The sequence below is a fragment of the Trichechus manatus genome, unplaced genomic scaffold (genome assembly GCF_000243295.1).
Source record: "Trichechus manatus latirostris isolate Lorelei unplaced genomic scaffold, TriManLat1.0 scaffold00028, whole genome shotgun sequence".
Taxonomy (NCBI): domain Eukaryota; kingdom Metazoa; phylum Chordata; class Mammalia; order Sirenia; family Trichechidae; genus Trichechus; species Trichechus manatus.
The window spans coordinates 17,750,197-17,820,720 of NW_004443964.1; the positions used below are offsets into that span (position 1 = coordinate 17,750,197).

Below are 70,524 nucleotides of genomic sequence, written 5' to 3' on the forward strand. Positions count from 1 at the left end.
CACCACCCAATAACTAGGAGGAAGTCCTCTGCTCCGCCCCTGCCCCTCGGGGCTCCCTCCCAACACCCTCACTCTCAACCGCCAGCTAATCATCAGCACCACACAATGAACCGGTCCCGCCTACTCTCGCAGGATGCCAATGGGCGAAGCTAAGGCCGTTTTCTAGGGCCATCTCCCTCCGTCAATCATCAAGACAGCGCCCGACTCATTCCACTGTTAACCAATCACATAGAGGGCTCGGAGCACCCGCCTCTGCGCATCCCTCTCCCAGTCTCCGTGAGGTGTCAGTTGCTCCAATCACTGCTCGGGCGCGAGGCTCCGCCCACATTCCCACATCCCGTCAGTCACCGACGGCTCGGCGGTCGCGCGGGCTGGCGCGGTTCCCCACCGGCTACTTTGGGGCTGGAACTGGGGCTTGACGAAGGCGGCTGGAGGGGCCCTCGGGCCTTCCGCCTTCCAGGTCCTCGGCGGCCCCCACTTTCACGACGCTTCCTGAGGCCGCGCCCCGCCCCTCCCTGTGCCCAGCACCGGGCGCGTAATAAGTGCGGAGGGTTCCGGCTCTGAGCGCTTCCCGGCATGTGGCTACCGTTGCCGCCCGATCCCCTGGTTTGTCCTCCGATCCGGACATAACGCTTGCCTAGAGGCAGGGACGGCCTCGCCACTGTCCCCCTTCTTTTCCTGGATCTCATACCAGGACCACACCCTCCAGTCTTTCAGGCCCGAGAGACTGGGATAGCGCTGGAATGTGGGTCCTTGGAAATCTGTGAGTCTGCTGCTGGCCAGGGCGCAACCAGTAAGTGGCAACGCCAGAGGGTCTTAAGGAAAATAACTATTTTTTCCTGGTTACAGAAGCAACACAAGCTCTTTATAAAAATTTTTTTAAAGTATTAAAGAATTTTTAAAATCGATTTCTACCTAGATATGTAGCATTCGACAAAAATGGTTTCATGTGGTTTTATAGTCTGCTTACGTTTTATTATGTGTTTTTCCATGTCACTAAATATTGTCCCAAAACAACTGTACTGGCTGCATGATATTCAAAAGAGAGTGACCATAATTAATTTCCCCAATCCTTCATTCAACGTTTTATATACCCGGATCTTCAGCTTCCAAGTCCATCACAATCAGTATGGTTCCCTTCTTTTGGTCCCTGTTCCAGTGTAATCTGAGTCAGATGCCAGAATAATCACCCTCAGGTGCCATTTTCAACTGTCAGCTAAGAACCTTTAGTGGTGGCTTTGAGTGTCAAATCCCTTAGAATTATCTAGGTCCCCTCTCTTCACACACACACCCATAATAAATCAGTCAACTTGTCTTGTAAGTTTTTTCCCCCCCAACAAGATTTTATATCTGTCATCTTCCCACTTGATTAGATCCCTACCCTAGTTTATTGTAATTCCTTAACTATAATAATCTCTCTTTTCTGGGAAGGGGAGGTAGAGTAAAAGGGAAAAAAAATAAGTATGTGTCAGTCATTTACTATACGCCAGGCATTTCATCTCATTTAATCCTTCTAACAATTCTAAGGTAAGTAATACTATTGGCATTTACATGATGAAAGTGACACTCAGAGATTAAGTAACATGTCTAAGGTCACAGTGAGCCATGAAGCCAGGATTCACACCGGGTCTGACTCCCAAAGACCATGTTCTTGCATTAGGCCAATGTTTCTCAACCTTTTTTTCATTATTGCCTCCCCCCGAAAGAAAAAAAAAAGTTACTTAATTAAATTTAAATTCTTTTTAACAAGATAAATACTAAGGAATAAGATTTTATCAGGTAGGGTTGACCTTTAGAGAGCTACACACTATTGAAATATCTAAGATTTTTTCATCCCTTAAAATCAATCTTCGCCCTGTTGGGGGGAGACATTGTCCCCACTGAGAATGTGTGCATTAGGCCAATGCTGGAGATCACAATCTGTGAGCCCAGGCCCAGATCTGACCCTTAATTTTACTGACCTGCAAGATAAATATAAAAAATGATGACACATTAATGCCAGTGGAAATCTAGTACCCACTCCAAGACTTATTCACTTATTTGGCAGCTTCTCTTGGAATGTATTATACACATCTCCAATTTAACATGTTCAACACAGAAGCCTTGACTCTGCCCCCCGCGCCACACACACACACACACACACACACACACACACACAAACAACCGTAAAAAAACCTGCTCCTCTGTTTTCCCAATTGTTAAAGTACAAGCCTAGAAGGAGTCTTCCTTGATTCTTCTTTTTCCCTGTTGTGGTAGTGGTAGAGTGGTGTTGATTCCAACTCATAGTGATCCTATATGACAAGCAGAACTGCCCATGGAGTAAGCTGTAATGTTTACAGGAGCAGATCACTGGGCTTTTTCTCCCATGGAGTGGCTGGTGGGTTTGAACCACTAACCTTTCTGTGAGCAGTCAAGTGCTTAACCATTGTGCCACCAGGGCTCCTTTCTCTTTCCCTAACACCACATATATCCAATCATTTCAACAGAACTTTTCAGCTCTAGTTTCTAAATGTATCCCAAATCCAACCACTTCTCACTCCACTACCAGCACTATAGCCCAAGCCATCATCCTCTCTCTACTGGATGACTGCTGTAGCCTCTTAACTGGTCTTCCTGTTCCTCTTTGGCCACTCAACAAATGATTCTCACACAGCAGCCCAAGTGATCCTTGTAAAATGTAATTCAGATCCTGTTACTTCCCTGCTGTCAGCCCTCCAGTGGCTTCCCATCACACTTAGACTAAAACCCAAACCCTCTGTCATTGCCCACAAGGCCCAATAGGAGCTGGCCCTAGCCATCCTCTCTGACCTCGTTCCTACCACTCTCTCTATCATTGTCCTCCAGCCACAGTGACTTCATTGTTCTTTGAACCTACCAGGCTCTTTTTCGCCTCAAGGCCTTTGCATTTGCTGTTTCCTCTGCCTAGAATGCTTTTCCCCAAGGTGTTCCCTTGACTCATTCTTGTACTTCATTCAGGTCTCTGCTCACACGTCAACTCCTAAGAGAAGTCTTTCCTAACTACCCCATCAAAAATAGCCTCTCTCCCCTCCATCATTCTGTATCCCCATATTCTGCCTTATTTTCCTTGACAGGATCAGTCCCTGGAGAAGGACATCATGCTTGGTAAAGTAGAGGGTCAGTGAAGAAGAGGAAGACCCTCAACGAGATAGACTGACACAGTGGCTGCAACAATGGGCTTAAGCATAACAGGGATTGTGAGGATGGCACAGGACTGGGCAGTGTTTCGTTCTGTCGTACATAGAGTTGGTATGAGTCGGAACTGACTTGACGGCGCTAACAACAACCTGAAATTACGTATTTGGTTAATTGTTTGTCTTTACTGTAATTAGAATGAACATAAACTGCATAGGATCAGCAATGTCCTACTCATTGCTGTATCATCAGTACTTAGAATAGTGCCTTGCACAGAGTAGATGCTCAATAGATACATTCTGAATAAATAATCACTCCAGAACTGCATTACAACTACATAAGTCTGTAGCTGAAGGGTCTTCGGATTTTCCTTCTACCTTTCCAGCCACTGCCTTCTTTGTGGGCCTCATTTCCATTGTCTGTCCTTTAACCAGCCATGTTTCAGTTATCCTACGTGCTGAGGACTCTAGAATCTGAATTATATGTCCAATTTGAGTCTTTTATTCTGAGCTCCCACAGGCATCTCAAATTCTACTTGTCTGTGGTGCGATGGATTGCTTTTGTGTGGCCCTTCTCTACATGGTCTTGTAAATCCCACCCAAGTGATTGGGTGGGACTGTGCAAATAAAGTAACTGTGGCCCACCAAAGGGACTGGTTTCAGTTTTGCCATCCCGCTAGCTTAAAACTGAGCCATCCCAGAGGCAAGGAGAGGATCTCACCACCACCAAGGAAGAAGGGCCAAGAGCAGAGCACGTCCTTTGGACCTGGGATCCCCACACTGAGAAGCTCCTAGAACCAGGAGACTGAGAGAGAGAGAGCTGTAACATTGAAGACTGCGAAAAGTGGTGGCAGAGAAACTGTGGCAGGAGACCAGCAGGAGACGGTGTGGTGGGCGTCCCAGCTCATGGAGACAGAAACCTGAGTGCCTTTGGGCAGGTGGCTTGCTGGCAGAGTAGTGTGTCTCCAGGCACTTGGTGGAGCTAGAGCTGAGTGCCTTTGGGCCGAGGCTTACTGGCGGAGCGGGAGGCCTCTGGGCACTTATCGGCAGAGCTAAAAGAGCTTTGCAATGCCTGTTCGAGCAGGGCAGAGGCTGAGGGGCCAGGAAGAGGTGTGCCTGTGGGCACGGCTGAAAAGAGGCTGTCCTGATGGAAGAACTGTATCCTGAGCATTTCTGAACCTAAACAGTAACCTGTTACTTCCTTAAAAACCCCATAATCGTAAGTATTGTTTGTGAGTTCTGTGTGGCCATTGTAATGAATTATTGAACCCAACACAGAAGTAGACAGTGCCATGGGAGGGATGGTTGGTGTCAGAATTGATAAAGATGGTGGAGAGAGGAGGCATGTCTGAACTCTACCTCATAGGAATCAGCCTTGGGCCATTGATCTTGATTCTCCTTCCCCCTTGTGAAGTTATAGGAGGAGATTAGAAGCTTCTACCACACCATTTTTACAACGTCCAAAACCAAATTCATCATTCTTCTATATTTTCCTCTATAGGTCTAGATTTCCTCTGTCCATCCACAGTTCCCTAAGTCGGATACCTCTGAGTTATCAGAGAATACTCTCTCTATTGATCTTCCTCCACAGCCAATCTTGACATTGTCTCCAGTCTGTCCACTCTTCCCTGTCCCTAGCTCCACCATCCTAGTTCAAACCACCAAAACCTCTTACTTGGAATCTGACATCTGATCCTGTCATACCTTGCTTAAAAACTGTAGTTTCCCATTGCCCTAAGGATAAAGGCAAATATATGAATGTGGCTAAGAAGGCCCTTCAGGACCCAGTCCATTCTTTCTTCTCCAGCCAGAAGTCTTTCCATTTCCCACGTCCACCAACCCCATCATTCAAATTTTATGCTCCATTCATTCTGAACCACAGGCACTTCCTCAAATATGACTCTCTCTTGCCTCTACACCTCTGCATGTGCTATTTCCTATTTGGAACTCTCTTCTCTTCCACTCCTGCCCCCCAGCCCATTCTGTCAGGGAAGGGCTAAGTTTAAACATCATTCCCTCTAGAAAGCCTTCCCAGACAGACAACTCAAATCTGGGTTAATGTCCTCTGATGTGCTCCCAAGCATCTAGTACTTTCCTCATTAAAGCACTTGTCCTGCTCTATTGTAACTGCCTTTAAGAAAGTGAGCTTAAAGGCAGAAGCTGTGTCTTACTCCGATTAGTGTGCCTAGCATCTTGCATGTTGTTGTGTGCCATCGAGTCCATTCAGGATCATAGCGACCCTTACAGAGAGTAGAACTGCCCTATAGGGTTTCCTAGGTTGAAATCTTCAAGGGAACTGATCAGTAGGTCTTTTCTCCCATGGAGCTCCTCTTGAGTTCAAACCACCAACCTTTTGGTTAGCAGCTGAGCACTTAACCATTGTGCCACCAGAGCTCCCTGCACAGCACATTCAAAAAAATGTATAAAGGCAGTGAGGGTCAGAAGCCGGTTGAATGGACACGGGAAATCCTGGGTGGAAAGGAAGAGTGTGCTGTCACAGTATAGGAAGAACAACTAGGGTCACATAACAATGTATGTATAAATTTTTGTATGAGAGACTAACTTGAATTGTAAACTTTCACTTAAAGCACAACAATAAAAAAAAAAGAAAAATATATAAATATTTGTTGAATAAGTGAACCTCAAATGGAGATGTAGGCAATTGAATGTTAATTTCCATGAGTGCACCCTTCTAGCTATCTATTTTATCTTCTCTTTCTATGTCGCTTTCTTGCCACTCTTCATTTTCCTGTGTGAAGCCTCCCAGCTGAGCCATGCCCTCTCAAGGCTGTCCCCCTGGTTTGTACTGAGTGGATGCCCTGGTTAAGCACCTGAGCCCACCTGACCCCAAGAATCATGACCTGCCCCAGGAGTCAGGGCCTCAGAGAGTGCTGGTCCCATCAGGTGGCCCAAACACACAGCAGACTGCACACTTGGCAGCTTTTTTTCCCTCAACAACATGGGGACACGTGGACACCATAGGGAGCAATAGATATAAATAAATAAATTCTCTTAGGGATAGCTCAATGGATTTGGTGTAAAAAAGAAAACAAACCTACCACCTGATTTGATAAAAATTCTTTTAATTTAGAGGTAAAGGTGGACTATATTCACATTATTGGTTTAGCCAGTTAGCTTATCTGAGTTGTCAAGGAATAATATACACATCATTGAAGAATTCTGCAACTATATAATGTCTCACAAATTGTCAACGTTTACTTCTAAACAAACAAAACAAACAAAAAACTGCCTTTTCATTTTGAAATTCCACTTCTATAAATTTATCTTAAAGAACACTTTGCAAGTGAGCAAAGGTAAAGAACGTTAACTGCAGCATCTTTTGTAAGACAGACAATCCAAACCAATCCAAGTGTCCATTGGCAAGGAGACTAATTAAATAAATTATGGCACATTGATATAATAAAATACCATGTAGCCGCTGAAAAGAATGAAGTAGACTTCTCTGTTCTGGTACCAAAAAGTGTCTAGGATATACTGCGAAGTAAAAACAAAACAATACCACTAAAAAAAACAAAAAACTGGATTATAAAGCAGAAATATATAGAGTGATCACATTTAAGTTTAAGAAAAAAATGTTCATTCATACTTAATGGGGGAAAAGGCCAACATTTATAGAACACTTACTGTTGCTAGGCACTGTTTTAAGTGTTTAACACATATTAACTTAGTTAATTCTCAAAACAACCCTATGAAATAGGTAGGATTCATACCCCCATTTTACAGATGAGGAAACAGGTACAGAGAGGTTAAATTCTTGTCCAAGGTTGCTAGTAATTGGCAGAGCCAGAATTTGTTCCTTAGCAGACTGGTTCCAGAGAACAGAATGAGAGAAATACAGAGTAGGTTGTTAATGATGATTATCTCTTACAAGATACGATTAGATGGGACTTTAATTTGTTATATATCTCTGTAAGGTTTGACGTCTTTAAAAACTATCAATAAATGTTACCTTTGTAGGTATAGACAAAAAAAGATAAAAAGAATTAAAAATATAAACTGCTATCCTGTTCACCGGCTGGGCATGAAATAAAGTGATTTCAGTCAAGACTAGCGTGGGATCTATCACAGTACTTTCTTTTGCCAGACCTACTGGCTCTTTTATTTTCTCTTTACAGAATGGCTCTGGAAGAGTTCCTAGGGATTTAAACAAAAGTCTGGGCATTGGGGGCTCTTAGAGTTTGAAGCTTTACTGACTGCTTTAAGTTTTAGGGGAAAAAAAAGTAACAATTTCCACAGTTGGATGGAGGCAGAGCCTTCACTGTTCCTGTTCCATTCAGCCAGGGCTATGGCCGAGGAGTGGTGGCTACACACCACACAAGTGCTTCTAGTAAGTCAAGGCTGTGGGCAGAGCCTGTCACAGATACCGCCATCCCACCAGAAGGATGCCTGAAAGTGAGTACAAGCCTGGCTTCCAGACCTCAAGATGTGTGTTGCTAAGGCAATGACCAAAGACAAGGCAAAGGCAAGCCCATACCGACCCCATTCTTCTGACTTTCACATAAGCCTGACTGCCAAGCGCTCAGCTGCTGTCTCTCTAGTTGGACGATAATGTGACTATTAAAAAACAAATTTTGCCCCTGATAAAAATTAATACATGATTATAGAAAATAAAACTCAGTTATAACATTACCATCCCCAGATAGTCAGTGTTGATATTTTGCTATAAATCCTTGAAATCTTTTTAAAAAATTCATATATACAATATTTTATATAAAATATATATATATATATATCGGAGCCCTGGTGGCACAGCGGTTAAGAACTTGGCTGCTAACCAAAAGGCTGGCAGTTCGAATCCACCAGCTGTTCCTTGGAAACCCTATGGGGCAGTTCTCTGTCCTATAGGATTGCTAGGAGTCAACATCGACTCAACGGCAATGAGTTTGTTTGGTCTGGATACATATAGTTTTGCACCTTTTTTCCACTTAACATTATATTGTAAACATTTTCTCTGGACTGAAACATTCTTTGAAAAATAATTTTTAGTGGCCGTGTAATACCCCATCATATGAACGTAACCATTCTTTTAAACCTAGGTAGCTAAGATTCTCCTTACCAGATCTAGAGGCAGCAGAACAGGCTCATGGAAGGTTTTATTTCCACCTTTCCCATAGTAATTGTAAGAAAGACTGCAGGCCACCACCAGGGGTCAGTGCAGAGCCATCTTCACAAGAGCCCCACTATGCAGTACTGCAAGCATGCCTTGATGTAAGAAAATTGGTTACATGAGGATGCACATTAACAAATCTTATCAGACTAAACCAGCTGCCCTCGAGTTGATTCTGACTCATGGTGACCCCATGTGTGTCAGAGCAGAACTGTGCTCCATAGGTTTTTCAAGGCTGTGACCTTTCGAAAGCAGATCAACAGGCCTTTCTTCCAAGGCACCTCTGGGTGGACTTAAACCTCCAAACCTCCAACCTTTCAGTTAGCGGCCGAGCTTGTTAACTACACCACAGAGAAGGACGACTCACACAAGCAACCAAGTTCCCTTCCAGAGCAAGCTCCCTTAGTACAGGTTAAATTATCTGATTTCGTCAAATTAATTTACATTCAACACTTTCAGAACAGCCATTTTATAAACCGAAGTTTATCAATATAAGATGCAGTATTAGACCAGTTCTCACCTGCTTGGTATGAGATCATTTGTGCAAAAAATACTTGGTCTGCCTATTTTATTGGCTTGTTGTGAAAATTACATAAAATAAAATATAAAAGTATCTTATAAATTATGAGGCAGCATAAATTGCTGCTTTAAGCAACTTTAAGTCAGCCTATGTTAATGATACGCTATTGCTGAAGACTATAGGTAATTTTTAATTCAGATACTTGGATGAGTCATTACCTACAAAAAACAAGAAATCTCAGGTAGTATTATGATCATGAATTATTTCACTGGTTTTACCCTAGTCCTCGATCCCCAGCTGTAGAAGTCCCTGTGGAATTAGTAATCTGTTTTTCCTGGAGCTAAAGTTATTATTTGCAACCAATTTCATTTTAGTTCTTTTCTATCCTCACTTACCTGAGACTCCTTCAGGAAGATTACCCTGAGCTCAGAAATGGCTCCAACAACTTATAAGTAGGTGAATAACAGGGATCAAAAAGCCACTGAGGCCTCCAGCCTGACGTGCCAGATGGGCTCCGGCAAAGCTGTTTAGCGTTTCTGGCCTCTCTTAATCCAGAAGTGGCTACTGGGAACAAAAGGCAACAAGGGCCCTATTTCCCTCCTGGCCAGGCTTCTGACTCAGCCTTTTGCCCTTCCCTTTGCTCTCATTTCCTCTCTAGTTCTCAGTGCCCATCATGTGGCATCAGGGATGAAAAGGAGCTAGGGTTAGGCATTATGGGGGCCAAGGATCATTCAAACCCAGCTTGGTGTAGTCCTCCCTGAGAACTGTCCAATCTGCTGACAGGCCCACGCTGGCCAATCTCAGAACACACAGGGGGCCCGGCAAATCAGGCCTGGCACTTGATTTCCTACTAGGTTGGAGCATAAAGCTCTCTGGTGAAGAAGGGCACAGTGGCCACACAAAGAAAACAGGGATGCTCACACTGCCCTGTGACAGCCTCAGCCAAGAGCAGTCCTGGGTCTTTCTTTCCTCTGAGGTCCTATGTCTTGGGGCAGGATCTAAGAATCTAAGACAAGGCACCAATTGAATAGCTTGTGCTCTACATAACTACAGTTCCTGGTATGTGTACACAGTAGATGTTTAAAAAATATTATTGCATGAATGAACGGCAGGCTGAGGCCATTACAGCAGCATCAAACCACAGAGTGCCTGAAGAGAGCTACATTTCTATGCCCAATCAAAAAAAAATAAACAACAGTCCCAGGACTGAAATAGCAGAATTAAGCCAATGAACTTGTAAGGAAGTCAAGAGGGTCTCAACAGCTGGACACAAACCCAGGAAAACCCAAGAGCCATACAACAGCAATGCAGCAACCAAGATCAATCACTTATCATTTAAGAAAGAGCAGTTTCTAGTACACAGGCCCTCAGGGCACCTACAATCCCATCCCCGCAAGGGTCAACCTCCTGCAATCAGAGCCTGACCAGCTGGCCCTACACGCATGAGGGCAGGGGGGCTCATCCAGAAGGGCTGAGTTACCAGCATATCTGACACTGAGGGCCCATGGAGGTGTGGAGAGTCCTTAGCCCTCAAGGCTGCAGATCCTGGCCTTATGCCTCCTAACCTCTTAGGCTCCTCTCCTGCTTCAGTCTCAGAGGATGCTGCGGAAGCCCTTGCTCCACAACGGGCTGCCGCTTGCCCAGGAAGGAGCCCGGAGCACATACAGCCAGGCTACTCAATGTTGTCGTAGACCTGGATCACGTCCTCATGGCTGCCAAGAGCCTGGATGAGATGCGCAGCCTGCTCCAGGTCGGGGTCAGCCAGCTGCACCTTGGTGTTGGCGATGAACTCTAGTGTACAGGACACAGAACACAAGCCCAGGGAGTCCAGCTTCTTCCTCACTTGATGCAGTGACGAGGCATCACAAATAAACTGGGGATAAAGGAAAATCAGGAGGTGAGGAGCCAGGAGGTAACATGACAAAGTCTGAATGGAACTACTGTAATGGATTACTGGGTTTAAGCTCTTAACTGGCAGGACATGGTTTTCAATTTTCTGAATTCTTCTCATCGTCCTCAGTAGAGTAGGCCTTACCCAATATTCGCTAAACAAACATCTGTGCAGTGTGCGAGCTCTTTGTCTCACCTGTACCCAGGGTGCAGGGAGAAAGAAACCAAGAGAAGCATACCTTCATGCGTCTAGTAAGACTCTCTTGGAGGCCCGCCCCAAACACAAAGGCTTTGTACTCACTTTAAAGATGTTCTTTTCCTCTTCGTCTTCAGTTTCCATAACATCCTCAGCTCCTGCTTCAATTGCCAGCTCTAAGGCGCGCTCTAGGTTCACAGCTTTCTTCCCTCTGTCCTCCATGCCAACCACGACCACTCCTTTTTTGTCAAAGGAGTGACGAGCTCCTTCTGCCATCATTCCTCTGATAGGAAAGGAAATGGCCTTTAGACACTCCTCCTCCACCAAGCACAGCATTCTAACCCTATCTCTGTCCCACCCAGCCTCTGGAGGATGCACAGATATGGAGCAGCTTTCTTCCTGGACGAGAAGATGAAGTTACTCCTGGGCAAGAGGCTAGTCCAAGAATATCCCCATCCTCTATTTTCTGCCCTGATTGGAGCTTAAAGGATGCAAAGACTTTGCTCGTGATTTCCTTGTGCCATTAAGACTCCAGTCCTGGTGGTATATTTTAAGAACTGGACATGATATTGCTACAGATGGGATAACGGGACAAAGATTTCCTTCTATGCCTGATGAACAAGTCTTCTGGATCCTGCCTAGCCCAGGACCCATTAAGAGAAATTAAATAATACCATTTGGATTCTGCTAAGGATTAAGTATGCTTAAAATGTAAAACACCATCAGGGAGCAACAGTACTTTCTTTGTATAGAATTGGAACGTAGAGGCTCCACTCCCCTTGCACCTCCCTTACACACACACCTACCCATTCTTGTTCAGGATACGTCTGATGTCCGAATGGCACTTGGAGCCACTGTTAGATAACACCTCAATGAGCAGAGAAGAGCCACCAGGGCCTCGACCCTCATACAGCAAATATGTGTCCTTGGTTTTCTGCAATAAACAACACAAGCACATCTTCCCATTTCCCGATTCCCTCTCACACGCCAGCCCAGAACTGAAGGTACCACAGAGTTGACTCCCTCAATAGGTTCTCTGGCTGGACTAATGCCTGCACTCTCAAGTCTTTGTTTTTGTCCCCACCCTCTGAGAGGAGGCCCTTGGGACCAACTTGAGGTCATTGCAATTACAACCCCCTACTTGGAAGTGAATCTGTTTCCCTGGTCTGAACAACCAATCAGGTTCCCAGCTTTGCTTTCTCCTCTACCCAGCCAAATCCCACATCTGGCCCCCAGTCACCCTCACCAAGACTTGCCTCCTACACCTCCTCCTGCAGGAAACCCACCTGTGAAGTCTCAGCTCTACCTCCATCTGTTCATCTATCTGCTTTGCTCCTACCCTTGGGCTGCTGAGTACTGCTGCGGGGGGAAAAAAACACACACACCTGGGTCTTATCATAAGTGCCACTAAAAATAGCATGGTCTAAAAATTCAAATTAACAATCAAAAACTCTAGTGACCAATCTCATTTGGACACTCCATGCCTTGTCCTCATCCTTTGTCCATGCATTTGGATCTTCACCACTCTCTCCAAGCACCCTGCCCTGCTGCCTTCCCAGGAACTCTCAATTGGTGATGTCTCCCTTCCTCTTTCACAAAGGAAATAAAAGGCCACCAGGCAGGGGACAGCCCTCTTTCTGTCTCCACCACCTTATCTACACATGGAGGTTAGCGCACAGGCCCTGGACTCTAGTTTCAAGTCTGTTATTTTCTGTGTGACCCGGGACAAATCACCTTACCTTTCTGTGCCTCAGTTTCCGCTTAAAATTGTTTTGCAGATTTAATACGATAACGCACGTACAATTCTCATCAAAGTGCTTGGCCCAGAGTAAGCACTCAGTAACCATTAACTGTTAAGATGATTACTTCGTCGGATTCTTCCTACTTGTCCCAGAAGAAAAGGTGTCCTTTCATCTGGGTTTGAGGATAATTCCTACACCTGGACTCTATATCCTTGTCCCTCCCACCATCACTATCATCTGCACCCGTTCCTTTACTACTAGCTTTTCTCCTTCGGGCATACACATCTAATAAAGAAAAACAAATTATTCCTCAATCCAGTACCAGAACTTTCCCCATACTGTGCCCTTTCTTCTACCCCATCTCCTCACAAATGGGCTGAGCAGTCCTAGGCTGATGGCCCTGGACACTGTCTATCCATCCTACTCCTGACTGTGCTCCTGCAAGCAATGGCCAAGGACAGAGAGCCCCCAGAGCTCTGAGTTGAGGATGTCAACCTCATTGCAACCCTTCTCTCTGATAATTTAAGGAGTGTTTGGCAGTCTTCCAGACATGGACCCTGTGGGGATTGCGATCAATAGCAAGAAAGTCAAACTAAGGACACACCTCCATTTTCAGCGCTGCTTCAATCGTGGACTTGGGCATGTGCTTGCTGCGACACACCTCTAAGACGTTGGCCAGGTTGCTGTTGAGCTCGGGGTTGGGACCTCCCTCTGAGACAGAGAGAAAAGAGTGAGTGAAAATATCTGATTACAGCTCAGAAGAAAAAAGGGGTTTCTAGTCCCTTTCTCCACCACTTATCTATCAGTTTGTCATACTGTGGTGGCTTGCGTGTTGCTGTGATGCTGGAAGCTATGCTAACAGTATTTCAAAAACCAGCAGGGTCACCCATGGTATACAGATTTCAGCGGAGCTTCCAGACTAAGACAGGCTAGGAAGAAGGACCTGGAGGTCTATTTCTAAAAAGATTGGCCAGTGAAAATCTTATGAATCGCAGCAGAACATTGACTGTTACAGTGCCAGGAGATGAGCCCCTCAGGTTGGGAGGCACTCAAATATGACTGGAGAAGAGCTGCCTCCTTAAAGTAGAGTCAACCTTAACGACGTGGATGGAGTAAAGTTTTCAGGACCTTCATTTGCGGATGTGGCATGACTTAAAATGAGAAGGAACAGCTGCAAACATCCATTAATAATTGGAACGGGAAATGTATGAAGAATGAATCTAGGAAAATTGGAAGCCGTCAAAAATGAAATGGAATGCATAAAGACTGATATCCTAGGCAATAGTGAGCTGAAATGGACTGGTATTGGCCATTTTGAATCAGACAATCATATGGTCTACTATGCCAGGAATGACAACTTGAAGAGGAATGGTGTTGCATTCATCGTCAAAAAGAACATTTCAAGAGCTGAAGTACAATGCTGTCAGTGATGGAATAATATCCATTCACCTACAAAGAAGACCAGTTAATACAACTATTATTCAAATTTACGCACCAACCACTAATGCCAAAGATGAAGAAACTGAAAATTCTTAACAGTTTCTGCAGTCTGAAATTGATCAAACATGCAATCAAGATGTATTGATAATTACTGGTAACTGGAATGCAAAAGCTGGAAACAAAGAAGAAGGATTAATAGTTGGAAAATATGGCCTTGGTGACAGAAACAACGCCAGAGATCGCATGATAGAATTTACAAGACCAACCACATATTCATTGCAAATACCTTTTTTCAACAACATAAATGGTGACTATACTGAAATGTGCAAAGACTTAAAGAGTTAGAAAACCAAAAGGAAAGAACACGCTTAGCATTTCTCAAGCTGAAAGAACTGAAGAAAAAATTCAAGGCTCAAGTTGCAATTCTGAAGGATTCTATGGGCAAAATATTGAATGACGCAGGAAGCATCAAAAGAAGATGGAAGGAATACACAGAGTCACTGTACCAAAAATAATTGGTCGATGTTCAACTATTTCAGGAGGTAGCATATGATGAAGAACCAACAGTACTGAAGGGAGAAGTCCAAGGTGCACTGAAGGCGTTGGCGAAAAACAAGGCCCCAGGAATTGATGGAGTACCAATTGAGATGTTTCAACAAACAGATGCAGCACTGGAGATGCTCACTCGTCTATGCCAAGAAATTTGGAAGACAGCTACCTGGCCAACAGACTGGAAGAGATCTGTATTTGTACCCTTTCCAAAGAAAGGTGATCCAACAGAATGTGGAAATTATCAAACAATTTCATTAATATCACACGCAAGTAAAATTTTACTGAAGATAATTCAAAAATGGTTGCAACAGTACACTGACAGGGAACTGCCAGAAAGTCAAGCCGGATGCAGAAGAGGACTTGGAACAAGGGATATCATTGTTGACGTCAGATGGATCTTGGCTGGAAGCAGAGAATACCAGAAAGATGATTACTTGTGTATTACTGACTATGCAAAGGCTTTGGACCATGTGGATCATAACAAATTATGGATGACATTGTGAAGAATGGGAATTCCAGAACACTTAATTGTGCTCATGCAGAACCTGTACACAGACCAAGAGGCAGTCGTTTGAACAGAAGAAGGGGATACTTCGTGATTTAAAATCAGGAAAGGTGTGCATCAGGGTTGTATCCTTTTACCATACTTATTCAATCTGTATGCTGAGCAAATAATCTGAGAAGCTGGACTATATGAAGAACATGGCATCAGGATTGGTGAAAGACTCATTAACAACCTACAATATGCAGATGACACAACCTTGCTTGCTGAAAGTGAAGAGGACCTGTAGCACTTACTTACAAAGATCAGACTACAGCCTTCAGTATGGATTACATCTCAACATAAAGAAAAAATCCTCACAACTGGACCAATAAGCAATATTATGATAAACAGAGAAAATATTGCCCTCAAGGAGATGGACTGACACAATGGCTCCAACAATCGGCTCAAACAGAGCAACAATTGTGAGGATGGCGCAGGACTGGGCAGTGCTTAGTTGTGTTGTGCACAGGGTTGCTGTGAGTTGGAACTGACCCAATGACACCTAACAACAGTAAGAGTCCCCTTCCCTAACCCCACCCCACCCCCAAGGAGCCCTGGTGGCACAATAGTTAATTAAGCACTTGGCTGCTAACCAAAAGGTCGGTAGTTCAAACCCACCAGCCACTCCGCAGGAGAAAGCTGTGGCAGTTTGCTCCCATAAAGATTATAGTTTAGGAAACCCTATGGGGCAGTTCTAGTCTGTCCTATAGAGTCGCTATGAGTTGGAATCGACTCGATAGCAATGGATTTGGTTTGGCTTTTTGGTTTTACCTAACCCCTCAGTCAAAAGAGTGGCAGGTCACCACACCACTTAGTGAGAAGGAGCCCTGGTGGTGCAGTGGTTAAGAGTTACGGGCTGCTAACCAAAAGGTCGGCAGTTCAAATCCACCAGCCGCTCCTTGGAAACCATATGGGGCGGTTCAACTCTGTTCTATAGGGCTGCTATGAGTCGGAATTCACTCGATGGCAGTAGGTTTGGTTTTGGTTTAACAGGGTGAGGCCTGGCCCAGCTCTGGGAGGCAAGCAAGGCCTGGGGCACGAAGCGGGTACCTGCGGCCAGTACCCACCTGAAGTGGATGACCATCAGGCTCTCACCTTTAACCGCCAGGCGGATGCTCAGCGAGAGCTTCGAGAAGATGCGACTCCTTTCGGCGTCCTTGGGACCCTTGATATGCCGGACTTTGGACCACTTGTTGTGCCCGGCGAGAACCGCCGCAGTGAGGTGCAGCGTCCTGCCCAGAGCGGGGCAGCCTCCCGGCGGCTCGGGTTGAGAGGACGGGGGAAGCCGCGGAAAAGGCGACCGGGTCCCGGGGCCTCGCGCCCGCAAGCAGCAGGCAGCAGCCCTGCCCAGGCTGGCGGCAGCCCAGACTGCCATCCGGTGCGACCCTGGGCTGCAACTTAGAAATAACAGTGGCCAAGGTCAGCCCGTCCTGTCCGCAGGCCCAGAGTCCACGGCCGCCTCGGCCGGTCACCGGAGACCCAAAGGCTCAGGTTTGTCCGGGACAGCTGGACGATTGACCCTTCGCCGTCCCGCGGCAGCCTGGGAAGGGGGCCCTGGCTGGTGAAGCACACTTCCTTTATGGGTCCGTTGCGAAAACACGTCCCCATGGCTGGCAAAATCTGTTCCGCCACCACACAGTACGCCTTCCTCCCTATCGCCTGAGCCGGGCCCAGGCGGAGAAGGGACGACGCCGTTTTCGATCCCTCCCAGTTGCCTGGGGGAGGCCCGGACGTTATTTCCCACAATGATCTAGTATGAGTTTATACTAAAACTCGTATCTGAGTTATGAAACTGATACGGCTTCCAGATTGCTTCCCAACTTTGAGCAGGTCCAGAATGATAAATGTTTTGTTGTTGCTGCAGTGGAATATGTAGTTCAATCTCCTCATTTTACAGGTAAACAAAAGAAACCACCGCCCGGAGATGTGATTTGTCCCCCATTAGCCTAATCATTTAATCTCTCTGAACTTTTTCTTCCCTATCTAGAAAGAAGGATGCTACTACTTGTTTTACCAACACAGAAAGATTGAAAATACAAAATAAGTCCTTGGCATTTTAAAATAATAAAGTCTTGTGTAAATGGCAGCATAGTGATTAAGTCCCCAAATGCAAAAGATGGCTTGGGCCAGAGTTGAGTGAGACACACCATTCAGGAGAGGGAGGAAGATCAGAAGAGCATTCTGTACCCAACTAAATTTCCCTGTGTTCTCCCCAAAGAGAAAAACAAGGTCATCAGGAGGAGAAGGTGGAGAAGAAATAAAGTGGCAGCTGCTGAAAAACTTCCCAGTGGCTCTCCATGCTGATAAGATTAAATCCAAACTACTTGGTGTGTTAGGTAGGGAAGCAGGACAGTGTGAAGCCTAAACTCATGGCCTCTGGAGTTAGACTGGGTGGGTTCAAACCCAGGTTGACCCACTTACAAGTGTAACCTCGGGCAAGTTCCTTCACTTCCCTATGGTTCAGTTTCCTTACCTGTAGAATGGCCTTGCAAGGATTAAATGGGACAATGGATGCAAAATACAAGTGCTTATATAAGCACTTCTGTAATCTCGATCTACTCCTTTTCCAGTCTCATGTCCTAACACTACACTCCATTTGGAAGGAATTACACACTATACTCTGACTACATGTTCTTTATCACCTCTTTGCCTTTGTATAAGCTGTTCTCCCTGGTGAAATCTTTATTATGCTTAAAGACCCAATTCAGCTGTCACCTCCTTGGTGAAGCATTCTGAGTCCTGTCAATGTTTGGTTGTAACTAGTAGTTAGGTCACTTTCGAATTATTTATTTTTTCCCTTCTTTTATCCAAGCTACTTAGTGATGGGTCCAGCACTCCCCTCCTGTAATTCGCAGATTAAAAACACCAGATTGCCACTAGTACTTCTCCCAATTCCTGTATTGATCTCAAACATGTATCTTTGCCAGTCTGTTTTCCACCCTATATCACCTGGCTAACTTGTTTTTCCTTCAAGATTCAGTTCAGGCATCATTTCCCATCAGAGGAAAACATCTCCCAAGTTCTCCGATTGGGCTCATATGCTCTATTCTGTGCTCACATAACCCTTCATGTATGTCTGTACCCTAGCACTTACCTTTTTATATCAAAATGTTTGTCCCTGTCATGATACTAAATTGTTGTGCTATTATGAATAATGCTATGAACATTCATGTACAAATTTTTGTATGCACATATGTTTCCATTTCTCTTGGGTATGTTCCTAAGAGTGAAATTGCTGGGTCATATGGTAACTCTGGAGTCCTGGTGGCGCAGTGGTTAAGAGGTCGGCTGCTAACCAAAAGGTTGACAGTTTGAACCCACCAGCTGTTCCTTGGAAACCCTATGGGGCAGTTCTACTCTGTCCTATAGGGTCGCTATGAGTCGGAATCGACTCGACGGCAGTGGGTTTGGGTTTTGTTTTTATGGTAACTCTATGTTTAAACTTTTGAGGAACTGATAGTTTTCCAAAGTGGCTGCATCATTTTATATTTCCACCGGCGGTGTGTGAAGAGTCCAATTTCTCCACATCCTCACCAACACTTATCTCTTTTTTATTATAGCTATCGCCACCCTAATACGTGTGAAGTGGTATCTCATTGTGGTTTTGGTTTGTATTTCCCTAATGACTAATTATCTTGAGCAACTTTTCATGTGCTTACTAGTCATCCATATATACTACTTCTTATAATTTAAAAATATAGTTTAAAATGAATGCTACTTTGAAGAGCAAAAAGCAAATTAATGGAATTTATTATCACAAATAGAAGTAGAGGCCAAGACAAGGTTTGAGACTGTCCTACCCCAATCAGCCTCAACGCAGCCGTGGCAAATCTATAGTCCAACAAAGACAGGCTTATTGACTCACTGCGACAAGGACTGTACATCAGAGGGCAGTGAGTGTCTCACCCAAAGGGACAGGTAGATACTATAGGATTTGGGAGGATGGAGGTTAGGGGAAATGTAAATGAAATAAGAGTTTTGATAGCCTCAAAGGAATACAGAGCTGTATGAAAAAGGAGTCAATATATTTGCTCTGAACTGTGAAGTGGACCTAGGGTTTGGTTCCCTGGAAACTACAAACTTAAATGTGGAATGTTGTCAGAAACCCTTTATTGGAAGCTCTTTACCTAGGTTGGAAATCAAGACTGCTTCTCTTTGTCTCTGTGACTGAGATCCTCCAAGCAAGAGTGAAATGCTTCACTTGAAAGATTAGATGGGAACCTTAGGGGGCAGTGAGTTGTTATTAACAGGGGAGGAACAACTTGGAAAAGGAGGGTGAGAATGATTGCACAACTCAAATAATGTAATTAATGTCACTGAACTGTACATGTAGAAGCTGTTGGTGTATGTTTTTGCTGTCCATAGTCTCAACAACAAAATAAATAAGAGTGTAATGCTTCCTTCTCACTGATGTAATTTCAAACAGCAAACCTTCTAAAGTCTATGAGTTTAGAGAACGAAGTTTCTTAGTGAGTGAAAAAAGGAAAAAGTCATCACTCAGAGAAGGGAGTAGTTATGACACTTTACAGCTCAGTATATGCTTGGGAGAAATAGTGGCCTATTAACTTTGCAGCTGGTTTTATCTGTGTCTGTTTATCTGTGATGAATGGCAGAGCAGCTTTTTACCTTCTCAGTCTGAGCTAGTATTTACTTTCCCCAAGATAAATTTACAGGTGCTTGAGCAATTTCTAGAGGCCTGTGTCTAGATCATCAAAATCACTTAAAAACTAACAAGGGAGCCCTGGGAGCTAAAGACTGAAGGTATCATTTTATTAGGCTTAAACATGTGTTGTCCAATACTAACTAACAGCCCTCAATGAATGAGATGACACTCATTATTCCAGATACTTTAATTTGTGGTGTGGTGAAAACATTGCTATTTTTGCATTTTATTTCCTTTTCCCGTGCACACAGGAAGGCCACGATTCTTGACCTTCCTTGCAGTTAGGTTGGAACCACGTGACTACGTTTGGCAGCTATGAGCAGAAGTAAGCCGCTTCCAGGCCTACCCTCAAAAACCTCTCTCCCTCCTCCAAAGCAACTTTGGAGGCCACGTGTTCTGGATGGCATAGCTACAAGATGGAGGAGGGCTGACCAACCTCCAAAGGGCTTTGTGTAGGCAAAAAATAAACTTTCATCATGTTGAGTCTTCTCAGATTTGGGGGCTTATTTGTTACTGCAGCATAACCTCACCTTCTGGATAAAGGTGGTCAGTACCAATCTCCCAGCTTTCCCTTTAAATACCAGAGAGCAAGAGTAATGTATTTCCCGTGGAATACAAGTTGTCAGACCATATAGCACTGTCCCAACAAAGGCATCAGGTGCTCATTTTGCCACATGAAGTTTAAACTCTCAAAAAGTACCTACTTCTCTTCACAGCCCCTCTGCCACCACCAGCTTCATGGTCCCTGACACAATGGCAGGCACTTACTAAATACTGGCTAACTGAACCAATCACAATTTGACTTCCTTCTCTTCTCTTAAAATAGCTCAACATGAGCAAAGCATAAGAACAAACATAAATGGGGGCAGTATTTCATCTAGGACCCACAGCATTTGAATAGCAACAGGGATAGGGACTCCTTCCCCCATTCTATCATTTGGGGCATAGGTTTAGGAAACTGGCTTGGACTTGGAAACTTCTAGTAAGACATCAGAGCCTGGCGTCCAAACCCAGAGATCTGGGAGTTATCATTTCTTTGTCATCCTTCACAGCCAAGAGACTACCAAATCCTGATTATTCTCTTAAATCTCTTCCATTTTGCCCTGTCTTCTCCATCCCTGTTGCTCTTGCCTTGGTTTAGGCTTTTCTCTCTCTCACCCTATCAAAATAGGGAAACTGATTCTCTGTCTTGACCCCTTTCGGAGGCGCTTTCTTCACTGCCTATCCTTCAATTCTGATCATGATTCCCCTCTATGTAAATTCTCCAGCCTCGGACCCTCCCTGATCTGGCTCCTGTTTACTTCCCTAGCCATATTTCCCACCATTCCCCCCACAAAACCCTACACCAAATTGTTGTCATTCTCGGAGCATGACCATGTTGTTCCTGCCACCATAGATAGGTCTGTACATGGATGTTCTCTCTGCCTTAAATGCCACTCCCTATTCCAGAGAACTCCTACTCAGCCTTCAAAACCCACTTGAAGCATCCTTCATCTTATGAAGCCTTCCCTGACCCTCTTGGGTGCCACCCAGGTAGAGGTGATGACCCCCGCTTCAGGTCCTCTAGCATGCCTGAACACATCCCTACTGTTGCACGCACTGCAAGCACTTGCTTACGTGGATGTCTCCTCTGCTAGACTGCAAGTAACCATGGCCCCTGGGACAGAGCAGGTGCTCTGGGTTTTGTTAACTGAATGACAAGCGAATGCTCAAACAGGAGTCAGGCTGTCAGATGTGAAGGGCAAGGGGAGCATCTAATCAACCAAGTCAGTGACAAACGAGGAGTTTTTGTCTCTGGAATGTGACCACAGTTGCAGAATGGGAAGAACTGAATTCATCACAAGCAGAAATTGAGCCAATTTATACATGTTCAAGTTTTATTACAAAGTATGATGGGCAGAAAATACGGTACTTCTTATACAGGAGGCTGAAACAGAATGAAAGGGTGACAATTAGGTTTAATGTACTTAGGAAGCAAGAAATCAAGTCACAGACCTAACAACACTCCACTTGCAGGTGTCTCTGAAGTGATCTTCAATGGAGACTCCCCATTGTGGTTTCACAGCACAGTGTTCAAATTTTATTACAAGCCCTGTCTGTGTACAATCCGTCCTGTGAAAATAATATTTAAAAAAGAAAAATGGTTACAGTACACTTCTGCAAGGGGCAGCTTCCAGTCCACCTGACCATGGGATGCCATAAAACCTACAGTAGAGCATGAAAGTTTAAATACATAACAAGAAAGTCAGTTCAGACACACTAGGCTAAAAGGGACAGAAATTGATTGGCTGGAGCTTAACATTTCGGAGAACAAGAAATGTCCATTTTCTACACAGGGGTTTATACAATCATGCTACAAATTCACACTAGGGGGGAGGGGGGTGGGAAGTCATTGACAGAGCGGGTCATAAAATACAAAGGACCCAAAGCAAATGATTTATACTTGAAAGCAATTCAGAGCTTCAGCTCAGCGAGTTTCATATCACACTGTACACCATGAGCAACCCAAGGTGAGAGCATTTCTTTTAAATAGTAGATATCACAAGTTCATATTCACCGGGTTGTTCCAAGGAGGGTGCATTTTCCAGCTGTTACACAGACTGCCAACATCTTTCTTCTTGAGTTCTTGTTTCTGGTTTGAGACACCAGTCCAAGCCTCTTTGGAAAGGCACCTGCATGTTACCATATTTTAAAAACAGCATCCAGAAAGTAGCCTGAGAGGACCTGGCCCATCCCATGTGGCCACACATTTGACTTTTACCATTAGCAGCAAAGAAAACTGTGGAAGAAGAGGGTGCAGGTGGGAGAGGTGGGCAAGGCTCCGTGACATAAGACACTCTCAGTAGCTGGCCCAGCCAGTAGAGAAGATGGCTCTTTGAGAGCCTGGCCAGGGTTCACAGTGACTTTGCTCAGCTCAGCTTTTCTCTCAGGGAAAACTCAATTTAAGTGCCAAGCATGGCCCTCCTTCCTCAACCTGGAGTGCAGAGACAGAGGGAAGAGTCTGCTTCAAGACCTCTACTTCAGTGGCCTCCCTACCCCAAGTTTCCATATTCTCAGGCAGAGGAAGGTGGAGGGGTGGCACTGGGCTGGCTCTCCCATGTCTGGTGAACCCTGCAGCTCCTACATGTCTTTACAACCTAGGGATTCAAGGCCCAGGTTACAGTGGGGAGAAAGTTCTACATTAGAAAGGGAGTGGAAAGCTAAGCAGAAAAGAAGAGAAGAGAAAAAAGAGGAGAAAAGCTAGCATGGCCATATACAACCTCTGCTTCTTCTGCTCAGTATAAACCTACAACCAAGAAGACCCACCGTCTGGGACGGTCACAGGACTCCAAGAGCCTGCAGATTTTTTTTTTAAACCAAACATCACCTACAGCTACAATGCTGCAGGGAGGGGATCCCTCTGCCCCCAGCTGTTGTCCTGTCCCTACAGTTACCCAGCATCATGGATGCCCAGTTAATGGCCCAGGAAGGCTGGTCCAGGCTGAAGGCAGTCTCACTCCACAGCCTGGCAATGGAGAGTCTGAATGCTTCCACGCCTCATACCTTTACTGCCCTCTAACAGTCCTTCTTTGCGCTAAAGAAACACCATTGATTTTCTCCCACATCTTAAACTCTCCTCCTAAAAATTAAGCCATAACTACCACCAAAATCTTGTAGGATTCTCATTTTTTTCTGGTTCTTCCCAAATCTTAGCCAGCTTTCCAAAAGCCAACCCTGGTTCTGATGAGAAATTCTCACCTAGGTATCACACATCTTCCCTCTTCAAGTCCTAACTTGAGGGCAATTCCTCCCTGGAAGGAGAGGGTTTAAACTCTCCCAAGTGTAGGGACTCGAGCCCTTGAATGACTCGTTCCCATTCACCAGCTCTCTGATGGTGGAGACCCAAGGCCTAATTTACTTAGTACCTCCACTTCTCCTCAGAGCAGACCAAGAAAAGAGAAAGGTAGTTCTGGACCAAGAGCAAGTCAAAGGGCCACCACTAGCTGAGCCAGAGCCCAGAGGTGCCACCACAGGCCTTCCTCATAAAGTTCTAACAGCTGCTCTCCTCCCACTAGAGGATCCAGAGCTTCTCACTCACTCTCTGGCTGTCGATTTAACAAATAAAAGACCTGCTTTGAAAACTGCAATAGATCTGTGCTTCCTGGAGCACAGCTGACTAAGAGGCTTCCTAAATCCTGAAAACGCAGAAATCCAATCCTCATCCGTGAGCCACCTGGCCTGTGTAGTACAGGGAGGGTAAGAGGGAGGGACTTCCAAATACCAGCAAATGGGACTATCTGTGGGTGTCTAGGGAGTCTCACCTGGGCCCCAGGTGGGATGGCAAAAGGAGGAGCATAGCTGCAAGGATGATAGCGCTGGGAGGCCACAGGGCAAGGAAAAAAAAAACAACCATCAAAACTTGTTGGTTTCCAGAGTAAATAGCTACCTTATCCAAATACATTCTAGTTACTATTATTGACTACGTCTTTCCCCACAGGCTGTTTTGCATTCCAGTTGACAAACCTTCTCACCATTCAGACCAGATTTAAGTGCAGATCAGGAAAGGAACCTTAACTAAGAATTCGGCAGAGTCAAGCATTGCCCTGGCAGGACCAGACCCTTCTACCACTCCGCCCACCATGTGAGACTTTTTTCCACAGGAAGGAACTGATAGCCTCCTAGAGCAAGCAACCAATCAAATGAGACTTGCTACCCTTTAGAATGGACCCTGTAACCACGATCAAAAACAACTAAAAGCAGAGGGGGGTGTTGACAAAGAACTGCTCACTTTACATCTCCAAATGACCCCTCGTAAATCCAGCGGAAAATGTGGGAGAGACGACCCTGAGCAGGACGGTCACCGGAAGAGTCCCAACATCAGAAGAAGAAAGTGAGAAGGCAGGAGAAACACCCTGACTGAGAAAAAAGAACCTATTTCTTTGGAACAAGCTCCTGTGTAGTAAAGCAAAGAGCTATGACTTTTGGGACACAAATACATCTGCTTCTGAAAAGGAAGAGCCAACCAAGGGTTTAAGGGCCCAGAAGAATGAAGTTAACTGTTTTGTTTCCCGAGAGCTGCTGTGAGCCTAAGTGGGCAAAACCACTGGCCTTAGCGCCTGCTACTCTCATCTCGGATAGGCAAATGAGAGGGTCTAAGACACCTCCGAGTATTCGGAAGAGCCAAGAAAACTCCTAGCCTCTCCCCGCACCCCAGTGTGCTTCCCAGACTGCCCCAAGGACAGACCTAACAGGAGAATCACACACAAGCATCCTCCAAGCAACTCATTCGCATAACGGAAACAGACACCTGCAGCCTAGAAGGCCAATACTGCTCAGAACCCAAATGATGGGGGGAAGGAATGCTGACAGTGTGGGTAGAGCTCTTACCTGGCTGACCCTGGGGTCCAAGACTTTTCTAACCATCTATTTACTTGGCGGTCTCGGATCATCACAGTTGATGAGTCCATTCCTTACAAGAGCTGAATCTCCCACACTCTAATGGGAACCTTGTTCAAAGTACAGACAGTATACCTCTCAAGCAGGACTCTCACCTCAGAGCACTCCGTTCAAACAGTGGCCAATATTCCATAAGTCAAGTCACAGGAAACAAAACAAAGAGAAATACCTAACTTCAGCTTACAGATCATTCTTGCCAATCATTCAAGACAGAAAGTGGAATGGCCTGGGTTTTATAGTTTGAGGGAAAAACAGACTCTGAAACTATGTACTGAAAATATGCTCCAAGCTCAGCTTTCCTGAAGCTGTTCCCCTCTAAAGATGCACTCTAAGTAGCCAGTCTACCTCAGCTCTACCACGTTCCCAAGGGGTTGGACAGAGGTACTTCAAAAGAAAGTGTCCTGCATTTGTTTGGGAGCCCAGAATGCCCTTGAGAAGAGCCAGGATGAGAAAAAGGTGTGATGAGTTGGCCGACTTCAGAGCACCAAGGCAGTTTGGGACTCCTGGTCAGGTACAAACCACTGAAGCAGTGATTTAAGAAGGCAAACTGCTCATGAGGTCAGGGCCCAGTGCCAGCTCCAGGCACTGAGGAAAGAGAGGAGGGTGCCACCAGGGAGAAATATGAAACAAAGGAAGAAACCAGGGAGAGTAAAATTCTTTTCATAAAAAAATTAGCCTGGTAGATAAAAAATATACAAAGTTGAAATTTGTTAAAGACACTGATAGACAGAGGAAAGACAACTTCGTAACTGGTATTTGTTCCCACTTTAAGTGCTGACATGGACATGGACGAGGACAAGGACAGGCCATGGATTGTTGCCTCGGGCAGCAGACAGACAGACATCTAGGGCAGATAAAGACAAACGTGGCCAGTGCCTGTGATGCTCGTGAATACAACAGCTGACAAACATACAGAGATTTTTAACTGAGTGACCAAAGGAGAAGAGGAAAGGAGAGAAATCTTAAAACTCAGCCCTGGGGCTGAGGAGGCGCCACAGAGCGCTGAGTCCAGCCCAGAGAGCAATGGGGTGACTGGCCAAGAACTCCTAGAGCAGCTTCTGGTAACAGTGGGTGCAAAGCAACGAAAGACATACTGGCCACTGGAAACATGTTTCTTCTTACTTTGGGGGTGGAGCAGAGGCGGGAAACACACGAGGCCCTGCCTCGTGGGCCTGGCAGCACCAGCACTACACTCTGAGAATCTCCAGGCAGTTGTTGTAGCAGATGGCAATCCAGTCGGGCTGCGTCGATGCCCACTGCACGTTGTTGATCTCTCCTTCAGCTGTGTAGGCCAAGATAGGGTCCTCGATGGCCCGAGGCATTTGCTGGATGTCCCAGATGAGAGCCTGATGGTCATCCGCTAGGGACAAAGAAGACCAGCAAGCAAGGTCACAACTCAGGCAATGAAGATAATGATCTCTGTATTTGGGGACTGAGTCAGTTCACAAAGCATTTGCTCACCAAAACCCCTATGAGGGAGGTTTTTTTTAAAAGTCCCTGTTTATAGATGAGGAAACTGAGGTTCACAAATTCTAAGGCACTTGTCCAAAACCACACAGCCATGCAGCTAGTGAAGGACAAAGCCAGGACTCGTGTTCCAGGGCCCCATTCACTGCACAAGGACTATGACGTTGCAATGGAATGTAGGTGGGCAACTCGCCTCTGGGTCAGGCATCAGCAAAGGCCAATGGGATAAAAACAATCCTCAAAAAGATGTCATTGCAGCCACTTAAGATCGAGTAGTTAAAGATCTCTCTCTCTGATGAGTCAATTTAATGTGTGGTTTGTTTTCTTTTTCCTGTTTTACAGACATTTATCCTTCAATGCAGTGTTATACAGATAACTGAGATAAATGAAGCGCTGTGTGGAAATGTGCTATTAAAAAAGAAATTTTTTTTTTCCCCAAGAAAAGGGCTATGGAAAACACCACAAGGAAGCTAATCATCTTAAAAATGTATATAAGCAAAAACATAAATAAAAAAAAAATATGCACATATATATATATGCCCACTGCTGCTGAGTCGATTCTGACTCATAGCAACCCTATAGGACAGAGCAGAACTGCCCCATAGGGTTTCTAAGGAGCAGCTGGTGGATTTGAATTGCTGACATTTTGTTTAGCAGCTGAGCTCTTAACCACTGTACCACCAGGGTATATATACACACACATACACACACCAAAATGAGAACTATGGTAGTATTAGGAGGGCAAGGCTACGGTTTATTGTTTCTTTCCCTCTAGTTACTAAATTATCTGTAACGTAGCCATGTTATATTTATAATCAAACAAATAAATCTTAATTTAAAAGAAAAAAATAAAAAAAGCAATGGACCTCAGAGCCACAGTGTCCCCCAATACATCAGCCCATCCTGCTGTGAAAGCCCGACTCTGATAACACTAGATCCTAAAAGGTCAGGCTAATTGTGGGCAACACTGGCCTCCTGCCAAGGCCGCACCACCTGGGCAAGGTGTGATACCCTCCTTCTGGGACAATCTGTGTCAAAAAAGATCCAAGGAAATGTTTTAAACACTCAGCACCTGGAATGCACTAAGTTCCTTTTCCTCAACACTCAACCAAGTACAAGCCTCGCAACACCTCCTTCAATGGAAGTGATTCAACACAGGTGCAGCACACACACCAGCAGTGAGCCAGGCAGAGAGAGCTGGCCAGAAGCAGGAGACAGGGCTTCCCCAGGGCCTAGGGCTGCTCTCCACGAACAATGCTGATGCCTTTCTTTTTTCCCTCTCACCCCTCACTATCCATACCCCTAGAAAACAGGGGCCAGTAACAAAGAAGTCAGACCACAGCCTGAGGTACATAAGGTGGCAGTGGGTCCCCAACTGCTCCTCCATGAAACATTCAGGCATGAGCAGAGGGACCAAATCACGAAAGCTTCATGCCTTTCAAATTAACCCTCAAATGGAGAAAACTGCCAAACTCCATTGCTTCTTTGGCTCCATAATGAACAAGGAGATGAGGATGCTCCCGATTCACGTGGAGAGGGGAAAGTGTGTTGGAGGGAAATCTGATGCACTGAAAAAGGAGAACACCACAGCGACACAGTAGAAGCCCATCTGTGCATGAGAGGGAGATATATTTACTTCCGGGTGTATGTGCGGACACATGTATACACAAGAAAAGGGACTGGAAGGAGACACATCTGTTGTTAGAGACAGGAGTGAGGTGGAAGTGGGACAGGAAGGACAAAGGACAACTTTCACCTTCCTATTTTATATACCTTTGTATTATTTTAATTTTTAATAAGACATTATTTCTGGAATAAAAACACAGTGATGACTGGGGTATTTTTAAGGGGCACTCTCTTTGGTTTGGCAAATGTTGAAATGGGAACTACAGGTCACACGCTACTGGCTAGACAGGGCTATGCAGGACTCTTCAAGACAACCAGCACCCAATGCAGGTTTGCTACAGTGAAGCCTGAAAGGGCCCAGGAAGCTGTCAACCCCAGCAGTCCCAAAGACCCCTTTACATCCAAGAGGAGGCCCTGCACCTAGATTTCAGGGGACTGTGTGAGGCACGATGTAAACAGTACATCAGGATGCTCTGATATTCACTGAGGATTCAAGGTTTTCTAGAAATCTGAACTGCTTCAATTTCACAAGCGTGGGGAGGCTCCCAACTGAGTTACTTGGTATAAAGCTCTCAAACTGTCCTTGGAAAATAGTAAGGATTACAGTTCTAAGGAGATAAGAGTGATCAATCTCTTTATCTCTCCCATCTACACATACCCCCACATGGTTACCTGCAGTACAGATGTGGCAGGATGAATGTGGGGCCCAAGCAATGCCATTGACACATGCTCGATGGTTGTTTAACCTGGCGACAGGCGTGCAGGGAACTCGGACATCCAGAATCACCACCTGCAGAAATAACAAGTAAAAGGCCCAGGAAACTTCAGTATGTAACAGAAAAACAAAAACAAGAAACAGCACACTAAACAAGAAAAATATCTTTTAAAGGATACTTTTTCACTGGTGGATTTTAAGAATATTAGAGACTTGGGATCTTGGTCCCAAAAGTAGCTACAGGGTTGTGAAAAAAGAAAACAAAAAGGACCCAGGCAGTTGATTGTATGTGAAGCAACACAGGGTCTTTAGACTGAGATGCAAGGAAGGGAGAAGCAGGAGCAGGTAATAGGAGTATGGCTAATCCATTGTGTGTTATTACCCAAGTCCTGCTAAGTACACATGTGGTAACAGGAGTATGGATAATCCACTGTGTGTTACTATCCAAGTCCTGTTAGGTACACATGTGTGTACAATGAGTTTAGATAATCCATTGTGTGTTATTATTCAAGCCCTGTTAGGTACACGTAATAAGAATTCTCCGCGTGCTTAGCTGGGTGATGATGGCAGCATAGGTAGTGGTGACGGTGGTAGTACGCCGTACCCCAAAAGCAGAAAACGGTGTGTAAGAAGTCTGAAGTGCTGGCTTCACCAAAACAAAGTTAATCACTGCATCATCTCCATCTCCACCCACAATTCACCACTTTTACCAAGTGATGGCTGCAGAGAGAGTTGCCATCTCTGTTTGCTAAAGCTGGAAGATTCTGTCCAGAACTACAGAAGGGGAAACTGCCTGTTCTCTACTCAGAACCATAGCAAATATGATTTGGGTCACTCTTTAGATATTGCTTTTCTTGGCTCCAAGTCTAACTCTCCAAGTATTAAAAGTTCTTAACACACAGTCCTTGTTCTAGATCAGGCTTTCTCAACCTTGGCACTAATGACATTTTTGACTGGATCATTCTTTGTTGAGGGGGGCTGAACTGGGCACTGCAGGATGGTTAGCAGCATCCCTGGCCTCTACCCACTAGATGCCAATAGTCTCCCGACATTGTGACAACCAAAAATGTCTCCACACACTGCCAAATGTACCCCACAGAACAAAACTGTCCTCAGTTGAGAACCACTGTTCTAAGCAGGGCTTGTGTTAGCCTGAAGGGGAAGGCTCACCTCCATTCCATCCATGGCCATGGTGGCCAGGTAGTTAGGGTCCTGTTTATTCCAGCAGAGACGCAGCAGTGGGTGATGCTGTGGGTCTTCATAAATGATTGTGCTGTGTTCCAGATGGCGTAGGTCAAACATCCGCACCGAGCCATCAGCGCCCACGGAGGCAAACATGTCCCTGCCACCCCCGGCCCGGCTAAATGCAATATCATAGACCTGTTAGTGAATAAGAAGCTCCTGTCAGATTCAGATTCAGATTCATCACTTCCTTTCCCTTAGCAGGAGAATTTGCCAGCTCCAGTTCATCTAAATCCCAGCTCAGGACACAGAAGGAGGCAAATGAAACCCAAACAGTATCTATGGGCACTAGAACCCGAGAGCTCTAACATCAGTGGCTTTCCAAGGAGTGAAGATCATCCTGCTATAGAAGTAGGCAGGCTTCTTCCCACAATCCTGCTTTTCAGTCTTCTTCCTCCAACTCTTGTGATAAAACTAGGACACATGCCCCACTGACCAACAGAGCACAAGTAATTCTGAGCAAGTATTCTGTCTGCTTAGACAGGCTCACTGGAAGCCAGAGCTGTGGCTGTCTTCTGTTGCACTACAGGATTGAGGTATTTATTTCCTGGGCTTCGGAGGCTTTCACCTGTATGTGATCAGAGGCAGGACCATGACCACACGAAGGCTGACATCATCAATCTGAGAAACAGAAGCCCCTCTCCCGTCTTAGTGCTCCTGTGGCCACTTAACTGCAGCCAAATTGGTTCTGCTGTCAAACCTAGACCTGAGACTCATTTGCAAGAAACAGGCAATATCAGTGTTGAATCACCAGAGGCTGAGGGGTTCCTATATTCACAAATAGGTTTAACATCACTCTCTTGTCCCAGGACATGTTCTGTTTCTTCAAGTTTGTTCATATTCAAGTGAATCAAGTTAGGTTTTGAATTATTTTCTGCATTTATTATTTGCTGCAAACATTGCACACCCTTAACACCTATGAGAAAACAGAGGCAGAGAGCAATGGAGAGCTTCAGAGAAAGAAAGCAACTGAGACAGACAGACAAAGCCAGAACCAGACAAGCAGAGTGAGAGTAGGACAGAAAGAGAAACAAATGCTAAACGAAACTCATCTCCTGGGGCCGAGGATAAGATGACAGCTGACTTCTGGGGAGACATGAGTGGAACCCCTTGCTCAATACCGTGCCTGCAGACTTCTTGAGGTTCTGCCCACTCAGGAACACTGCGAATGAGCATCTATTTCTATTCAACCTTACAAACTCCTTTTGTTTCTGGCTATAAAGAAATGACACTGCTCTTTCTATGGTAGAAATTAGGAGGGATGCAAAAGAGCACTGGGCCAGTCATCACCAAGGTGGTGCACAGACCTAACAAGCCTGAGCAGCCAATGCTTTGTTCAGCCCTGGACAACTGTAGGGCTGAGGCATTTTTATCAATATGTACACCCTACAGTGCCAGGCACACAGCAGGCAGGAATGGATTACATATGTGACAAACCAATGAATACGTAAATGAGGGGCTTTTAGTACCTCCCAGGAACAGAGACACCACAAGCAGGATCACTAAGAGATGAGAGGCCCATGGACAACGAGGCTGAGTGTGTAAAGTTCCCTCAGCTTTCAGTGACAGCACCTTCATCTGTGCTCCGTAAGTATGTTCCACTGTAAATAAAGGGAAGGGGATAACTGCCAAAGAAACTAAGCCCTCCATTACAATAATGTGCCAGGCAGCAAAGAGAGCCCCCAAACAAGTTTTTATTTTGACAGAGAGGTGGACTGAGGAAAGTCAAAGGCACTAGGGGTACTACTAGTTCTAAGAGAGCATCCAGCGCTGGGCTGGTTCATTTCTTCAAGGCCAGGGCGCTGGTCTGGGGCCTGTTTGCTGTGAGATCCATTCCTGACCCTTGCCCCTGCTCTTCTGTGCATCACAGGGGAGCTGAGTCCTCCAAACTGTGTTTGCCAGGGTCCCAGGTCTGCAGGGTGCTTCTGGTTGGGTTCAGCCAATGGGGAGGACTGATGAGAAACTGGATGGTGGGAGCAAAGGGAGAAGCTAAGGTATTTCTCCTCCCCTTTATCTGTTCCCAGAGCCCTGGTGGCACAGTGGTTAAGAGCTACAGCGAGCTATGGCTGCTAACCAAAAAGTCAGCACTTCGAATCCACCAGCTGCTCCTTAGAAACCCTATGGGGCAATTCTACTCTGTCCTATAGGGTCGCTGTGAGTCAGAATTGACAGCAGTGGTTTTTCGGTTTATCTGTTCCCGGAAGCATCTCTGGGGATGGCTGTGCCTCCTCCATGGTTCTAGCTTTTGTCAGGTAAGCCAGCCCTTGGGCTCCCTCTGCCTCCTCCTTAGCACCTCTGGCCTACAGGCAGTAGCACCTTCTGCTGCTCCCAGTAACTGCCTTACCTCACTGTTCCCTGTGTGGCTTCTCAGTTTGACCATTATCTATGTCACCAATTCCCTTGATTAAATCCTCTCAGTTTGAAAAATAGATTAGTTCCTGTTTTCTGGGTTTTTCCTGTTCCTGGCAAACAACTGCAGGCTAAGTTGTCACATAACTAAAATGTAGCAACCTGTTCCAACTGATGCCAAGAGGGTTTCCAGAAGTTCCTTACTGGTCCTCTCTGCAGGACAAACTCTTCCTTTGACCTCTGGTTTAACAGCAGCCAAATCCAGTGGTCTTCTAACAGATTTTACCCTTAGGAGCACAGAAAGCCAAAAACAACCCCTTACTAAGAATGATAACCTAGGCACCAACCTCCTACTCTGCTGACAACCTCTCAAGTTCTGACCTAAGGTCAAAACATTTTTTTTATCTCTACAAATATTTAATATCCCTAGCTATGAATGGCAAGGCAGAAAAGAAAAGCAAATACTACCTACAGGGAATCAGAGTACCAGGAACATGTAATAGCTCTCAGAGGAAAAGACTGCATGACCATTTTCCAAATCACCCAGAATGCTTTGATTTAAACATAATCACAAACAGCTCCCCTCAGCTCTTTCAATAAACACAGAACATGACCATCAAAACAAAATATATGAAAAATATAAGGATTAAATGAACATACTAGAATTCCTTTAAACATTTTTAGAGAAACATTGATGAATTAGGTTTGTCTGTCAGAAAATTTTCCCTCTCCCTGCCTCCCTCTCCTCCTCCCCTTCCAGAAAAACCCAGTATGTTCCAAGATAAGAGTTACTCAAGGATTTTTTTTTTTTTTTAAATCACATCAGCTCCCAGTTTGCCTATAAGAGACATCATTATTAAAAAAGAGCAATCTCTGGCATGAAAAGAGCAGTGACAGACTACAGGATCCGTTGTTTACATAAGCCAAAACAACGCATTGTTTACAGTAGTGTTCCACTGTTCTGACACACTATTTTCAATTTATATTATGATTCTCCATGTAATTTGGAAAGCAGTGAGAGAAGAGTCTGCCCTCTCACCTGGAAGGTCTGGAAAGCATGTGAGGAAAGGAGAAAAGGCAGAGCATCATTACCTCCTTGTCATGGGCGATCAGCTGGGTCTTCACATGACCAGACACAAGGTTCACTCGCCCCAGCACCTGCCCTGTCTCCAGCCCCCAGATGGTACAAGTTGTATCAATGCTGGAGGTACCTAAAAGCAACCAGTGCAAGTCAGTGGCTGGCAGGAGGGAGGTTCTCATGCAGGCGTCCCTCCTTGTGCCTACTCATCTGTCCAGCCCAGGGCGTAACATGCCCACAGACACTTCTGAGTGTAGAAAGTAGTGTGAGAGCCACAAAAATAGTCAAGCATTCAATCCGCACCCTAGGACCTTAGACTTTCTGGTTGGAAAGACAAGATGGATACACATGGAAAGTTCAGCTCCATATGAGGAATTAACAGCCACTAGCATATTTAGCCTGCTATTTCCCACTTGGTCCTGTTCTAAGATGATTCCCGCACCTCCGGTTACTCGTTAAAAACTGGCCCAATGTTCTGAGACTATGTATCTTTCCTCCTTCTAACTAGAATACATCCTCCCTAACTCCCTTACCTAAAAGATAAGGATCCACCTCATTCCAGTCAAAGGAGGTCAGAGGAGCACAGAAGTCAGAGTTCTTGTTATTGTTTAGCAAACATTCCAGCCTGGTCTCTGTTTCACCAACCTGAAGAAACAATAGTTTTACAAGGTCAACCAGTCACAGCATCACAGAAAGTCTTTAAAGTCCTGTCTAGACAGCATCTTAGTGATATAACACACATGGGGGGTGAATAATAAATCCCAGAGGAACTCCCTGAATGTGGCTGCTTTCTAAACCTTCTTCTCTGCCCAGCTTTGCTTTCCAAATTTCCATCCCCAAATCTTTCTACAGGAGATGTCTTCTCACCTCGCCCAACCCAGACTCTATGTACCTTGCCTGGCTGGGCACGACCTCTAGGCTGTAGGGGGTGTCACTGACCATGAGCTCAGCTGAGAGCAGAGGTGAGGCTCCAAGCTCCACTCATATATTACTGGAATCAGTGGCCTGGTATTTTGTTTAATTTACTCAAAAATATCTTGGCTGTAAACAGAAGAAGCCTCAGTATCCTCACCCCCACAGCTGGCTGTCATCTTTACTTTGGGTTAACTGAGCTGCTGGCTTCCAGAGCTGACTCTGCAGCCAGCAGCATGACTTCAAAGAACCCTGGCTTAACAAGAAAATCTGCTGAGCCAAACAAGGTCAGTGCAGACACACTACCACCTGGTCTCCTGTGCCGCCAAGACACAGAAGTACTCACTGTCTCCAACCCCGGTCCATTCTTCATGAAACCAGGCTGCTAACAACAGAAGACACTGAGAAAGCTCATTGGTCTGGCTGCTAACCAAGCTTTCTGCTCACCCTCCACACACGGAGATAGTCGCCACTTGTAGCCAGGAGGTCTGGATAGACGCCTTTTGTGTCAGGAATCCACATGAGCTTTGTGGTGGGGTATGGATGGTCAAAGGTGTTTCGGCAAATAAACTCTGAGCTCTCTTCATCTAAACCAACCAGCTGGACCTGTAACACACCAAAGTTGAGCCACATAAACATTTGTTTTCCTGGGGCAGTATCGAATACAGCTGATTCTCATTATTCGTGGTAATGTTCAACAATGCCACCATGAACACTGAATTAGCAAATACTGAGCCATTACCCGCAGGAGAAATGTAGAGTTAGGTTCCTGCAAGCCTCTGGTCACAACACTGTCATCAAGCAATCAATACATAACCTTGTTTTATGTGTGTTTCTGTTGAAAGATACTTTATTTAATATATATTTCTCACAAATAATTACATGCCAGTGGTTCTTTATATTAAAACACTAACCAAAAAGGCTTAAACATTTTCCTAAACCCAGGATAGTACGACTATAAATTTCTTTGGCTTTCAGCCTCACAACAGTGCTGTTTGTTGTTTTTTTTAATTTTAATTGGTCGTCATCTCATGAATCCACGAATCCCTTGCGTATCTAGATTTTTATATACACAGTATTTCCTTAAGACAAAGTCTAAGTGGAACTGTTAGGTAAGGAGTATGACTGCATTATTTTGTTACTGAAACTAGGATCTCTTATGGTTTCTGTTCACATTTGTTTTCATAACATCCACTCATGAACATTAAATTGTAAAACATACGGTCATCCAGAGTGCCCAGTTTATTAGAATAGAGTCAAACTGAGTTACCTTTCATCTATTTCAGTACAAAACTTGAGAATGGATAACCAAATCAAAGGCTGTACGAACTTTCTACAGACTTGTAATTCCCTGAAGAAAGTGCAAAACTTCTCTGGAATACTGTAGGGTGTGCCCAATTCTTCTAAACATCATCTTTCTACATCCAAAATCTGGGTAAAGGACTTCAGGAGGGGGTGCTTTGGTGCACATACTATTGTTAAGAAAGATGTCAGATAAAATCTCACGTATTACAAAAGAATATAAACTTTGCTGGCAACTAGAGTTCAGCATATTATGTATTTCTCTGACCTGAAATTTATCTCTTTCCAGAACTGGCTGTTTTCTTCAACATTTCAAGACTGCACCACTTATGTAAGAAAGTCCTGCTCCACCTGAATGCTTCAAATATGCAACCTAGTTTCACTTCTCAAATTCTTCATGTGTCTGCAGACTTGTTTTATCCTCAGCCAAACTGACTCTAGTGCTTCTGCTCCAAGTTGCCAACCAAGTATTGAAGGGAGTAATGATTGGTTGTCACTGTTCAATTTTTTATTCAGATATTCAGATATTTTAAATTTAACAATGAAAGAAAATGTAAGCTCTTTGTGAATATTCATATAAAACTAAAAGGTAAAGTCTCCCATGAACCACATCTTCAATTCTACTTGCTGATCCCCCAAACCACTGTTTGATGCTTATCTTTCCAAATGTTTCTCCTGTATTTATATAAATGTGTACATGGGGTTTAAAAAATATATATATACAGTCTTAGTCAGCTAGTGCTGCTATAACAGAAATACCACAAGTGGATGGCTTTAACAAACAAGAAGTTTATTCTCTCACACTTTAGGAGGCTAGAAGTCTGAATTCATGGTGCCAGCTCTAAGGGAAACCTTTCTTTTTCAGTTTTGGAGGCAGAAGTTAGGATTTACAAGATATAGGAAAATTACATCAGATCACAAAATGGAGGACAATCACACAATACTGGGAATCATAGTCTAGACAAGTTGACACGTATTTCTGGGGTACATAATTTAATCCATAACGCATATATATATATATATATATATAAGCTTAGACCATAAAATTTATTCTGCAACTTGCTTTTTTCTTAACAACAGATCTTCCCATGTTAGTACAAATAGCTCTAACTCATTCTTCTATAGCAGACTGTGGTAAGCACACTATAATCTATTTAGTTGTTTGGTTATATTCTGTTGTTTTCCTGTTAAAAACAATAATAAATGAATACCCTTATTTATTTATCTTTGACACACGTGCAAGCGTTTTTACTGGCAGATTCCTACAAGTGTATTTGTTACATCACATTTTAAATCTTAATAGAATCTGTCAAATGGCCTTCAATTTAATTTTCATTAACAGTGTATCAGTGTCAATTTTTCACTACCCTTAAAAGTACTGAATCAATTTTTTACATTTTTGATAATCTGATAAATGAAAAATGGCATTTCATGGCCATTTTACTATTGAGGCTGAGCATATTTATCAACTGTTTTTATTTCTTAGTAACAATAATAGTTAATATCTGACTGCTTATAAGTCATTTCAATTATGTAAGTATAGCTAGCTGTAAGACGAATTCTCATATGTGGAACTACTGGGTCAAAGGATAAGTCTATGTTAAATTTTGATAGTGACTGCTACTTGTCCTCCGCAAAGAAGCTATGTTAAGTGTAGACACCCACCGACAATGTATATTGTTTTTTTAAATTTTTGTTAATCTGACTGAAATTTTATTATGCTTTTTTCTTATGAGGTTGAGCTCTTCATCTTTAAAGAGTAATTTATATGTACTTTTCTGGAAAATGTTCACACCTGTTGCCCTTTTTCTACTGGATGCCTGATCTCTTGTTGACTGTAGATCTTTACATATTAAAGAAATTTGCTCTTGATCTAGGATGTTACATATATTTTTCCAGTTTGTCATTTATCTTTTGACTTTGTGGGGTTGGTTGGTTTTGCCACACAGAAATTTTATTTTTATTTGGTCTAGTTTATCTTTATTTTTATGGTCTTACAGTCTAGTTAGCTCTACTTTTATTTCCCCACTCTACGATTACAAAATTCCCCCGTTTTCCAGTTGTGCTATTTTTTTTAATTTATCTGAAACTGTGATACAAAGTATGAGGTAGGGATCTAATTTTATTTTTTTTCTAGTCTCAATATCATTCGTTAAATGATGAATTTTCTTCACTCATTCTATTATCACAGACTAAATTATGTATTTGAGTTCATTTCTGGATTCTCTTCTGTTCTACTCATCTGTCCTCCTCAGAGTATCAAACTGTTTTAATTATTAGAGCTCTATAGTATGTTTTCACATTTGGTGGGGTAGTTCCCCACTTCCCTCATTACTCTTTCTTTTCAGAGTTTTTCTGACAAGGTTTGCACATTTGTAAAATTCACATATAGAAGAAATCAGTTTGCCTGGTTCTAAAAAAAATTTGTATCTATATCAGGATCACATTAAGTTTATAAATAAATTTAGGGACAAGAGATATCTTTAAGATACTGAGCCTTACTATCTAAGAACAGAGCATATTGTTCCATTTATTCAAGTCTTGCATTGTTTCACTCAGCATTTTTCCCCTTATAAATCATACACATTCTTAAGTATATATATATCCAGGTATTTACAGTAGCACAATCTATAATAGTTGTAGATTTGCAGACACTGATCTATTTTCTTCTGGTACAAAATGTGGCTAGCCTAATTTCCCCTTCCCCTTTCAAACAGGACTTGAACTTATTGCTTGGAAGCCCAAAAGATTCTTTCTTCATCTTTAAACTACAGAAACTTACTAGGATGTATTTCAGTGTCGACTGTTCTGTGTCAATATTTCTTGAGATAGTTTAAATTCATTAAACTGAAACTTTATTTTTGTGAAATTTTCTTTAATTACGTTATTTGAATTTGTTTTCGTTTCTTTGGTCCTCTTCTTCAGAGACACCAATTATGCCTAAGTTAGATTTCCTTTATTTTCTGCATCTATTGTTTCCTTTCTAATTGTTTTTAAATGTTTACTTCCATTTCATTTTCTCAATCTTTCTCTACCCTTACAATATTTTCCACAGTTTTTATTCATTTTTATTCTGCTCCCAACATGGCTTTCAATTCTGTGATAGTTTTCTCCTTTACTTCTTTCCTGTTCTCTGCCAGATCACGTTCCATTTTCAGGAGAAAACCTGTCACTTTGCCTCATTTTACCAGATCTCTTGTATCTCTGCGTGGAGCTATTTACTTTCTTAAGCTCCTTGAATTTATGGTGGCAGGACACTATGCTAAACCATAATTTCCAACTGAGATGAGAACGTTTTTATAGTGTGGGTACTCTACCTGCCACTTGTTTCCCATTTCTTCCCTCTTTTGTTATATCTTTCTATAGCTACTCTGCGAGTCCCTTTTAAATGAGGCAAGTTCCTCCTGGATGATCTGAAGGAGATTCCTGTGGGAGAGAGGCCAAGTTGACAGAAGCATGTGAAGCCTTTGCATCTTCCCAGCCAACAGCGCTCAGGAGCTGACAAGCTGCTCACAATTCAATCTCTCTTACAACCTCCCTCATCTAATGTTTCCAGAAAAGATGGCATGGCTATGTGCCTCCTTGGACAGCTTAGCATTCCTTCCTACCCAAGGTGTCAAACAGGGCCTGGCAAAGCTCCTACTGCAGGGCTGTGCACTCTCTTCCTACTGTCCCAATCAAAGTATTGTTGATTTTGCCCGTCAGAAATGTGTCACCTATTTTGGAGAACTACACTCTTCTGATTTGGAATCTGCAGCCACAGACATCCTTTCTTGGCATCTTCCTATATCCTTTTTTTTAAAAAAAAAAAAAAACCAAAAAACTGTGCTTTAAGGGAAAGTTTACAGTTCAAGTTACTTTCTCATACAAAAATTTATACACACATTGTTATGTGACCGTAGTTGCTCTCCCTATACTGTCACAGCATACTCCTCCTTTCCACTCCAGATTTCTCATGTCCATTCAACCAGCTCCTGTCCCTTTCTGCGTCCTCATCTCACCTCCGGACAGGAGATGCCCATTAAGACTCATGTATCTACTTGAGCTAAGAAGCACACTCTTCATGAATATCATTTTATGTCTTATAGTCCAGTCTGATCTTTGTCTGAAGAGTTGGCTTCAGGAATGGTTTTAGTTTTGGGCTAACAGAGAGTCCAGGGGCCATGTCTTCTGGGATCCCTCCAGTCTCAGTAAGACCATTAAGTCTGGTCTTTTTACTAGAATTTGAGTTCTGCACCCCACTTTTCTCCTGCTCCACCAGGGACTCTCTATTGTGTTCCCTGTCAGGGCAGTCATTAGTGGTAGCTGGGCACCATCTAGTTCTTCTGGTCTCAGGCTGATGGAGTCTCTAGTTTATGTGGCTCTTTTGTCTCTTGAGCTAATATTTTCCTTGTGTCTTTGGTGTCCTCATTCTCCTTTGCTCCAGGTGGGTTGGGACCAATTGATGCATCTTACATGGCCGCTCGCTAGCTTTTAAGACCCCAGACACCACTCATCAAAGTAGGATGCATAATATTTTCTTAATACACTTCGTTATGCCAAGTGACCTAGAGGTCCCCTGAAACAATGGTCCCCAGATACCCACTCCTGCTACTCTGCCCCTCGAAATGTTTAGTTGTATTTAGGAAACTTCTTAGCTTTTGGTTTAGTCCAGATGTACTAACTTCCCCTGTAGTGTGTGTTGTCCTTCCCTTTACCTAAGAATTCTTGTCTACTATCTAGTTAGTGAATATCCCTCTCCCTCCATCCCCACCCTCCTAACCATCAAAGAATTGCTTTCTTCTGTGTTTAAACTTTTTCTTAAGTTCTATTAATAGTGGTCTTATACAATATTTGTCCTTTTGTGACTAATTTCACTCAGCATAATGCCTTCCAGATTCATCCATGTTATGAGATGTTTCATGGCTTCATCATCGTTCTTTATCATTGTGTAGCATTCCATTATGCAAATATACCACAACTTGTTTATCAATTCTTCTGTTGATGGGCACCTAGGTTGTTTCCATCTTTTGCTATTGTGAACAGTGTTGCAATGAACTTGGATGTGGACATATCTGTTCATGTGACGGCTCTTATTTCTCTAGGATATATTCCAAGGAGTGGGAATGCTGGATTCTATGTGGTACTTCTATTTCTAGCTTTTTAAAGGAAGCACCAAATCAATTTCCAAAGTGGCTGTACCTTTTACATTTCTACCAACAGTGTGTAAGTGTTCCAGTCTCTCCATAACCTCTCCAACATTTATTATTTTGTTTTTTGGATTAATGCTAGCCTTGTGGGGTGAGATGGTATCTCACTGTAGTTCTGATTTGCATTTCTCTAATGGCTAATGACTGTGAGCATTTCCTCATGTATCTGTTAGCTGCCTGAATGTCTTCTTTGGTGAAGTGCCTGTTCATAGCCTTTGCCCATTTTTCAATTGGGTTATTCGTCTTCGTGTTGTCGAGGTTTTGCAGTATCTTGTAGATTTTAGAGATTAGACCCTGATTGGATTTCTTGCAACCAAAAATTTTTTCCCAGTCTGTAGGTTGTCTTTTTACTCTCTTGGTGAAGCCTTTTGATGAGCATAATTGTTTGACTTTTAGGAGCTCCCAGTTATCTGGTTTCTCTTCTGGTGTTTGTGTACTGTTACTTATGGTTTGTATTCTGTTTGTGCCATGTATTAGGGCTTCTAGCATTGTCTGTATTTTTTTTTCCATGATCTTTATTGTTTTATATTTTATATTCAGGTCTTTGATCCATTTTGAGTTCATTTTTGTGCACGGTGTGGGTCTTGTTTCAATTTTTTGCAGATGAATATCCAGTTGTGCCAACACCATTTGTTAAAGAGACTATCTTTTCCTCAATAAATGGACTTTGGGCCTTTGTCAAATAACAGCTGTTCACAGGTGGATGGATTTATGTCTGGATTCTCAATTCTGTTCCACTGATCTACGTATCTATTGTTGTACCAGTACCAGGTTGTTTTGACTACCGTGGTGGTATAACAGGTTCTAAAATCAGGTCGTGTGAGGCCTCCCACTTTGTTCTTCTTCTTCAGTAATGCTTTACTTATCCAGGGCCCCTTCCCTTTCCATATGAAGTTGGTGGTTTTTTTCTCCATCTCATTAAAAAATGCCATTGGAATTTGGATCAGGACTGCATTGTATCTGTAGATCGCTGTGGGGAGAATTGACGTTTTCACAATGTTGAGTCTTTCTATCCATGAGCAAGGTATGTTTTTACATTTATGTAGGTCTCTTTGGTTTCTTGCAGTAGTGTCTCGTAGTTTTCTTTGTATAGGTCTTTTACGTATCTGGTTAGATTTATTCCTAAGTATTTTACCTTCTTGGGGGCTATTGTAAATGGTATTGATTTGGTGGTTTCCTCTTCGAAGTTCTCTTCGTTGACGTAGAGGAATCCAACCGATTTTTGTATGTTCATCTTGTATCCTGAAACTTTGCTGAAATCTTCTCTTAGTTCCAGTAGTCTTCTTGTGGATTGTTTGGGGTTTTCTGTGTATAAGATCATATCATCTGCAAGTAGAGATACTTTGACTTCTTCCCTACCAATTTGGATGCCCTTTATTTCTTTTTCTAGCCTAATTGCTCTGGCTAGGACCTCCAGCACAATGTTGAATAAGAGTGGTGATAAAGGGCATCCTTGTCTGGTTCCCATTCTCAAGGGGAATGCTTTCATACTCTCTCTATTTAGGATGATGTTGGCTGTTGGCTTTGTATAAATGCCCTTAATTACGCTGAGGAATTTCCCTTCTATTTCTATTTTGCTACAGTTTTTATCATGAATGGGTGTTGGACTTTGTCAAATGCCTTTTCTGCATCAATTGATAAGATCATGTCGTTCTTGTCTTTTGTTTTATTTATGTGATGGATTACACCGATTGTTTTTCTAATGTTGAACCATCATTGCATACCTGGTATAAATCCCACTTGGTCATGGTGAATTATTTTTTTGATGTGTTGCTGAATTCTATTGGCTAGAATTTTGTTGAGGATTTTTGCATCTATGTTCATGAGGGATATTGGTCTGGTCTGTAATTTTTTTTGTGGTGTCTTTACCTGGTTTTGGTATCAGGGTTATGCTGGCTTCACAGAATGAGTTTGGGAATATTCTATCCTTTTCTATACCTTGAAACACCTTTAGTAGTAGTAGTGTTAACTCTTCTCTGAAAGTTTGGTAGAACTCTCCAGTGAAACCGTCCAGGCCACGGCTTGTTTTGTTGTTGAGAGTTTTTAAATTATCTTTTCAATCTCTTCTTTTGTTATAGGTTTATTTAGTTTTTCTACCTCTGTTTGTTAGTTTAGGTAGGTAGTGTGTTTCTAGAAATCTGTCCATTTCCTCTAGGTTTTCCAATTTGTTAAAGTACAATTTTTCATAGTATTCTGTTATGATTCTTTTAATTTCAGTTGGGTCTGCTGTGATATCGCCCATCTCATTTGTTATTCAGGTTATTGGCTTCTTCTGCTGTTTTTCTTTTGTGAGTTTGGCCAATGGTTTATCGATTTTGTTGATCTTTTCAAAGAACCAGCTTTTGGTCTTGTTAACTCTTTCAATTGTTCTTCTATTCTCTATTTCATTTAATTCTGCTCTAATTTTTATTATTTGCTTTCTTCTTGTGTCCAAGGGCTTCTTTTGCTGCTCTCTATTTGTTTGAGTTGTAGGGTTAATGCTTTGATTTTGGCCCTTCTTTTTGGATGTGTGCATTTATTGCTATAAACTGACCTCTGATCCCTGCTTTTGTTGTGCCCCAAAGGTTCTGGTAGGATGTGTTTTCATTCTCATTTGATTCTGTGAATTTCTTTATTCCATCCTTACAGTTTCTTGTATAACCCAGTAGTTTTTGAGCAAGGTATTGTTCAGTTTCCTTGTGTTTGATTTTTTTCCTTGCTTTTTCCATTATTGATTTCTATTTTTATGGCTTTATGGTCAGAAAAGATGCTTTGTAGTATTTATGCTTTGGATTCTGTTAAGACTTGCTTTGTGGCCTAATATGTGGTCTGTTCTGGAGAATGTTCCATGTGTGCTGGAAAAGAAAGTATACTTGGCTGCTATTGGGTGGAGTGTTCTGTATACGTCTCTGAGATCAAGTTGGTTGATTATGGCATTTAGATCTTCCACGTCTTCATTGAGCTTCTTTCTGGATGTTCTGTCCTTCACCAAAAGTGGTGTGAAGTCTCCTACTATTATTGTGGAGCTGTCTGTATCTCCTTTCAATGCTGTCAGAGTTTGTTTTATATATTTTGGAGCCCTGTCACTGGGTGCGTAAATATTTATTATGGTTATGTCCTGCTGGTGTATTGACCCTTTAATCATTACATAGTGTCCTTCCTTATCCTTTGTGGTGGACTTTAAAGTCTATTTTGTCAGAGATAAATATTGCCACTCCTGCTCTTTTTTGACTGTTGTTTGCTTGATTACTTTTTTCATTCTTTGAGTTTCAGTTTGTCTGTGTCTTTAAGTCTAATGTGTGTCTCTTGTAGACAGCATATAGATGGGTTGGGTTTTATTATCCATTCTGCCACTCTCTGTCTCTTTATTGGTGCATTTAGTCCATTTACATTCAGTGTAATTACTGATAGGTATGAGTTTAGTACTGTCATTTTGATGTCTTCTTTTTTGTGTTGACAGTTTCTTTGTTCCACTTAATTTTCTGTGCTGAGTAGTTTTTCTTTATGTATTTTCTTTTCATCTTTTTCATTGCTATTGATTTTGTATTTGCCGAGTCTTTACGTTTTTCTTGTTTTTTATTTTTATGTGTAGGATTGTTAGCTTCCTTGTGGTTACCTTAATATTTACCCCTATTTTTCTAAGTTTAAACCACTCTTTTATTTCTTTATATCACCTTATTTTCCTCTCCATATGAAAGATCTATGACTACATTTTTTAGTCCTTTTTTGTTTTAATGTTGCCATCTTTTACATACTGACGTGTTTCCCTATTTTCCATGTTTTAGCTTTAATTTATTTTTGTGTCTTCCCTATATGGGTTGGTATCTGGTTGCTCTGTCCTCTGTTCTAATCTTGGATTGTTATCTGATGTCATTGATTTTCTAACTGGAGGACTCCCTTTAGTATTTCTTGTAATTTTGGTTTGGTTCCCCTAAACTTTTGTTTATCTGGAAATGCCCTAATTTCACCATCATATCTGAAAGACAGTTTTGCTGCATATATAATTCTTAGCTGGCAATTATTTTCCTTCAAGGCTTTATATATGTCGTCCCATTGCCTTCTTGCCTGCATGGTTTCTGGTGAGTAGTCCGAGCTTAGTCTTACTGACTCTGCTTTGTAGATGACTTTTAGTTTATCCCTAGCTGCTCTTAAAAGTTATCTTTAGTTTTAGCAAGCTTGATTATAATATGTCTTAATGACTTTCTTTTGGGATCTACCTTGTGTGGGGTTCGATAAACCTCACGGATAGACTTCTCATCTTTCACGATATCAGGGAAGTTTTCTGCCAACAAATCTTCAACAATTCTCTCTGTATTTTCTGTTATCCCCCCATTCTGGTACTCCAATCACTCGTAGGTTGTTCCTCTTGATAGAGTCCCAAATAATTCTTAGGGTTTCTTCATTTTTTAAAAATTCTTTTATCTGACTTTTCCTCAAATAAGTTGGTGTCAAGTGCTTTAGACTCACTAATTCTGACTTCCATTGCCTCAATTTTGCTTCTATGACTTTCTATTGAGTTGTCTCATTCTAAAATTTTATTGTTAATCTTCTGGATTTCTGTTTGCTCTCTATGGATTCTTGCACCCTGTTAAATTTGTCATTATGCTCTTCTATAATCTTATTAAGTTCCTCTATTGCTTTGTCTGTATGTCCCTTGGCTTAATCTGCATTTTGCCTGATCTCCTTCCTAATCTCTGGAAGAGTTCTGTATATTAATCTTTTGTATTCTACCTTTGGTAATTCCAAGAAGTTCTCTTCCTCTGGAAGATTTCTCGATTCTTTGTTTTGGGAGCTTGCTGAAGCCATCATGGTCTGCCTCTTCATGTGATTTGATATTGACTGTTGCGTCTGATCCATCAATAAGTTATTATATTTTTTTATTTTATGTTTGCTTACTGTGTATCCTAGCTTCTTGTTTTGTTTTGATATGCCCAAATAAGGCTGCTCATGTGAGCTAGTTCGATTACTGGTGCCTTTGAAGCTCTAATGTCCTGTCACCAAGTGGCTAGATCTGTTACTAGGTATGTGAGCCCAAGAGTCCGTTTACTTTTCTTGTATGGATTCCGCTCAGGTACCCAGGTAGTCGGTCACCAAGTGTGTGGTGCAGGCTCTCACCTACAGTCCTAGACAGGCAGGGGTGATTGGTGTAGGCACAGGTATCTGGCTGCAGTAGGGGGTCATGCACTGAGCAAGGCAGGGAGCTGACGGCTGTCCCTGTGTGTCTGGGAGGAAAGTATATCCCTGTTTCCTACAGCACATAGGTGGGTAGGTTTCCCAGCTGGACTATAGGCACTCAATGCTGTTGGCGGAAAGGACTGGGCGGCACCACTTATTCTTAGACCGCTGTCGCAGATGGCCAGGTGGCATGTGTGGAGCCACCAGTCCTCAGGCCCCTGGTGTAGGTAGGTGAAGACCCTGTTTAACGGGCAGAGCGATGTCAAATGTCACGAACCTGCCATTCCACCATATAACTGATACAGCTGAAGTTAGGTTTCAGGTACATACCCTGTAGTACTGTGCTAATGAGGGCCTACGCTGTTGAAGTGGGCCCACACAGGTCTATGCAGGGGTGAAAGGCATTCTAAGTCCGTGGACCCCTTATGCCTGTGCCTAGGCAAAGGAGCTGTGCCTACTCGAAATTTCTGGCTTAGGGGAGCTGGCAGATTATTTAGTCCTGTTTGTTAATTTGTTCCCTCTCCAAGGCTGAGAGAATGGCTCAGGGCGTGTGACAGTTCCTTCTTCCAGCCCAGGGTATGTAGCAATAGCTGAAGCTGGCCCGGGAGCCAGTGCAGAGCAGGGAACGGGCAGGTAAATGGGAGAAAGGTTTTTCCTAAAGGAGATGTTTTTTTAATCCAAACAGCAGGTTAGACGCATGTACTTATCTTTTGCCGAATGAGTGCCACTTTTCACTGGTTCTGGAGGCTTGGGAAGACACTCCACCATCTGGTCTCTCCCAGTGTGGAAGACGTGTCCCGAGCGCCACTGCTTGCCTCACCATGCACGCCAGCCAATCCCTCATGCAGGGTGCCCGTTCCTACCGGGTCACGTCTGGCGACTCCTTGCTGCTTCTGAACCGTCTCTCCCTCTCCCTGCCGCTCAGTCTGATTCCTAAACTTTGCCGTTGATGTTCAGGGCTCCTAGATTGTCGTACATAATGAATTCACTTGCTTTTTCAGGTCTTTGCTGTAAGAGGGACCACAGGAAGTGTCTGACTACTCTGCCACCTTGGCCCTGCCTGGTTTTTTTTTTTTGTTAAATAATATTTCACTGTGTTTTTGGTGAAAGTTTACACAGCAAATTAGGTTCCCATTTGACAATTTCTACACAAATTGTTCAGTGACTTTATTATGTTTTTTACAATGTGTTAATATTCTCTTTAATTATATTCTGGCTATTCCATTTATAGTACTCTAGTCTCCCTGCCCCTCTCTCTTCTCATCTTTGCTTTAGAGTAATTGTTGACCTTTTGGTCTCATTTACATTTTTTTTAACGGCCCATTTGATCTTCATTATATTGTCATCCTTTCTCATGTATTGTGGGAACATAAAGAAAAATCAAATCTGACTTTAATCATCTTATTTTTGATATTTAGGTTACTCGTCTGCCTTTTTTCTCCATGATCTTCCCTGTCCTCCTGCTAAACATCTATTTCTCACCTCCACTGTCCTTCTGTAACCCTTGTTTCATAACACTTTACTCAAATATGTGAGATAAAAACCTCTAAAGAGAAAAGGAGGAGCCCTGGTGGTGCAGTGGTTAAGTGCCCGGCTGTTAACCGAAAGGCTGGCAGTTCAAACCCACCAGCCACCCCACGGGAGAAAGATGTGATAGTCTGCTTCTGTAAAGATTACAGCCTCAGAAGCCCCACGTGGCAGTTCTATTCTGTCCTATTGGGTTGCTATGATTCGGAATCAACTCAACAGCAATAAGGAACAGGTGGGTAAAAGAGAAAAGGAGGAGCCCTGGTGGCTCAGTGGTTAAGCACTTGGCTGCTAATCAAAAAGTCAGTGTTCAAACTCACCAGCTACTCTGCCGGGGAAAGACGTGGCAGCTGCTTCTGTAAAGATTACAGCCTTGGAAACCCTACAGGGCAGTTCTATTCTGTCCTACAGGGTTGCTATGAGTCGGAATTGACTCTCTGGCACACAACAACAATGAGAAAGAGAAGCCCTGGTGGTGCAACAGTTAAGTGCTCAGCTGCTAACTGAAAGGTTGACAGTTTGAACCTAGCAGCTCTGCGGGAGAAAAGACCTGATGATCCGCTCCAGTGAAGATTACAGCCTAGAAAACTCTATGGGGCAGTTCTACTCTGTCCTATAGGGTGCTCTGAGTCAGAATCAACTTGATGGCACCTAACAACAACAACAAAGAGAAAAGGCTGTGGAGTAACAGCTTTTTTACTTATTTTTAAATTGTATTACTACCTCAGATGGCTCCTGAGGAGCATATATGTAAAAAAAAAAATCTGTCCCTTGAGGCATGACCACATCTTCACTTTCACAAATAACACCATAAATTACTGTTCGCATTACCTAGGCCTTACAGTAAATTAAAAAAAAAAAGGGGGGGGGGCCATGTCTATCTTGTTAAGACTATAAGCTCCTTGAAAGAAGAAACTATTCCACTTCAATACACACAGTGCTAGTATCAGAACATGAAGCAGAACACGTGTGTGCATGTAATTTTTTTAAAGTCTCCAAGTTATCCCAATCAATATTGTACTTCAGTCAGTGGAACATTTCCCCACAACTGTTAATGTAACAAAAATCAGCTAAAGCAAAATTCTGAGAGCATAAAGCTGCTTCTCTTGGTCTTTTCCCTTTGTCCTCAGCCAATGCCTACAAATACTGAGGTCCTGCCTTGCTAAACTTTGAGATGAATTCTGGCACGGCACCCTTCAGCTCCTGGCTCGGAGGCTGGCCAGTCAGCTCTGGCAGTGAGGCTTCAGGCAGGTATCTACAGAACACAGCATCTCCAGTAAGTGTACGCGAACGTGATTAGGTCAAAATGCAATAAAGTGGTCCTATGGGGGAATTCGTTCTCTCACTATGTAGAAAAAAGGAGGAAGTTAAAACCAGAAGAGTTTTATGTGTTAAAGTTCTCTGCTGACAGTCCTGTCAGGGAGATGTATTTGGGTGGAGCACTACAAAATTATAAATATCTATCATAAATACCAATGTGTAATAAAATACTTTCTCTTTATTGCTGCCAATATCATATCTGCTAACATTACAGAAGGTCACCAAGTTATCATCACTGTGCCTAAAACACTAATGTGTTCAATATATATTTGCTGAATTAATGAGCAAATGAATGAGAATACAGAATGGCTGCTACAAACACTGAGAGCTGAAAAATTATACAGAGACAAAAAAACTATGTACTGTCTATGTATAGTAACTGTGCATTAAAAATCTCAGAGGAATCAACACAGCCTGACAAGGCAAACATTCACCATGTGTATTTCAAGCACAGGGTGGTGACACCCAGATTCACTACCAGTATTCTTTAAAAAGCATCAGTAATACCTATTCTCTCTCAGAACCTCAAAATATTCTTTAGATGCTAAATGTTAGAGCACAAGCAGTCAGCTCACTAAATACTAGAGCAAAATAAAACCCAATCACCCTGCCAACTGTATTTAAAACCAAACGCTGAAACATGCAACTAAGTGGAATAGAAGCCCAGGAATGGCTACCACCTTTTCCCATAAGAGAAGGGAAATGCGATCTGCCTCAAGACCACAGACGCTGTGAAAATTCAGGAGAAATATAATAGTCATGGTGTCTAAACCAGGTAGGACAGGAAAAAATGGGCTACAACTAGCACATTATAATACTTAAGAGTCAAAGGTACAAGCTCCTAGGCCACAAAATGAGTTGGTCAAAAGGGATCAAAGGAATTTTTTCCTCAGGGTCTTTAAAAACTGTTCAAGACAGGGAATAAACACAACAACCTTTCTGAGGTCACTTTCTGACCTAAGGTCCTGATTCCCCTGCAGAAAATACAAACTCAAATCTACCTAACCAAACCAAACCAGTTGCTGTCAAGTCTATCCCAACTCATGGCGATCCCATGTGTGCAAAGTAGACTGCGCTCCATAGGGTTTTCAAGCTTGTGACCTTTAGGACGCAGATCATCAGGTCCTTCTTCCAAGGCACCTCTGGGTGGATTCAAACCTCCAATCTTTAGGTTAGTAGTCAAGGGCTTAACTGTCTGTGCCACCCAGGGACCAAATCTACCTAACACCCAAATAATTCTCCTTGATTATATTCCAATGCCAGGTACAGTAATGATGATTATGAAGCACCGGTGGTTCAGTGGTAGAATTCTCATCTTCCATCAGGGAGACCCGGGTTTGATTCCTGACCAATGAACCTAACGTGTAGCCACCACCCATCTGTCAGTGGAGACTCATACATTGCTATGATACTTAACAGGTTTCAGCAGTTTCCAGACTAAGACAGACTAGGAAGAAAGGCCTGGCTATTTACTTTCCAAAAATGAGCCAATGAAAACCCTATGGGTCACAACAGTCCGATCTGCAACCAATCATGGGGATAAACCAGGATCAACTAGACAGCAGTTAACAACAAAAACGATGATGATTAAGTTGTAATACCTAGCATTTCTATATTGCTTACCATGCATCAGGCAGAGTTCCTCAGTCTATTAACCCTTTAATCTTTATAACAACCCTCTAAGATAGATGCATTTATTACTAATTACCTTCATTTTACAGGCGAGGAAACTGAGGCACAGGTTAACCTTCCCAAGGTCACACACAGCTGGGAAGTGGCAAGATTGAGATCTGAGCCCTTTTTATCTCAAAGAGGCTATATGGTAATGGAGCTTTTTTCAGGGGTGAACCTGGATGGAAGGGCAGAACCAATGTTAGGAGCACACAGAGCAAAAAGACCTGATTCCTGCCTCTGGCCAGCAGACGCCAAGGTAACTCTAGAGCAATGTTCTTAAGAGTGCCGCCTGGACCATCAGCTTCTGAATCACTTGAGTGCCTGCTAACTTCAAGGGTGGAGCCCCAGAATATGCAAACCTCGGGGAACTCCTCAGGGAATTCTCACCTGCCTAAAATTTAGAGAACCAATGCTCCAGCACTATTGCTGCTGAGGCCACACACAAGAAGAGCATGAGACACAACTACCAATAACGGGGTTTTTTATTGCAGGTATAGGTGAGAGACTCTGTTTTTTTTTTTTTTTTTTTACTTTGCAATGATTCTCAGATTTATTCAGATGACAGAACACCTGGAAGTCATGTTGTTCTTGAAATGCTAACAGATTTAATTCCATTGAACAACTAGGAGTAATTATACTATAGGAAAACATGGTTATATTAGTATAAAATTTATAAAACTATAATGATGTTTTCTTATCGTAATGCCTCCACACCAAGAGGAAAAAAAGGGTTTTTTCCCTCTGAGCTTCTTCATCAATATCTATCTGCTATGTGTCCATTTATTTTGTCCTCTGCTGGCAATCACTATCCATGGCAAGTAGAAACCAAAAGTCTGAAAATTCCAACCAATAAATTTTTAAATTTCTCTAAAAGAAGTCAGCCACCTCCATGGCAGGGTTTCTCCAAAACTTAGTCCAATTGGTAAAGGGTAAGACAGTACATAATACTGGGGAAGCCAGCACAATTTGTACAAGGCAAGGTCATTTAAGTGCCAAAGACACATCCAAACTCCCTAAGGAACCAAACTACTGGGCTGAGGGCTGTGGGGACCACGGTTTCGGGGAACATCTGGCCCAACTGGCATTAACATAGCTTATAAAGAAAATGTTCTATATTCTACTTTGGTGAATAGCATTAGGGGTCTTAAAAGCTTGTGAGCAGCCATCTAAGATACTCCACTGGTTTCACCCCACCTGGCGCAAGGGAGAATGAAGAAAACTAAAGACACAAGGGAAATATTAGTCCAAAGGACGAATGGATCACCACTACCACAGCTTCTACCAGACTGAGTACAACTAGATGGCGCCTGGCTACCACCACCGACTGCTCTGACAGGGATCACAACAGAGGGTCCCAGACAGAGCTGAAGAAAAATGTAGAACAAAATCCTAACTCACAAAAAGAGACCAGATTTACTGGCCTGACAGAGACTGCAGAAACCCTAAGACTGTGGCCGCCAGACAACCTTTTAGCTCAGTAATGAAGTCACTCCTGAGGTTCACCCTTCAGCCAAAGATTAGACAGGCCAATAAAACAAAACAAGACTAAAGGGGCACATCGGCCCAGGGACAAGGACTAGAAGGCAGGAGGGGACAGGAAAGCTGGTAACAGGGAACCCAAAGTCAAGAAGGGAGAGTGCTGACATGTCTTGGGGTTGGTAACCAGTATCACAAAACAATATGTGCATTACTTGTTTAATGAGAAGCTAATCTGTTCTGTAAACCTCCATCTAAAGTACGTAATTATTTAAAAAAAAAAAAAAAAAAGAATAAATTAACCTTTCAACTCAGAAAAACAAACAAACTTAGTCCAAGAAGCAGTGCTTTAAAGTGGGATTTACTGCCCCTCTGCATAGATCCTCTACAGCAAGAGTTCTTAACTTTGGCGGGGGGGCGGGGAGTCCATGAACTTGGATTGGAAAATTATATTTTCACCAATCTCTAGCTGAACTTAAGCGCGTTTCTTTTCATTACAAATGGAGGCAGTCACTCACAGCAGCATTAGCATTATCCATGACTTTTTCACTAATAGAAATCACTGATTTTTTTATATCACATTATATTTGTTAAATGTATTATGAAAAGCTGTTTACCCGCATGACCGTTTCAAAATTACAATAACAATTACACTAGATGATATAATTTAATGAGTTAATTTAAAAATACATACTACTTTATCACCACTTTTCAAAAAGGTTTTTGATAACCATGGTTCAATATAATTGGCTTCCTTTGTAATCCTATATATTTATGCATTTGAAAACACAATTCTGAGAAGGGGTCTATAGACTTTAGATCATCAAAGGTGTCCATGGTGCGCGCGCCCACACACGCACACACACCCAAAAGTTAAGAACCCTGAACTACAGATAGGTGGAGACACAAAAATAAATTGCCTACATCACACAAGTGAGTTAAAATATAAAACCAAAAAACCAAACCAGTTACCATCGAGTCAACTCCAATTCATGGAGACTCCATGTTGCCAGACTCCAACCACCAACGGTTAGCAGCTGAGCGCATTAATTGTTTGCACCACTCAGGGACTCAAATATAGTCAACTGCTTAGTCTGTTACTACTGGGATTATTAGTTTGCATTTTACTACTAAAGCCACATTGCCTGTGTGCCTGACACAAAGAAGGAGCTCCATACAGTTCCTGAATGGAAGGACGAACGTTGGGACAGAGTTCCTGTAACTGAGGTTTAACACCAATTATTCCACAGATTCGCTGGTAGCCTGTGACTCAGTCTTCCCTCTTTGAAATGGGACTATTTGCAAGAAAAAAAAGATCAATTGTGTGAAAAGAGTCATGCCCTTTGGAAAACACATTTTACTTTTTTTTTTTTTTTAACATGTACCTTTAAACAATAGTTACTGGGTCGCTGTGAGTTGGAATCAACTTGATGGCAACAGTTTTTTTTTTTTTTTTTTTGGTGGTCTTAATTTTACTAATATGGTTTCCACGTCAGGGCTTTAAATTCTATTTCCAGCTCTGCCATCCATTATACTCCATAAGGAATTAAAAATAATCAGAAAAAAGGAAATAAAGTTATGTCTTGTTCCTGACTCTCTGCTTTCTGTAGCCAATGGGTGGACTTCAAGATCAGTTTGAACTCCTTGGGGTTTGTAAATTGTGTATGTGCAATATCTGGGCAATGAAAGTTCATTGTTTTCAACATTTTCTCAAAGAGGACTCCAAAGTAGTTAAGACTTACTCTAGAGAAACAGATGTGCTCCTCAAAAACTACACACAAAAGAAATACAAACATTTCAAATGCTTTTTACAAAACCTTCACATGTAAAAAAAGAACCCCTTTCCTACAAAAAACTGTGGGTCAGAAATAATAAAATCACCCTTTGCAATGCCCCACAATAAGTAAATGGACCAAACAGAATCTGACCCTAGACCACCACATAATTTTAGTCTTCTGGTGTTCATGGTTTAAGCAGGAGTTCCGGCTCTAAATATTACCAGCCAAGGCTTTCACTTGCTCTGATCACTATCAATCACAACTTTCACTCTAATACAATAAAAGGAAGAGCTTAAAGGATAAAGGAAAGAAAAATCCTTACTCAACAACTTCGGAAAATGAATGTATGCTCCACTGCCAGCGTAAAAGCTTCTCCTACTACCAGTGCTTCTATGAAGGACCCTTAAATTGATGGATGCCCAGAAAGACTTACTACTCAAGGTTACATATCTGTATTAGCAGGAAAGTAGCCAATAAAAGATGAGCAAAGTGTCATCCTTCTTTATTCAGGAAACAATGATGGGATCATGGCCATTGGCCAAGACTTCCAAAAAGAGATCGCTTTGGAAGGAATGGCTGTCAGGGAGCAAAAGAGATGGCACTCGTGGCAAAAGGGCGGGGGACCATGAATAGTATCTGGGGTTGGGACTGGGGGACGAGGAAGTCTGGGCACTAAACAGCTCTAATGGAAATCTACTGTGGCCAGAAGTGAACGGCTACCAACGCAAGCGCCTGCATTTTCCCTCAAGCCACAACTTCCTCCCACTCCCACCCCCCCAAACTGAAGCAATGCGGCAGAAGGGGAGGGGGTTGAGAAGATAAATCGCGTAGCTTTGGGGTGTAAGCTCGGGTTTCAGGTCTGTTTCGGCCACGAAATAGCTACCTAGCGCAGCAAGTCACAACACTGTGCTTCAGTTTCCCTTAGGGTAAAACAGGGGTGTAACTACACTCCCGACTACACAGGAATGCGGCCAGGATTAAATGAGACAAGTGCAAAATCCTCAGCACTGGGCCAGACGCACAGGAACCGCTCCAGGACGCCAAGACAAGTCCGCAGGAGGGTTCTGCGGTCTAGGCTCCGGCCTGGAAAGGGCGCTCCCGGGGCCCGCTCCCCGCCAGCTGGGCTCCGAGCCCCGCCCGGCCCACCTTGTTGTTGTACTCCTCCACGAAGCTGCCCAGCGCCAGGCGAAAGCGCTTGTCGGGCCGCACGCTCCAGTTCATGGCGTAGACGGTCCAGGGCGCTTCATACTTGTAGATCTCCTTCCGTTTGCCGTGCAGGGACATGGTGGCGGCGGAGGGGCCGCAGTGCGGGCCGGGTCCGCAGCCGGAGGCAGCGGGCGGGACCCGAGTTGAGCTGTGTGCCGGACCTGGGACCGAGGAGTCTGAAGGGAGGCGGGGCAGGCAGGGACGGCCTAGCACGGAAGCGCGGCAGCGGCGACAGACAACGGCGGCCGAGCCCAACCCTCAGTTTCAAACCAGCTTCAGCACCGACAAAAACTACCTTCCGTTTGGGACACCGCCCCGCCCCCTTGGAACGGAAGCCACGCGACCACCGCAGCGTCGCCGGCCGTTGGCTGCCTGACACGTCCTTTCGAACAGTTCCTCGCGTCATTGGTTATTGTGCCCGGAGTTTTTGAAACTTCCTCACTATTGGCATAAATATTTGTCACTCCAACTTCTCGCCCCGCCTAATCCCCGGGGGCGGAGCTTTCTCAGGCCCAAAGGTCATTGGCTGATAAAGATGTCAGTCAGAGAGATAACGTTGCCCTGCTGGTGCATGGGGGCGTGGGTAACGTAGAGCTCAGCATGCCGAGCAGCAGGCCTTCAAGTTCTAGGCCAAGTCTCTGAGAATGAAACCTCCTGCGTGACCTGCTCTGACCTCCCCTCTGCTGCTTCTATTCTGAGCGGCCTCTCCATGATGTCGAGTAAAATTAAAACTTTGCATAATGGGGGACCCTGCGGCCTGGCAGCCTAGCCCGAGCCTAACGGGAGCCACCCTCCCTTCCCACTCGTCCCAACGCCCCCTTTGAACCTGGGCAGCTGTTCTCCCAGTGTCCCACGGGCAGGCCTCTGGCACGCCTTTTGCGAAGCGACCCGTGGCTCAGTTCAGAACCAGACAGCTTCAGTGAGGCCTTCCCGCGCTTTCCTGCAGATTCCAGAAAAGCTCCGAATTCTTGGGTTGGTCTTCAGTTCGCAGCGACGTGACCAGCTTGGCTCTAAGTTTCTGTCTGTGCCCATCCCTCCCCGCAGCGCATCCCAAAGCATATGTCAGTCAAGCCCTAAATTTATCTGTGCCGTGAGTTTGAAATGGAGAAAATGCGGGACCCGAATCTGGGTAACAACTTTTTATACTTTATATGGTTTCCAATTCTTTGCTTTCAACAAAATTGAAGGATTGTATTGAATTGTTAGATGATATCATTAAATATAATTTTTAATGATCGATGTGATTTTTAACATACAACTTGGAAAGAAGTAAAAGAATTAAGTGACGTTTTAATAAATCCCTTCCAGTCCCATCTACTTATTTATGTAAGCAAGTTTTCTCTGTGCTTAAGTTAAAAAACAAACAAAACTGTTGCTGAACTTTGTCTTCTCCTAATAAAAAATAATGATATTCATCCACAGATAAATGAACTAATTGGGGAAAAAATCCCCATGCAATCTCTTTAAGAGATGCATTTCCAATAACATTTTAATTTTTATAAAAATATGAATATATATTTATGTTGTTTTAAACAACTCTGTACTCCTAATAAAACCTTAGTAAGGTTACAAAATTTAATTTTAACGTTTCAATTTACATACATATTCGTGTTGCATACGTGATAGGATGCTAAAAGATAGACTTTGAAGCATGAAAATAAATTACATATTGGATAAACAGGGGAGGCTAGAATGGAATTATGAGTTTGAAAGAGAAAAAGGAACAATGTTAAAGAAGAGTTGTTTGTGTGTCTTTAAAATGGATGATGGTGGCTCTCAAATCACTATGCTATTTGGTTTGAAATGGATCAATATAAATGAGGGACAAAACTGTTTTATAAAGTGTCAATATTTACAATCCAATGGAAATTACATCCTTTGCAACAATTTAAACTTATCAATGAAACAATTTAGATGTCAACTTAAAAAGATGCCAAATTTCCTTTAGACAGTATTTGTGCAAAATGACTGAAGACCAGTGACCAGGAGCTTTTCGGACAAAAGCCCATTGCAGTGGAGTGGTTAACCGCACAGGCTGTCAAGCCAGACTATCTGGGTTGAAATCGTTTTGTTAGGTGCCATCAAGTCGATTTTTGACTCATAATGACCCCACGTGACAGAGTAGAACTGCCCCATAGGGTTTTCTAGGCTGTAATCTGTACAGGGTTGGAACCCTGGTGGTGCAGTGGTTAAAGCGCTTGGCTTCTAACTGAAAGGTCAGTGGTTCGAACTCACCAGCCACTCCTCAGGAAAAAGATGTGGCAGTCTTCTTCAGTAAAGATCACAGCCTTGGAAACCCTATGGGGCAGTTCTACTGTGTCCTACAGGGTCGCTATGAGTCAGAATCAACTGGACAGCAACAGGTTTTTTTTTTTTTTTTTTTTTTCGGTTAATCCTTATAGAAGCAGATCACCAAGTCTTTCTCCTGTGGAGTAGCTGGGTGAGTTTGAACTGCCAACTTTTCAGTTAGCAGCTGAGCACTTAAATGTTGTGCCACCTGGGCTCCGTGGGTTGAAATTACATCCTCCTTTTCCTAGTGTGTTGGGCAAGATTCTTTTTATTTTTTTTTAATGAAGTATAATTTACACGTAGAAGTGTACATATTTTTACAACATGAACACACTCATGTAACCAGCACCCAGATCAGGAAACAGAACCACAGCACCCAGAAGTCCCCCTCATGCTCAGGTAAGTTCCTTAGTTACTCTCTGCTTCTGATTCCACATCTCTTATCTCTAAAATGGGGCTCATTATGTTGACCCCATATGGTGGTTGGAGGATTAGATGAATGAATATCTTTAGAGCAGTTAGTGTGGTGCCCACCACAGGGTGAGTACCATGGGAGTGTTGGCTGTTGTCATAATTCCAGATGGCCACCACGCCAGCGCCTCTCTGCTTCCCTTGACCGTAGCCTGGCTAAGAGCCCCATGCTCTGAGGTCTCCTGGGCTCCGCGGAGCCACCTTCAGGTCCCCAGCACAGTGGATTTGGAGGATGAACCCCCAGCTCTTTGTGAGAAGGGCTTGGGGAAGACCATAGCTGTTGGAGTCACAGCACAGTCAAGAACCTGATGACCCTCAGGTAGGTTTACACACCTGGCTCAACATGAATTGTACTGAGTTTATTAACTGCGTGACACTCCACTGCCCAGAAGGGGCCCAGAGTTCATCACAGAACCGTCAGGGGTGGAGCAGCTGAGGGCTGGAGCTCTGTGAACTGGCATGTCCACCACAGAGGACACCTTCACCTCCAGCTGGGTCAGAGGCTCTCGGCAGGAGGCCTGATCAAACCTGGGCCGGTGGGTGCTGGGCCATGAGCAGGGGCTGATTCTGAGCCAGGAGGTAATCCTGCCCAGCCCAGAGCAAGGCTCTCACACAGATCAGAAACTTCTCTTTACCTCACTGACCCCTCAATCCTGTAAGCTACCTGCACATCAGAGCCACTGCCTCCCCCCCTCCACTCCACCCCCACAACCTCCACCAGGCTTGCTGTCTAAACTGAGCCCTGGAGGAGGCTGGGAAAAGTCCTGACTCTCTTCACCATGCTGTCTTGGCTCACCTGAGTTAGCAGTATGAAGCTACCCTAGGGGAATGATTTTCAGAGGTCCATTTCGGAGGCTGTCTGCCTCCCCCAGGATCCTCAACTCTCACCGCCCACCTTCCGTCCCCTCGTGGTGTCTTTTATCTTGGGATTGGGTGGGTCTAACTCCCTGTAAATCCAGGATCTGAGCCATATCTCTGGAACCCTGGCTGCTTGGGGACAGAGCCAAGGTGTTCAGGGAGGGAGGGGAAGCGGGGACCACAGACAAGTCCCTGTATCCCTGTGGGACACAGAGGCAAGGCCAAGGGTGACAGAAGCCCCTGGGGCTGCTCCTGTTCCAAGGATGGTGTCAGAGGTTTGTCCATTGCCATGACCAGGTGATGCATCCTGGAGGAGGAGTTCCTGCGCTTTGGCCTACATTGGTCCAAGTCACCATAGCTTGGGTTCTGGGAGGGGCAGGAGAGAGGCATTCAGTGTGAGGAGCCCCCCAGGCCAGGCTATGGGTCAGTCCACCCCGACTTTAGGGGTGGGCACTGGCTGGAGCTGTGCCTGCTCCTTCACAGCACAGGGTCCTGTTACCTTTGCCCCAGCTGTGGGATCTGTGGTCACTTTCTGGACTTTGCCACTGCCCCATCCAGGCTGCTCTGTCATGATTCAAGCCATAAAGGGGGACAACAGGAGCCACAGCTGCTTTCGGGACACAGAGGCCCTGGGCCTGAAGCCACACTGGAACCAGTTCAGGGTGGGGGAAGGCACGCAGCTACCTCCAGGAAAGCCCCTGGGGGTCCCCTCCCCTGCTCACCTGTACAGGAGGCAGACAGCCCTGGGGCAACCTGGGCCCTGGGCTTTGAGTCGCTGAGGCTACAGGAAACAAGGCCAGGTCCTTGGAGGCAGGGGCTCCCAGGATGTAGCTGGTGTGGCCCTGTGGCAGGGGCTGCTGCAGGAGCTGCAGGATGTGGCTGAGGTCTGCGGCCATGCGAGACTCCAGCCTGCCAGACAGAGCCCCGTAGTCAGGTTTAGGGTCAGGGTGGGTGAGAGCAGTTCGGGGCCTGAGGGCAGCTCTCAATTTGGAGGCCTGCATGCTGTTTCTGCTGGGTAGTATGGCAGCCTGGGGCCTACCTGAAGCCGTTTCCCACTGGGATCTGCAGCCTTTGCCCAAACTCCCCTTAGCGTGTCCCTGACTCAGGTAACAACAGTGACCAGTCCCCACACATTGTTCAGTCCTCATAGTGACAGTCTGACATGGCTATTCTGATTATCCCCATTTCACAAAAGAGCAAACAGAGGCTCCAAGCGGTTAAGTAACTTGCCCACACTCTAGCTGGTGTGCTGCAGGGCCAGAATTTGAACTCAGGACCATCCTGCTCCAAAGCCCGCCACCATAGGCCACACCCCTTTCCAAGGGCCCATGGAATTTATGTCTCTGCACATGGTTGCACCCCTACCCCACAAGAAGGCTTGCTTGGCACAGTCTAGGTTTTTCAAGGGGAAGGCATCCAAAGAATTGTGCTTAGTAACATAGGGATGGAGAGACCTGCCGCTAAATGGGGCCCGCCGTGCTAAAAACCACCAAGTACCCGCTGATGTCCCTGAGCCACCAGGAGGGGGGACCCGTGCCCAGCTCGCTGCTGGCCCACCCTCTGCAGCCGCCCCAGCCCAGGCCCTCAAGGCACTCACCTGTTCATCTGGGCCTGGAGCTGCTCGAGCCTGGAGCCTAGCTCCCCAAGCCAACTGTCTGGGCCTCCCTGAGGGTTTGGGGGGCTGTGCCTTGGGGGCATTTGCTGCAGCAACTCAGGCCAGAGGCCAGATGTGTCTGAGGTGCTCAGGGACCGGGCTGCAACTGCAGAAGGGACAGGGAGTCTGAGTTCCTGTCCAGCTGGCCCACAGGACTGTTTCTTCTGGAGCAGAGCCTGGGCTCCTGCCCCTCCCCACCATGGACGCACGAGGAGGGAACGGGATCTCCTTACCTGGGTACCTTGGAGGGAGAAGTCCTGCTCCCACAGAGGTCTGGCTTCCAGGTCCCAGGGGGCTGTGGCCCTGGGAGGGGGGCTGGGGCCCCTGTCTGTTCGGGCTGGCTAGGTGGGGGCTCACAGCCCTGGCCCCGCTACCAAGGAGGCGGCAACCCAGTGGGTCCCCTGGTGCCTTGGTGTGGAGCCCCAGGGGACTGGCCGGTCTCCACCCCTGGGGACAGCGCTTGGCACCCAGCCAGCCCTCGCTCTCTGGCTCTGAAGACACAAGCCATCAGCGCTGGGAGCCGGAGCCAAGGAAGGAGCCCTTCTCCATTCATGGAGGGGCTGGGGAGGCAGGGGAAAGGACATAAGGAGGAACAGGAGGCTGGGCAGACACAGGCAGGGGTTGGGGCAGGGACTGGCTTTGCTCACCTGACTGGTTGTCATTGAGGAGGGAGCCTTGGTGGTCTTGGCTACCCAGACCCTGCTGGGGTGATGACTGGAGACCCCCATCTGCCTTGTAGGGAACAAGAGCATCAAGGGACAGGGATCAAAGCTGGAAGGAGGCCTCTTTGTTCTCTCTCCACCTCCCCATGGGACCCTGTGACAACTAGGTAAGAAAGAGTGCCAGGTGGCTGGGTACTGCAGCAATGCCCTGGGTAGCTTCCTGCAGACACTGTCCTGTGTAGGTGGCAGCCAGGTTGCCAGAGGCTTGGTGATGATGACCTTGTGCTGAGTAGCCATGTGCAGACCCCACTGAGATCTTGGGAGAGGCTGCCTTGAGCAGTGAGATTTGGGGGCATAAGGCAGAAAAGCTGTTCTTCCAGCCCCCTCCTTCCCTGAATGCCTATGTACCCCTTCCTCTGCATGGGCCAGTGGGGGGTTTCCTTGGAGGGGGCTAGGCCTGAAACCCCAATCCACTCAGGAGCTGCCCTCCGCAGCACCCTTGGCAGCCCACCCTCCTGGCACCATGAAACTTGAGGGGCACCTGGGGCTGCCGAGTCGTCGGCCACCAAGATCATGTCCCTCCTAACCAGTGTCCAGCCACTGAACCACTTAATGGCTCCTAGAAACTGGGTCCTTACTAGGTGTCTCCTGTGCAGGTGAGGTGGGAAGGGGTGACACTGGGGGTGGGGAAGACAAGCAGAGGGCAGGGTGGGAGGGCTGTTCACAGCAGGAAAACCCACCTCAGCCTCACCCTCCAGAAGCTGGGCATGGGCCTGGGCTGGCACAGCCACTCCTCCTGAGGCTGGAGGCTGGGGATGGCAGGGGATGGGGACAGGGATGGCTGGGAGAGGAGGTACTGAGGTGCTCAGTGCTGGGATCTCAGCCAATGTCCCCCTGCCTGGTGGATCCTCCCCACTGGCTGACTCCAGCCCTCCCTGTTCATGAAGCCCCTACTGACAACTGAAGCCCCCAGTGCACTCCCATCATCTGTACTGGCTGTCCCACTCCATAGCAACTCTGAATGGCATAGAAATTTGTCTCTCCTGCCTACCCTTGTGACTTATATGGTTATTAACTCGTATGGCTGTTTATTTTTCCTGAGTTGTCATAACCTCTTCCGCTGATAAACGTAAGAGGAAAGACAGTTTTATCATCGCTTCTTTCCAGCCCCTGTGCCTGGCACCATGAGCCTCTGGAGGGCAGACACCCTCCTTTCCAGCTCAGTACAACGTGCTGGCAAGAGCCTGGGCTTTGGAATCGAACAAACTTGAGTTCGAATTTTGGCTTTGCCATTTACTGGCTGTGTAACTTCAGGCAATTTACTTACGCTCTCTGACCCTCGGTTTCCTTATCTGCAAAATGGGGATAATAGCACGCGTTTGCAAGGTGAGGAGTACCTGAGATAATGTAAAACAAGTCCTTAGCCCGGTGCTTAGCACGTAGTTGGTACTCAGTAATTGGGAGCTATCATCGTACTTATTTAGCATGGTGTTGGCCATAGTAGGCACAGAAAAGACAACGGCAAAGGGTGCAGGATGGGGTTAGCGGGAAGGGCGGTGGTCAGGTGGGCCCCATAGGCCCAGCAGGCCTGGCTCTCAGCAGCCCATTGAACTTCCCTTGCAGTGCCAGCCAGCCGCAAGTCACCACCCGCCCTGGCCCGCAGGCCCAGACTCACGTCCCGCAGGTTGAAGGTGACCTCCAGCTTACTCCAGAAGCTGTCCGCAAAGGCAGGGTACATGTCCAGCACCTCCAGAAGGTCTGCCCGCTGGATCTTGTGCAGGTCGCAGTAGGTCAGTGCCCGCACATCCGCGCTGGACTTACCCGGGTGCGCATGAAGGCTAACAGGCTCCCCGAAGATGTCGTTCTTCCCTGCCAGCCAGAGAGGGCGAGGGTCCCTCCAGGATCTGGCGCCAAATTCCCTCCTGAAGACCCTCCCTGAGGGTCCGTTCGCCTCAGGGATCCTGCCAGGCTGGAGCCTGGTGCTCAGGATCCAACTCTGGGGATGGGGATTGGTGTGCTGGCTGGGGAAGGGAAGGATGTGGCCTTCCCGTCCTCTGAGCTCCGCAGAGATGGGTTCAGAGACTCTCTGCCCCTAGCATGTGAGTCCTCCTGCTGTTTCCAGGCCCCTCAGGACCACCCTTTACCAGAATCTCTTCTCCTTTGTCCATGCTCTTTAGCACTGCTTATACCCCTGCCCAGGGGACAGTGGGCGGGAAGGGACACCACAGGCTCCCTGCTTAACACCTTCCCCCCATCTCTGCAGAATTGTAGGGCAGAGTGTAGGCAGCCCTGGGCCAGGAGCGCCCACCTCCCCTGGGGCAGGGCCAGAAGCTTCTGTTTCTTGTGCCCCACTCCTCATTGTGGGGCTAGGTAAGGAGCATGGCCCTGGCGGGGAGAGCCCGGCAAGTCACTCCTCTCTCTGGAGCCCAGTGTCTTCATCTCTAATGGCATCTGCCTTGTCACCTCTACCTCGCCTACCCCACTGGGCTCCTCAGAGCAGCAGACGAAGTGATGCTCTGAAAGCGTCTTGAGCGGCAAGCGACACCAGACTAGGACAATGGGAGGCATTGGGAGGGTGGATGTCACGGGGTACATGGGTGGATACTCAGAGTATTGGGCCCTACTGGTGCCAGGCACTGTGCTGATCACAGAGTGTAAACATGGATAAGGTGCTGTCCCAGCCACAAGGAGCCCCCAAAACCCCATGAGACAGGCACATAAGCAACCAACAGTAATATCGATAGAGCCTCAGAGCAGGGGAGAACCAAGAACTGTGGGCCATGGAGGAGGGAGGGGCTCATTCTGCCAGGGGTGGCTGGGCAGGGAGGGTTGGGGGATGTTTCACAGAGAAAGGGAAATGGGGGCTGTGCCTAGAGAACTGAGGAGGATTGGGAGCCCAAGGGAGTCCCTGAGTAGTGCAAACAGTTAATGCTCAGCTGCTAATCGAAAGGCTAGAGGTTCTTCATGAACAACTGTCTCCTTTGTCATGAGACTAGAAGAGTTAGATGGTGCCCAGCTACCATTTCTGAACATTTTGATCAGAGATTCTATAGCAGAATCCTGATCAAAAGAGGGAAAATGCAGAATAGAATTTCAAATTCTCATGGGCTCTAGACTTTCTGGAGCTACTACCATGGAGGCTGGATGAACCCATGAAACTATTGCCCTGAGATAATCTTTAAACTGTAAACCAAAAATATCCCCTGAAGTCTTCTTAAAAACCAAATAGCTTAAGCAGTAAAAAATATCTGCCTTGAGCATTTTGCTGTCTTAAGATCTGTCTATAAGGGATCAAAGTGACAACAGCAACTCAAAAGATTAGATAGGAACCTTAGGGGGCAATGAGTTTATGTTAATGGGGAGGAACAACTCAGAAAAAGAGGGTGAGAATGGTTGCACAACTCGAAGAATGTAATCGGTGTTACTGAATTGTACATGTAGAAATGCTTGAATTGGTGCATGTTTTGCTGTGTATATTCTCAACAACAACAAAATAAAAGGTTGGAGGTTTGAGTCCACCCAGAGGCACCTCAGAAGAAAGGCCTGGAGATCTACTTCTGAAAAATCTAGCCATTGAAAACCTATGGAGCACAGTTCTACTCTAATACACATGAGGGCACCATGAGTTGGACTCAACCTAACAGCAGTGGGTCTTTTTTTTTGGGGGGGAGCCCAGGAGAAAGGTATTCTGGACAGAAGAAACAATGTGTGGTCAGTGCTGTACCGTTAGGGCAAGGGGTGGAGAGCCCAGGGCCAGGGGTGCCATGGACCATGATTAATTTGACCTCCTTTCCCCACAGGAAAGTGCAGCCCCTCAGCCTGGTGACAGTGCCCAAGGGGCACAAATAGTTTGCACAGGCAGAAGGATGGGGGTGGAGGCCAGGGCATGTCCCCCAAGAGAACAGGACAAAAGATCAGAGGCCATCAGACCTGGATGTGTCCTCAGCATCATCTAGCCCAACCTCCTCATTCAAAGAATTGGGGACTGAGGCCCAGAAAGGGAAGGAACTTGCCAGGGTCACAGATGAAACCCAGAAGCTTGAAATCTGGGCAACATTATAAAGTAACAGGTTTCCAGTAGATGAAAGATTATGATCTAATGTCCATTTCCACTGAGGACAAAATGAGAAGGTTTCATGTCTGTAACTGAAACTTAAATTGGACCAGCTCCTTAATTATTAATAATAACTATTATCCCTGCCACGTGGATGGCACTTCTAAGGTAGGCTGGGAGGCAGGGAAGTTCTCGTAGAGGAGCCCATGCTTGAGCCCAGCCTTGAAAGATGAGCGGGGTGTGCCAGGCAGAGGTGCGGGGTGGGGTGCTCCAAGCAGCAGCATGTGCAAAGGCATGGAGATGTGACAGAGACAGACAGATTTAGAGAACTGTAAGTAGTCCCAGTGGTGCAATGATTAAGTGCCTAGCTGCTAACCGAAAGGTTGATCGTTCAAACCCACTCAGTGGCTCTTTGGGAGAAAGACTTGGCGATCTGCTCCCATAAAGATTCCAAACCCAAACCAATCCACTGCCTTTTAGTCGATTCTCGTTCATATCGACCGTACAGCCTAGGAAATCCTATGGGGCGGTTCTACTCTCACATGGGGTCACTATGAGTTGAAAATTGACTTGATGGCACCTAAGTACAAGTAGTTTTTGTGGCTGGAGCATCCAGTACCAGGTGAAGGGCGGCAGGTCTGAAGGTGGCCATGCATGGGGATTTACATTTTGTCCCACGGGCCCTACGGAACCATGGAAGGATTTCAAGACAAAGAGGAGCATGAACAGATGTGAAGTCCAGATCACTGGCAGAAGGTGGAAGATAGAGCAGAGCAGGTAGACCAGATGCAGGGACATGGGACAGGAGCTCCTGACACTGACCAGGCAGGGCATGGTGAAGGCTGGATTAGGCAGGGACAAGGACACAGAGGTGTGGGACAGAGATGTATTAATGAGGGGAACAGGCAGGGCTTTGTGACTAACTGGATGGTGGGGATGGGACAGTAAGGGAGAAGGAGAGGGATGCCCCCTTGGTTGACTCCCAGGTGTCTGCCTGTGGATGGTTCACGGTGATAGGGACACCGAAGAAGCTGGTTTTGCAGGAAGATTTCAGGTTGGGATATGTTGAGTTTGTTCTGCCTAAGGGTGGCCATGCCCAGGAAGGAATGGAATATTCTAGTCTGACAGAGACGAGAGGTTCGGGCCAGGGCAGGACTTTGGGGGTCCTTGTGGTACAGGTGGATGCTGAGGCTGGGGAAGCAAGGAGCTGGACCAGGTGAGGTGTAAGGTGAGGACAGAGCAGAGGGAAAGGCGGCTGTGGAGACCAAGGGAGGCCAAGGCTGAAGGTGGGGCAGGGTACAGCAGAGAGGACCCTGTGAGGCTCAGAGAGATGAAGCGACACATCCTAGAACACACAGCTGGGAAGTGGCAGAGGCTACATGTGACCCAAATCTGTCTGACCCCTGACCAGTGCTCATATCCTTCCTCCAGAGTGTCCAGTTGTTCCTGCAGCTGCGCTGAATGTGACCGGGGCATCTATCCTCCACCCAAGACAGACCATGGGCCTGTCACCCTGAGGCCGCCAAGTGGGAGGAGGTAGGCGCCAGCCTGGGCTTCTGAGTCAGACACACGGCCCTGGAATCCCTGCTTGGCCACTTACCAGCATGACCTTTCTGAGCCTCAACTTCCCTAGCAGGAGAATGGGACCTATGACAGTGCATTGTTTTAAGGATTCAGAGAGCTGGGTATAAAATTCTCGGCCCAGTGCTTGGCGGTGGCAGCACTGAGAAGGGGGTGGCCCGGGCAAGGCATCCCTCGCCCCACTCACCTAGGATGGCCACGACCACGTCGTCGCGCAAGATCTCGATGGAGCCGCGGGAGATGAAGTAGAGCGTGGAGAGCACGTCGCCCAGGTGCACCAGCGTGTCCCCGGGCGGCGCGTGCGTCGTCTTGAACTTGATGGCAAGCGCGCGCAGGCAGCCCTTGCTAGCGCCGTGGAAGGCCGGGCAGTGCTGTAGCAGAGCGCGGTGCAGGTGCAGGCAGATGTCGGCCTGCAGGCACTCAGGGAAGCCCTTCAGCACCTGCGAGGCGGGCGGGCTGGTCCAGCGGGCGCCGCTGGGGCGGGGGAGCAAGGCGGGGGGAGCTCGGGGGCGTCCTGCACCCGCGGGACCGTGACCTCTCCGGGGACTGGAGCTGGGTCGCCCGCCCCTCCCTGGCAGAGCGCGGGACTCACCGCGTTCATGTCGATGCCGTTGGTGTAGGACCAGGCGTGCTGGAAGTACTCTTCGAGGCGTTGCCGCAGCGGGTTGGGGATCTGGTGGAAGCGGATGAACTCCTTGACGCGCAGCATCTGCGTGTGGTAGCGCGCGGTGCCTGAGTACAGGCGCTGGATGATGGCCGACACGTTGCCGAAGATGCTGGCGTACATGAGGGCTGGGGGCGGGAGAGGGAGGGGAGTGAGCTCTAGCCGCGTTCTCCCGGGTTTCCACCAGGCCACGTCACCCCAGGGCCCATTCCAGGCCCCTCTCCCTGGGAGGGGGCAGCCCCCTGGTCAGGGACCCCTCTGTTCCGGAGGTCAGAGGTGGCCCAGGACAGCACCAGGCACATGGGGGACAAAGTCCCCTGGGGCTTCCTGCCCTCCTCCCTCTGCCCCCCATTTCTAGAATGGCACCTTCCTGGGCCCAGAAGCCAAACTCCTGAGAAGAAAGTAACTAGGGCAATGAATTATTTTCGTTCAGATTTGTTTTCTTCTTCAAGTTGTAAAAGCACAATAAAGGCACAACTCTTGGTCTCCTGTTTTCACCAATTTTTTCTGTGCTGATTTTGTTCTTCTGGGCTTTCACATCTCTAAATACTCTGAACATAACAACTCAGCCTACAACTTAGTCTATGTGTAAAATTCCACACTGCCTTGTGTGTTTTTAAACCAGGTGTCTTGGGAGGCAGGCAGCTGAGTGCAGGGGCTGCTGAGAATACAGCCAGCCCCTGGAGCCAGCCACCTGGGTTGGAAGTGGAACTCTAAGAACTCCTGGGTGTGTAACCTCTGTTGAGTTAGGACGTTGGTTCCTTGATCTGTAAACTGGGGCTCATAATATGGCCTTCATGCGGTTGTGATGGGAATAAAATGTAGGCCTTTATAAAGTGCTTAGCAGAGCACCTAGCAGGGCTGGCTTCATGGGCCTGTGACCTGTGTAGTCACAGAGGGCCCCTCACTCAGAAGAGCCCTGCGCTTGGTTGAATGCTCTGCTGTCAATGTCTTGAACATTTTAATAATTTTTTAACAAGGGCCCTGCATTTTCATTTTACACTGTTGTTGTCCCATGCCGTCGAGTCGATTCCAACTCTTTTGCACTGGGCCCCACAAATTATGTGCCAGTCTCGGTACCTGGCATATAGCAAGGGCTGTATGCACGTTACATTCCATCGCTAATGGGTGTATCCATATGCACACAGTCATTGTGTACCACATGCACTGTTCCTGTAGGTTATGTTATATCCTTTACCACTGTACCAGTTGCTGTCAAGTCAACACCAACTCATGGTGACCCAGTGTGTGTCAGAGTAGAACTGTGCCCCATAGGGTTTCCAAGGGCTGATTTTTCAGAATTAGATTGCCAAGCCTTTCTTCTGAGGTGACTCTGGGTGGACATGAACCTCCAACCTTTCGGTTAGCAGCCAAACGTGTTGACCATTTACACATACTCCTAAATCCCATTACAACACTAAAAAGAAAATTCCACAGGTAAGACCCATGGCATGCATGGCATGAGGTGGCACTCACAGCCAATAAGCATGACGCAGATGGAGAAGACCTTCTCAGAATTGGTGTTGGGCGAGACATTGCCGAAGCCCACGCTGGTGAGGCTGCTAAAGGTGAAGTAGAGGGCCGTGACATACTTGTCCTGGACCGAGGGGCCCGAGGCCGGGTCACTGCCATTGTAGTGCTTGCCGAGCTGTGCGCCCAGGCTGTCCAGCCAGCCGATGTTGGGCTTCAGGTAGGGCCGCTCCACATTGCCGATGGCATACCAGATACAGGCCAGCCAGTGAGCAATAAGTGCAAAGGTGCACATGAGCAGGAAGAGCACAGCCGCCCCGTACTCCGAGTAGCGGTCCAGCTTCCGCGCCACGCGCACCAGCCGCAGCAGCCGCGCTGTCTTCAGCAGTCCGATCAGGGTTGTGGTCTGAAGGAACAGGGAGGGGCTGGGGGTGTGCTCAGGCCTGTGTTTATTCACTTGTGCATACAGTCACACAGTCATTCAATAAACACGGGTGGAGACCCTGCTCTGGGCCAGGCACTTGGCAGTGGGGCCCAGTGCGGGACCTTAAGGAGTTCTCAGCCTAAAGCTCAAAAAAGGGCTCTGGTTGCTAGGACAGAAGTCCAGTGGGAGTGTGGTGGAAGAGGGGTCATGTCTGCAGGGGCAGGCCAGAGGAGGCTTCAGAGAGGAGGGCATGGCTCTCTGCAGGCAGACAGGAGGGAGAGGGAGCAGCAGGAGCAAAGGTGTGGAGGTGTTAGAAGCCAAGTGGTTTGCTGCAGCCTGGGGCACAGAGTGGAAGATGGGGAAGCAGTGAGACATGAGCCTGGGAAGGCGGGCAGAGGCTGCTCCTGTGGGCCTCTGGGTCCAGAAAAGACTGGGGAGCCATTGAAGGTTCTGTGGCAGGGGGGACTGACAGGGTCAGATAAGTGATTTGAATCTGAAACTCCCTCTGGCTGCTGTGGGGGTTGGGGGAGCAAGGCTGGGGGTGTGGGGTCAGGGCAGGAGGTGGTAAGAAGGCCACTCAGTGTCCAGGCAGGGGCAGTGGGGTGGAGAGGAAGGGAGAAGACATGTGGGTGGGATTTGCTGGGGGTGGGGCGGGTTGAGCAGCAGAGATGGGGTTGGGGGGCGGTGGTCCACTGGGACACAGAGAGCAGAGCTGACTTGAATGGAAAACTGATCCTGAGGAGATGGGGCAGGAGGACATGGGACTGGAAACTATGAGAAGAGCACGATAATGCCCTTACATTAGTTACGGCAAGTGGAATGGGCACAGCGGAGGGGCTGGGGGCAGAGGAAGGGCCAGGCTGCATTGGGTGAGTGCGGATTAGAAGTCAGCATCGGGGGCTGGGACTGCCGGAGTGCCTATCCCAGGAGGGGCAGAGATCTGAGGCAGAGAGCGGCCTACAGGGAGCCTGCACCTCTCACCAGGGCCTGCTCTGAGAGATGAACAGAGGGACGGCACCCAGGCCTGAAGGCACAGCCTCGCCTGGCCTTTCTCCAGGGCCGGGACACGACAGACGTGGTGGCCTGAGGCTCCCCTTCCAACTCCACTTGCTTTGGCAA

At 45.5% G+C, this 70,524-nt stretch overlaps 3 protein-coding genes across 6 annotated transcripts in view; all 3 read right to left on the reverse strand.

Annotated features, from left to right (window-relative positions):
* Nucleotides 1-8,530: 8,530 nt before the first annotated feature.
* LOC101355947 (translational activator of cytochrome c oxidase 1) lies at nt 8,531-16,539 on the reverse strand. The gene is made up of 5 exons (XM_004374229.2): nt 16,260-16,539; nt 13,233-13,339; nt 11,693-11,820; nt 10,992-11,169; nt 8,531-10,673 (listed from the first exon to the last, which is right to left on the reverse strand). The coding sequence occupies exons 1-5, from the start codon at nt 16,537-16,539 to the stop codon at nt 10,473-10,475; spliced, it is 894 nt and encodes a 297-aa protein (XP_004374286.1). The 3' UTR covers nt 8,531-10,472.
* Nucleotides 16,540-21,680: 5,141 nt separating this feature from the next.
* On the reverse strand, nt 21,681-55,751 carry DCAF7 (DDB1 and CUL4 associated factor 7). 2 transcript variants are annotated; one of them, XM_023729375.1, is made up of 8 exons: nt 55,219-55,751; nt 35,100-35,258; nt 34,274-34,385; nt 33,755-33,873; nt 30,242-30,451; nt 29,029-29,146; nt 26,386-26,623; nt 21,681-21,754 (listed from the first exon to the last, which is right to left on the reverse strand). In XM_023729375.1, the coding sequence occupies exons 1-7, from the start codon at nt 55,354-55,356 to the stop codon at nt 26,451-26,453; spliced, it is 1,029 nt and encodes a 342-aa protein (XP_023585143.1). In that variant the 5' UTR covers nt 55,357-55,751; the 3' UTR covers nt 21,681-21,754; nt 26,386-26,450. The 2 variants fall into 2 exon arrangements, with proteins under 2 accessions (XP_023585143.1, XP_023585142.1); XM_023729374.1 differs by having other exon boundaries at nt 22,385-26,623.
* A 3,226-nt stretch (nt 55,752-58,977) lies between these two features.
* KCNH6 (potassium voltage-gated channel subfamily H member 6) overlaps nt 58,978-70,524 on the reverse strand; it is a 20,406-nt gene continuing 8,859 nt past the window's right edge. The window contains exons 6-14 of one of the 3 annotated variants that reach the window (XM_004374234.2): nt 69,233-69,387; nt 68,988-69,073; nt 67,440-67,639; nt 67,035-67,287; nt 62,888-63,081; nt 61,198-61,282; nt 60,494-60,656; nt 59,619-59,805; nt 58,978-59,262 (exon numbers count right to left, since the gene is read on the reverse strand). In XM_004374234.2, the coding sequence (XP_004374291.1) occupies nt 58,978-59,262; nt 59,619-59,805; nt 60,494-60,656; nt 61,198-61,282; nt 62,888-63,081; nt 67,035-67,287; nt 67,440-67,639; nt 68,988-69,073; nt 69,233-69,387 (1,608 nt within the window). Of the gene's footprint in view, nt 59,263-59,618; nt 59,806-60,493; nt 60,657-60,783; nt 60,892-61,197; nt 61,283-62,887; nt 63,082-67,034; nt 67,288-67,439; nt 67,640-68,987; nt 69,388-70,524 lie in introns of all 3 variants that reach the window. The other 2 variants (XM_004374232.1, XM_004374233.2) reach the window with 2 other exon arrangements.

Bases quoted from the DNA above. Each gene is read 5' to 3' on its own strand.
- DCAF7 (XM_023729375.1), bottom strand. From the start codon at position 55,356: ATGTCCCTGCACGGCAAACGGAAGGAGATCTACAAGTATGAAGCGCCC. The intron at 35,259-55,218 runs GTGGGCCGGGCG...GGTGTGTTACAG, and splicing joins TGGAGGAGTACAACAACAAG to GTCCAGCTGGTTGGTTTAGA. The intron at 26,624-29,028 runs GTAACCATGTGG...CTTTGTCCCTAG, and splicing joins CTGCCACATCTGTACTGCAG to CGGATGACCATCAGGCTCTC.
- LOC101355947 (XM_004374229.2), bottom strand. From the start codon at position 16,539: ATGGCAGTCTGGGCTGCCGCCAGCCTGGGCAGGGCTGCTGCCTGCTGC. The intron at 13,340-16,259 runs GTGAGAGCCTGA...TCTCTGTCTCAG, and splicing joins CATCCGCCTGGCGGTTAAAG to AGGGAGGTCCCAACCCCGAG. The intron at 11,821-13,232 runs GTGTGTCCTTAG...TGTTTATTGCAG, and splicing joins AAGCAGCGCTGAAAATGGAG to AAAACCAAGGACACATATTT.